Here is a 72,089-nt window from a genome sequence, read left to right as displayed (position 1 = left end):
TGAGATCTTTATCTTGTCATCTCTGTAATAACCCTTATTCCAAATAAGGCCACATTCTGAGGGTCTAGGTGAACATATCTTTGGGAGCCACAACTCAGCACATTATAATATCATTTTGTTGTTTTGTTACCTTTTTGGTTTTTGTGTTTATTAAGTTTATGTTTCCATTAAGTTTTCCTATGGCATAAATCATTCGTTGGAAATTTTTACTTTAATTATTGCATTTTATGTTATTTTAGATTGCATTGTTCATATAAGTTCTCATGCTATTTTTCTTCCTCTCCCCCACCTTTCTCTTTTGGCTGTCGATGGGACTATTTTTCTTTCAACTTTTTCTTTTCTTTTTTGATGGTGGGGAAACAGACATAATTTGCATGGTTACTATGTGATTCTTTTTTCCATCTTCATCTTATAATTCTTTGTCTGGACTTTCTGTTAGTTTTGACATGACATGGATGGTTTTTCTTTCTCTTCCTAAAAATCAGAATAGGAGCCTGTTGTTCCAAGTATTTAATATTTTGTCATTATTTAAGTAATCTGAGAACAACATGGAGGAGGATAAAATAACAAAGTTGTATATACCAATAAAGTTGTATAAATTACTTGACAGAATATTTGGCCTCTCTCCTCTCTTGTGAAGTGTTACAAAGGTCAGGTACCAGGGTTTTCATCCACTGGGAGGAAGGTGAATTCTGATTATCCTTTGCTTATGCTTTAGGCCATTTTTTCCAGTTCAGATCAAGGAGTCTTCTCTTCCATCATAGCACTAGCATCTTTATGGATTTTCGACTTCAAAATTGTTCTAGAAACTCATGCCTATTTTTCCTATACACCCAGGAAGTGCTCCAGCAGAACTCTGTCGTCCACAGGTACAATGGGCATCACCTAGGGATAGAGTTTGATTTGCCTCTCTGCTGCCTCCAAGATCAGCATCTTGAAGCAGCAGGCATTTTCATGTGGTTCTTGCTGATTACATGGCACTTCACATAGGATTTCCATCAAGACTTGGTCCTGCAGGAAGACCCAGGCACAGGTGGCCTTTTAGGATTCCTAAGAACTCAGATCAGACCCAGGCCACTGCCTGCAGGAAGCCTTCCCTAACCAGACTTCCAACTTGGGTTAACCTGGAGGACTGACCCCCTTGGTGTGAGGCTTCTGTACCTTGTTTGACTCCCCTAAGAGGCCAGATGGAGGAAATGCAGAAAATCCACTAAGTTTGCTTTCTCAGGCTTAGTGGCACTTGTTAAGAATTCATAGCAGTTACCATAATGGCTTGTGGGTCAAAACAATGTGCCTAAATTCCATACCAAAGTCCTAAACCTGTCTCTATCTCTATCCTTTTCTGTCTGTCTTGATATATATGTATGTACATGTGATCTACGTGTGGTTGTACTCCTTTCTTTGATTGCTGAGGATGATTTAACATTTAAAAAAATGTTTATGTTTATTTCATCAGGTATTATGAGAATACTTTGATTTGACATCACTATATGATCTATTGCCCTAGCTCCTTCTCTTAGTTCATGTTTGCTGGTCATGATTCAGAGGGAGAAGAAATAACTGGAATCAAATGGATGATTTCCTTAACAGTTCATTATAAACCTCAAAGTAATCAAAATGCCTTTCTAGAGTTGAGTTCACCTCCTTTGATGTACATATATTTTCCCAGAAAACATTCATTGGTACTATTTTCTGAGACCAAGTCATGGTGTAAAAGAAACTGGTGAGTTCAAAGTTCCTAATATCAGTGCATGTTTACAATGAACTTTCTCTAGATATTAATTTAACATTTTTTTCTGCCAAATGTAAGGTCAAAAAATAATATTTCTGGCAGGCTTAAAACATAATATATTCTTAATGCTGAATATGAGTGAAGCTATAGAGTTATCAAAGTTATGTCGCTGCCTTAGATCACAGGCACTTATGGTATAACAAAAACTATTTCAAGGAAACTTAAGGAAATGTGACTAACTATACAGATTACACACCAAATTGGCCAAGTAAAAATATGGTAAGTTAATAAATATGCTTTAAAATATATATAAAGTAAATAACTTCACTTTACAAGGATAAAGGATGTCGCCAACTCTTCAATAACATATAGCCTAAAGCATAATATCATAAAGTATGCAGAAGATAAGGGAAGAAAAATTATGACAAGTTTGACTTTCAACTGAAACTCAATGGTTTTGAAATTGCAAGGGTGCAGAAGTCATCAACACATGTTTAAGGAAGAGAATTTGAACGTTATGTGGGTCAGCATTTGGTTACGCAAAGTGGGAATGGAAGGCACCCAGCCTTTAGCCTACCTAAGAACGTCAAACTTTGCATTTACTTAGATCACCATTCCCACATTATCAAAGTATATTGATTCTTTCCTAGTCCTTGAAGAATATCTTAAAATACAAATATATGAAAATAATGTGCATACAGCTTCTTGCTGAAGTTCTGCATTTTTCTTGGGCACTGATATCTAACTCAGAATTGCAGCTCATTTAATTACAGGCACCTCAAATGTCCTCAGATTCTCTAGTCTTGAAAGGGCAAAGATAATGAACTCACTCAAACTAAAAAGTGAGGGTCTGTAAATGGTAAACCTTCTAAAGCAGCACAGAGTCAAAGAAAATCTTAACCCCAGGAATAAACTAGAAGTTTGGAGTCAATTAGGACAGTAAGAAGATCTCAATCTATTAAAACACACACAATTTCAAGGGTGCCTGGGGAGGTCGGTTGGTTATTCATCTGTCTTCGGCTCAGGTCATAATCTCGCCAGGTTTTGGGATTGAGCCCTGCATTGGTCTGTGGGGCTCTCTGCTCAGTGGGGAGGCTGCTTCTCCCTCTCCCTCTGTCTCTGCCCCTCTGCTTGTGTGCTCTCTCGCTCACTCTCTCTCAAATGAATAAATAAAAACCTCCTTTTTAAAAATACACAATTTTAAAGATATTATTCTTTCCCCCTCCCCTTAAAAAAAAAAAAAAGATTGGACTAGACACTGTTTCTCTATGGGGCCTTTGTTCTTGAGACCTTAGAACTAAGTCTGGGGAACAGAGCAGGGTAGTGGGTAAGAACCTGGGTTACAGTGTTTGATACACTGGGTCAAATGCAGGGCACACGACTAAATAACCAGATGTCCTTGGTTAATCGGCTCCCCTGGAACTGTTTCCTTGGAGGTAAACTGATACTGTAATATTATCTGCCTCTTGGACTTGTTGTAAGGATAACATTTGGCAGATAAAGTTAGGTGTTTTGTGTGGAGCCAGACACATACTAAGTGCTCTATAAGAATCAGCTGTTATTTTCATTAAGCTATTTAAATCATTCACTCCTGCATCTTTGAGACATAGGTGCTTGGTAGCTTTTGCTTATGGTGAGGTTTCCACCATGTTATCTTAATGAGAACATACTGGCTCTCAGTGGGTAGTTCTAAAGACTTAAGAATAGTTTTAAAAACTATGAAAGCCAACTGTGTCAAACACCCAAACACAATTGGCTTCTGCAATAAACACCGTGACAATTTAGACATTACTGAGGGGATGCAAAAAGGAGTTAATCTGGAAATAAGTTATTTTTTTTTCTTTTCGGAAATAAGTTTTAATAATAGAATTCTTCAGAGTTACTGCATCACTTTTTCTTTTGTATTCTAAATAATCCTTTATTCTACTTTTGCTATTTACACGTATTAATTAAGCAAAGATGGCAACTCAGGATTTAATGATAAGTTAATAAGCAAGGTTATTGGGCAGGAAAAATATGCAGAGAAATCAATTACGGAAGATTCTGGATTTCCATAAGTTGGGAAATAGCAAACATGAATCTATGAAGGCAATCTGATTCAGTATTTGTCAGGAAAATAAATTCTGGGTGGAAAATTGGGGCCAGGAACTTTAGTTACAAGGAGATGCTAAGAAAAGAAAAGCCACGGCAGAGTTAGATTAAAAGAAGAAATAATGATTCTAGAGGACTGCACTTCCTCCTTGGAAGGGATTTACTGAGCACTATTTCCCTCAGGGTATCTACTGTAGAGTGCTTCCTGAACAGAGCCATCCTTAACAGAACTCTGAATGCATGAGTGCACCTGCTACTCTTGCCGCTCCCCACAGTCTGTTCAGCCTGCCACAGTTCTCTGACTAGCCCAGGCTCTCCAGTTCCAAGGGACCCATTTGCAATGAGTTAAGGAGCAGGGCTATGCTACTTAGGAAGTGTTGGCTTTGTAACCAAAGGACAAAAGTGAACACATAAAGGAAAAACATGAATACAAAAAAAAAAAAAAATCATTTCAATAGTGAGTATCAGTTTCCAGGTTGCAAAACAAGGTAACTGTTGGTTTGCAATCATCTGGGGGAGCCTCTTGGGTAATATATGAAACTGGCCTCCATGAAACAGCCCCCACTTATGTAGAGGAAGAAGTTGGCCACTGCAGGTTGGTAAGTGGCAGTTTTCATAAGCAAAGGGAGCTTATATTATATACAAGCATGTCTTGGGTGGCAGCAAGATAACTGGATCCCCACATCCACCTTCTTAAACATTTTTAAAGAGGCCCTAATGGGGTCAGTCATGTATACCATGCAGCTATTTTTAACACCACATTATTATCTCAAGGCCATGTCCTCGGAGAAGCCTTTGTGAGAGGGATAGTCAAGTGAAACTCACATTCCCAGGATAGGAGAGTGGCTGAGGAGCTTCTGATTGGCTGCTCCAGCTGACAGGACAATCTGAGGTTGTGTCTTTTCAATGACCTCTCCACTAACAACACAGAAAGAACGAAGAAGGAAAGTGTTATTTTGGTATTCCTTCTATCCCCTTGTTTACTTTCTTCTGATTATAATTACCAATATATATCAGAGATATTACAACTGTTGGATTTTCTGTAACAACATGATTTGGGAGAAGGTGACTTTTCTCACAATGATGAAATTCTCATCAGAAACAACAGGCCCAGATAGAGGGAAGAGAGAGGCCACCTCTAGTAACAGCCAGTGAGTTAAACAGCACAGCTCCTAGCTTGAGTGCTCTGTGCTGTTTTGCATAAGGATAGATGAAAGAATAAGTAAGAACCACTGTATCCCTATTATAAGAAAAAGCCTCGCCTCTTGAAAAAAAAAAAGGAAAATAGGGATCCCTGGGTGGCGCAGCGGTTTAGCGCCTGCCTTTGGCCCAGGGCGTGATCCTGGAGACCCGGGATCGAATCCCACGTCAGGGCTCCCGGTGCATGGAGCCTGCTTCTCCCTCTGCCTGTGTCTCTGCCTCTTTCTGTCTGTCTCTCTCTCTGTGACTATCATAAATAAATAAAAATTAAAAAAAAATAAAAATAAAGATTTTATTAAAAAAAAAAGGAAAATATTCAGACAATGAATGTGCTCTGAGATTTTTAGGTTTTTAACCTAAAAGGACACTTTTGTTCATGGAATTCCTGAAGGCAGCTTTGTTTTGCTGCAATGGGTCTGAAACTCTCCTGTTCTAGTACCTTTTTTAATCTTTGAAAACATTGTTTATGTCATATGATTTTTTACCACAGCAGGGCAGTCTCTACTCTGATCTTTTCCACTTCTTTGTATATTTTCAAAGTTTAGATTACAAGGAAAGAAATTGGATCAACTTTATAGTAATTTAAGTGGATTATTATATTTTATTTAACTCTTCCTGTTGCACTTAATAGCAATGACTGTAAGATCTCTGTAGTGTAGGTTACTTGGAGGATGGTACTTTCTTTCCTTCCTCTCCTCTCTTTCTTTCAATCTTCATCATTGTTCAACACATATTTATTGAGATTTTTTGTAGTCCCACATGCCATCCTAGGTGTTGATAATGCAAAGTTGAATATATTAATGATTTCTGGCTATGAAAAAATTCCATATGCTCTTTAAGAAGACAACATCAAAAAAAAAAAAATAAGACAACATCATGCAACATTAGTAGTAAGCATCTGGTATTAGGGAGATAGGGTAAAAATAAGGAGCACATAGCCCAGCTAGGAGGTTAGGAAGAACTTTTTGGAGGAACTATGTCATATTTAATTCTTAAAACTTGAGTAACAGGTAGTCAGGTAGCTAAGATTTGTATGGGGATATTTGAATTACTATCGACAATACAGTGATATGACTAGTTACCTGAAAAACTACAAACAATGTAATACTCTTAGACTGCAAAATTTTATCAAAGGAAAGACAATGTGTGAGTATAGAGTTAGGAAGGCCAAGCTAAGAGCTAGGCATACTTACTATGTTAAGGCTTTTGAATTTTATGTTATATGATATGGAGTGTCAGGGTAATGTTTTAAAAGTGCCTTAATAAAAAAATAATAAATACCTAAATAAATAAAAGTGCCTTAATATCACTGGGTGGCTCAGTCGATTGAGCGATTGACTCTTGATTTTGGCTCAGGTCATGATCTCAGGATAGTGAGATCAAGCTCTGTGTTGGGCTTTGTGCTGAGCATGGAATCTGCTGGCAATTCTCTCTCTTTCCCTCTCCCTCTGTCCCTCCCCTGCTCATATTGTCTCTCTCTAATAAATAAATAAAATCTCTTAAAAAATTCTTTTAAAGTGCCTTAATATACAAAAGTATATCTTTGTGTTAGCCTCACACACTAATGCTTTTTCATTAAGAAAATACACAGTCTCTGAATTTAAGAAGGCTCTCTATTGATATTTTCCAAACTGATAAAGTGAGCAAGTAGTGTCCAAGTGATATTACTAAATTGGTATTGACAGCCCCTAATGGGATAGGCAGCTTCTAAGATAGATCCCAAAGACTCCTACCTACTGATATTCATGCCTTTGTGTAATTCCCTCCACTTGAGTATGCACTGAACTTAGTATTTTGCTTCTAATCAATACAATATGGCAAAAGTGATGAGGTAACACTTCCAAGAATAAATAGATTATAAAAGACTGTGACTTTTACATTGCTGGCATTCTTTCTCTTCCCATCTTATTTATTAGTTCTGTTGAAATCAAAATTCATGTCGTGAGCTTTCCTATGGAGAGACCTACAGGGCAAGGAGCAGAGGGAAGCCTGTGGCTAACAGCTAGCAAAGAAGTAAGAGTCTCAGTCCAACAGCCCCGGGAGTAAGCTGGGAAGTAGTTCTATTCCCATTGACTCTTTAGATGATGGCATCTCTGCCTAACACCCTGATGGAAGACTTGTTAGAGACCCAGCAAACCCAGCTTAGTCATATCAGACTCTAGCCCCAGACATATGGTGAGATAATAAATGTGTATTGTTTGAAGCTGCTCCATTTTGGGGGTAATTTGTTATACAGCAATAGATAACAAATCAGCGACAAACATCTTCCTGTCTCAGCTAACAATGTTCAAAGCTCTAACACAATAGCTTTATTCTCTTGGGTTGTATGTCATTTATCCATGCTAAGATTCAGAAATGAAGACATTAGTAGTGAACAAAATGGGGAGGAATTAAGAGCACCCTAGTCCTTAACATTTTCCTGGACCACCAATGGTTGCTTATCTGTGAAGAACCTAAATATCTTCACCATTGAAGAAAGGAAAAATGTGGCTCTCAGCTACCTGTCATCTGACTGGGCATTGTCTCACAAAGGCCAGTCTCTTTTGAGAGCATATTACCAAGAATTACCAAGCTTTCCATGTGAATTAATGGTTAAATATCACAGGCTTGTTTTGTATATGCCTTGCTATAAATGAGGTTGTGTTTGACATACATAGAGAAAGGGGCCAGAAAAAAAGATAGAGATGACATTTTCAGCCAAATATTTAGCAGGGCCATTTTAGACTGTCTTCTTTGAAACTTTTCTACTTAAATGTACCTACCTATCCCTCTGGGCATTTATTCACTTGTCTATTTTTGCATTTATATATTTTGTGAATATCTAATAGCTAATAGGGGTGCCTGAATTCAATCATTTGAGTGTCGGGCTCTTGTTTTTGGCTCAAGTCATGATCTAAGGGTTGTGAGATCAAGCCCCAAGTCGCGCTCTGTGCTCAGCATGCAGTTGGCTTGAGATTCTTTCCCCCTTCCTCTCCCTCCTCTTCCACTCTTCCCTCTGCTCTAAATAAATAAATAAATAAATAAGTAAGTAAGTAAATAAATAAATAAATATATTTTTAAAATACCTAATGAATGAAAATACTGTCCCAGATACTATGCCAAGTGCTTTTCACATGTTAACTTGACTTAGTCCTTACTACCCTTTTGAGATCTAGGTGATTTTCAGAAATTCTGAATTGGTCTTGGGCAAAGCCAGAATATCTACATTTCTAACAATCTCCCTAGGTGATTTTGATGCCCATTTAATTTTGAGGATTTTTATATTATGCTGTAAGTTTAAAGTATCGATATGGAACATACCTTTTTAGAGGCAAATATGATTAGTTTGGATGTTTATTTAACACTGTTATGTTTATTAACACTGTTTATTAACACTGTTCAGTGAACATTTGTAAAAAGCACCAAGATAGGAGTGTACCGATTTAGTAACAGAGTGTTCAACTAAACAGGCAAAGAATTAGTTGTGGTTGATGATGACTAATGGAATTAGTGTTAGTGACAAAGAAAATCAGAGACAGCATATTACATCCAACTCCCAACTCTTCAGGGGAAGAAAAGAACAAACTAAATATTCCAGCTTATGAAAAATAATTTGCTACTTTTCAAATATCACATATTTGATATTTGATAGAACTTCAAGGAAGTTCTATTTTTCCTCCATTAAATGTATTTATTTTCTTTAGCATGGGTCAATGATTCTGTTTAACTTCACAAATATTTATCAAGAAGTTAGTTAGTTAGGGCAGCCTGGCTACTCAGGAAAAACTATGGAGAAACATCCCTGGCTTTCAGCAGCTTATAGTCTAACAGGAATGCAGGAAGACAAACAAGTAAATATTACAATATGGAAGAATATCAGAAAGAAGTTAAAAGTTCAGAGGTGTGTAGCTCTATCAGAGGAAAAACAAAATCAGAAATAATGCTTACCTTCCCAATTTGTTCTTTTTTCCCTAAGATCTTATTTATTTATTTATTTATTTATTTATTTATTTATTTATTTATTTAAGACAGAGACACAGGCAGAGAGAGAAGCAGGCTTCATGCAGGGAGCCCGACCTGGGACTCGATCCCGGGACTCCAGGATCATGCCCTGCACCAAAGGCAGCGCTAACCACTGAGCCACCAGGACTGCCCCCAATTTGTTCTTAGAACACAAACTTTACAATCATTCAAACAAATTTCTTCATCATAATCTTTACCATTCCAAACCCTGTTTCTTTTGGGTTGATGCCGAATGCTAAAAAATCGCACATAACCTTCTGTAACTGATTTCTTGTGTAGACAAGAGTTAAGAAAAGTCAAGAAAAAAAAATGCATATGTTGTTCTGTGCACCAAAACAGGACTGGAGGGTTATCAGGGACATTTAAATTTCTCTCTCAGATGACTGAGAGAGTGCAACCAGCTGCACTCAAATTGCATTGAAAATAGATACTTTGCAAATTCTCATCTAAATGAAAGTTTAAATTACCAAAAGCAGTCTGACCGGTTATCTTTGACTAAAGTGGTTTACGATTTGCATATAAACTTCATTTCTTTTTCTAATTATGCTGAATAAAATGCATTCATTTTCTCTGTGATTACAGGCCAGCCCTGCCAAACACCTGTGACTGCCACAAATCCTAATTTGATATTTATTTACTTCAAAGCAATCTTATTATCTAAATGATTTAAAGCATCAAAGGCCTTAATTATTGATAGTCAGTTTGATAGGGTTAGCTTCCGTGTCCTTGGGTGGGGGTTTCTGATTGGCTCTTTCCTTTTTAAGCATTACTTGGCTGCAAGAGGCCATATGATTCTGCTATTAAGGGTACTGGAAATCACATTCTTATTTAATTGGAACTAGATTTAGACAGTTTCAAAGAGCCAAGATTGACAGCTGCAATCTGTAGGCTTCCAGGTAAAATTTTTTAAATCCCGTTTACACTTAGTCTTCAAAATAAGCATTGTATATTATATGTATTCCCCAACTCTATGGAGAAAAGGAACAACTTTCTATTTCTCTGAAATTTTAGGATCAATCCAGGATCAGTGGGAAAAACAGGATAATGTAAATGACATCCCATAAGCAAAAAGCAGGTATTGACAAGGAAGTCATTGATGGCTGGCTATTGTTTCAAAGCAACATCATTTCTATGCCTGGAATTTACAGAAATGGAAGAGATGAGAAGAGTTAAATATAAACCTTTGCAAAATTTTACAACTTTCCAATACGTCCTGTGTATCAATGTCACATAGCTAGTTCACCAATTTCTAAGCAACATTTTATTAGAAATTGATTGAGCTAATTGAAGCTTTGAGTGGAGTTTCAAAACACTTACCAGAGTTTCTTAAAGTGTGGACCCTTTCAGAGATTCCACGATGTCAAAACTATTTCCATATTAATAGTAAAATTCTCTTGCCTTGGGGTGCCTAAGTGGCTCAGCAGGTTAAGCATCTGACTCTTGATATCAGCCTAGGTCTGGATCCAGAATCCTGAGGTCAAGACCATGTTGGACTCCCAATAAAAAATAAATAAATAAATAAATAAATAAATAATTTAAAAGTTATGTAAAGATAAATAAGAATGTTTTAAACTTTACAATTATGAAAAATAAAAACTCTAAAAATTAACTAATTAAAAAAAGTCATTTGTCTTTTTCACTATCATTCTCTTAAAAGTGTATGAAGGAAAAAAAAAAAAGTGTATGAAGGAGTATTTCAGAGGCTACACATTACATGTGATATTGCAACAGAGTGATTACAGAAACCAGTATGAGAATCCAGTTGTTTTCCGTTAAGCCAATTGTTAGAAATTCACAAAAATGTAAAAATAATACCACTCTTCCAACAAATTAGTTTTCTTTTTTAAAGATTTTTTTAATTTAGTCATGAGACACAGAGAGAGAGAGAGCCAAAGACATAGGCAGAGGGAGAAGCAGGCTCCCTCCAGGGAGCCTGATGTGGGACTCCATCCAAGGACCCTGGGATCATGACCTGATCCAAAGGGCAGACGCTCAACCACCGAGCCATCCAGGCATTCCACAAATTAGTTTTCTTATAGATATTATAGATATTTTAATAAAAATATGGTATTATATTACCATGCAATAGGTTTATTACTTCTTTTAAAAATAGGTTAAATACATATTTTTAAATATCATATCATTTTAATATGGCAAATATTAATAAACATAATTCATAAAAATGATAGCTTTTTTAAAAAAGATTTTATTTATCTATTCATGAGAGACACAGAGAGAGAGAGGCAGAGACATAGGCGGAGGGAGCCTGATGCGGGACTCAATTCCTGGACTCCGGGATCACGCCCCAAACTGAAAGCAGATGCTCAACCACGGAGCCACCCAGGCATCCCTAAATGACAGCTTTTGAGTGATTGACACTTCAGTAGTTTTTAAGAGTGTAAAGAAGTCCTAAGACTAAAGTTTCTGAGAAACCCTGATTTATGTAAATGAATAAATTATACATCTTTTTAAGATTTTTCATCACCCTCATGTTCTTTGACCAAATTCTTAATTAAAGCTCTCTGTTTACTCTGCTTTGTACAGCTCCAGTAAGAAACAATGAGGATATAGCTTTCAGAAGCATGCAATCTGGTGTTAGAATGCTACTTGCAAAAGATAGTTCTAATGAAACTGATATGCTGTTCAGTTGCTGTGGTAACAGAGATGATTAATATGACAAAGCTCAGCTTGGAGGAGTCAGATGGGACTTGATGGACAATGTCTGGCTTATAGGATTTAACCAACATTAAACCTCTGCTCCTTCCTTTCTTCCTATCATCCTCTCCTCCCCACTTCCCAACCCACTTGGTACGGATCCCCTTAAAAGACTATTGATAGCTCATGTATGACTCCACCCATTAGCCTTGGATAAGTACTTCCAGCATTTCTTCCTGAAAAGCAAACTTTTAATGAAGCAAAGGCATAGGCAGGGGGACACTGGAGCAGGGCAGGACAGTGAAGGCTTACATATCCTGCTCTAGATAAAAGCAGCATCGTCTTAGTGACCACTAAATCAATCTAAATGGCCATGTGCTTAAATCATATTGGCAAAGAAAGGGAGAGGAAAAAAGATTATAATGCTCTTAGGATTTGCAATAGTTGTCAGGCAAATGGTCTGTGGGTTCTTCCTATAGCCCCTGCCAGATCAATGCAATGCTTTATTTATGCTTGCTTTAAGCTATCACTTGTCAGGGGTGATCGCTTGTTGTGTGCTTCAGAACAGAGGTAACATGAACACAATGTGACACTCAATTAACCACATGTGTCAATCAGGAGAAAGCCAATGGATCCACTTTGTCAGCAACCACACTCTGTGTGTGTGTGTGTGTATGAGAGACAGAGCCCTTTCATTACTAGCACTTCCTGGAGGCTTCTTGTTTCTAGGCATCGCCCAGATCAATTCTGTAGACCTGAACTAATGTTTCAGTACGGAAATCTAAAAGGTGAACCACAGGATTTCATTTATCTTCTCTGCTTGTTACATTGCTCAGGCCACAATACAGTGCTGAGAGAGGTTCGCAAAATAACTCCTCCTTTTCTCTTCTGCCTTAAACTCGGATTTCTCACCCTTTTAACTGAGTGTAATGATGACATTGATTAGTGGAAGGTAGTGCTTTTTCTTGGGCTCAGTCGAACTCCCAGCCCCCAGCTCCTACTTCTTTTCCTCTGGCCAAGATTGGGACATTACTGCATTGGGTAGACTCAGCCTGGTAAAATGAGATATTTTTAAACTTTTTTTTTTTTTTTTTTTTACATTTTCTTAAATCCCTATCTCCAAGGAGCTGGAAGGAAACCCCAGATGCTATCTTGATCTCTGTTCGCTCAAAAACAATTTTTTGTTAAACAAATGAATGAATCTTAGCACATTTTACAAAAACACAAGTAATAAAATAAGGACTTTAAATCTCCAGGAACAAAACTTTCATTACATTTAGAAAAAAAAAAATGTGTTGGCTATTATAATGCATTATTTAGCCCACTTTATACCATTTTCCCACTTGTAGGGATATATAGGTGATACAGATATAGATATATAGATATGGATATATATATATATCCATATATATATATGGATATATGTTCACTTTTCTAAGTTGAAGACTTTCTCTTTGATTTCTGATTTACTTCCTGAAATAAGACTGAAGAGGTTGGTCTGCCTTCACATTTATACAAGTAAATTATAATTCAAGATTATAAGAATTAACATGCATTAATAAAAGGCAGTACATTGTATAATGATAAGGAGAAAGCACTTCTCTCACTAAAGGTTAATAAAGCAGAAGACATCACAGGATCTAGCAGCTGGAAAGTGTTTCCATGTAGAAGGTACCCTGTAGTAGTAAAACCAAGAATGAAGGATCTAAGACTACTTTTGTTTGAACCCCTACTCTGCCATGTATGATGCGTGTGGCCTCAAACAACTTATTTAGATTCTCTGTGCCTCAATTTTACCTTTATAGAATGGAGATAATGCCATTACTGACTTTGGGGGTCACTGTGATTAGCATATGAGTGATTGCATTTAAAACACTTATAACAGTGGAAGAACCATTCTAAGTGATATATGTTTTCATTCTTCTTACTACTCTATCCTTTCTGAAATAACCTGTCATCCAAGGACTACTAGCCTCCAGTATCTTATTAACTCTAATTTTATTGCTCATCATTTTTCAACATATGGTCTTTTGATTTGGAGTTGAAGTGCTTGTCTTTGTAAACTCCACCCATTGTCTCAGTTTCATCTTTTTGTAGTATCCAGTGCAAATAGATAGCTTCTTCTACCTGGTAAGCTTTCAGCCACTTAACTCTAATAATCAGGTCACCACTTAGGCTTCACTTGTCTGAATTAATCATAGGCATATTTGACTTTGAGCTCATAATGATCTGGAACTAAGTTTCCCAAGATCATAGACATGGAATGTGGACACTTGTTTTTTATTTAAGCTTGTCTATTCCTTGGTTTCTTCATTCATAAAATGGGATAATATTACCAACCTCATAGTTTTTATCTTGATAATTCAATGTGCTAACCCATAAAAAATGCATATTATACCCCCTTGAGGAAGTGGGGCATAACTCCCCATCCTTTAAGTATAAATTGCACATAGTAACTTCTTTCCAAAGACTACAATATGAAAAGAGGAAAAATAAGTAAATTTACAGTGGAGAAAATCTAACAAACCCCACCGTGGCAATGTAATCAAGGTTAACATCAACAGTGATAGCTAATATAGATGGTGTTATCCTTAATATGATGTGGTGAGTATGGTACTTTACTTCTGTGGTCTTCCTCCCCAAAACCCATAGTCCCAGTCTATTTGTGGGAAAAAACATCAGACAATCCCAATGGAGGGTAATTCTACAAAATACCTGACCAGTATTCCTCAAAACCATCAAAGTCCTCAAAATTAAGGCAAGTACAAAAAACTGACACATAGACGCTTAAAAAGACACGATGAATAGATGTAATATAGTACTCTGAATGGTATCTTAAGACAAAAAAATAGATTATTAGGTAAAAACTAAAGAAATGTAAATGAAATATGGACTTTAGTTAATAGTAATATATTGGTATTGGTTCATTAATTGTGAAAAAATTATATTAACATATGATCTAAACAATAGAGGAAACTAGATGCAAGGTATAAGAAAATTCTTTGTGCTTTCTTTGCAACTTTTCTATAAATCTAACACTATTCTAAAATTAAAAATGGAAAACTGGTATATAACAGTGCCTGAACATAGTAAAAACTCAATATGCACTATTATTATTACATTTTTATTAGACCCATTCTCATGTGACATGGATTCCACTTTAGATATAACAAATCTTGAGGAGTGTGTGCATGTGGGCAGGGGGAAGGGACTTGTTTGTGAAAGGGAGGCTTATCCACAGTCATTGACCAGGATTTCAGGTCTTTGCATTGATATGGATCCAAAAGATAATTCTTGATTCGGTATTGTACTCCCCTAGCAAATGTTATTATTTAATAATTTTTTTTTTCTGGGAGGTCACTTGACTATCCTCTAAGTATTCTGAATCAAAATCTGATGCTCTAAATGAGCGGTGGGATAATAAAATTTTATATTAATGTATTAGTATGAATTTTGGCTCAATGTTGTGTCAAAATTAAAGGTGTACAGTTGACCTTAGAGGTAGAGTTTGAAATGACTGGCATTTGCTCGGCTATAGGCAGCTTGCCGTCATTGAATACCTGGCTGCGATTAATAAGTGCTGGGTTTATATGCAGCTAGCTTCATAAGTAGAGTTCTTCAGGGCTCTCCTGGTAAAGCAGCCTGCGGTAAAAAGATATCCATGCCACCTGATGCTATTGCCCTTACATCTTCTGAAGCTCTCGCATAAAATTATTGTACTTCCTAGGACCTGACAATATAGATCTAGGTCTTCACAGCCTAGATTTTGTCACTTTTTGATGGACAAAAATTCTCACATTTTTTTCTTTGTCATGTGAATACTGATCCCTAGTCTGGAATAAAGGGAAGTATATCCCTGTGCTTTCTCTTTTGGAATTATTTTGTTTTCACTCAATAAAGGCAAACATTATGGAGGCAAATTGTTTCCTGAAAATCTGTAAATTTAGTGACTTCTGCATAGTTATTCTCAGTACTTGTGTTTTTTTTTCTTTTCTTTTTTCTTTTTTAATTTTTTTAAATAAATTTATTTTTTATTGGTGTTCAATTTACCAACATACAGAATAACACCCAATGCTCATCCCGTCAAGTGCCCCCCTCAGTGCCCGTCACCCATTCACCCCCACCCCCGGCCCTCCTCCCCTTCCACCACCCCTAGTTCGTTTCCCAGAGTTAGCAGTCTTTATGTTCTGTCTCCCTTTCTGATATTTCCTACCCATTTCTTCTCCCTTCCCTTCTATTCCCTTTCACTATTATTTATATTCCCCAAATGAATGAGAACATATAATGTTTGTCCTTCGATTGACTTACTTCACTCAGCATAATACCCTCCAGTTCCATCCACGTTGAAGCAATTGGTGGGTATTTGTCGTTTCTAATGGCTGAGTAATATTCCATTGTATACATAAACCACATCTTCTTTATCCATTCATCTTTCGATGGACACCGAGCCTCCTTCCACAGTTTGGCTATTGTGGACACTGCTGCTATAAACATCGGGGTGCAGGTGTCCCGGCGATTCATTGCATCTGTATCTTTGGGGTAAATCCCCAGCAGTGCAATTGCTGGCACATAGGGCAGGTCTATTTTTAACTCTTTGAGGAACCTCCACACAGTTTTCCAGAGTGGCTGCACCAGTTCACATTCTCACCAACAGTGTAGGAGGGTTCCCTTTTCTCCGCATCCTCTCCAACATTTGTGGTTTCCTGCCTTGTTAATTTGCCCCATTTTCACTGGTATGAGGTGGTATCTCATTGTGGTTTTGATTGTATTTCCCTGATGGCAAGTGATGCAGAGCATTTTCTCATGTGCATGTTGGCCATGTCTATGTCTTCCTCTGTGAGATTTCTCTTCATGTCTTTTGCCCATTTCATGATTGGATTGTTTGTTTCTTTGCTGTTGAGTTTAATAAGTTCTTTATAGATCTTGGAAACTAGCCCTTTATCTGATATGTCATTTGCAAATATCTTCTCCCATTCTGTAGGTTGTCTTTTAGTTTTGTTGACTGTATCCTTTGCTGTGCAAAAGCTTCTTATCTTGATGAAGTCCCAATAGTTCATTTTTGCTTTTGTTTCTTTTGCCTTCGTGGATGTATCTTGCAAGAAGTTACTGTGGCCGAGTTCAAAAAGAGTGTTGCCTGTGTTGTCCTCTAGGATTTTGATGGAATCTTGTCTCACATTTAGATCTTTCATCCATTTTGAGTTTATCTTTGTGTATGGTGAAAGAGAGTGGTCTAGTTTCATTCTTCTGCATGTGGATGTCCAATTTTCCCAGCACCATTTATTGAAGAGACTGTCTTTCTTTCAATGGATAGTCTTTCCTCCTTTATCGAATATTAGTTGACCATAAAATTCAGGGTCCACTTCTGGATTCTCTATTCTGTTCCATTGAGCTATGTCTCTGTTTTTGTGCCAGTACCACACTGTCTTGATGACCACAGCTTTGTAGTACAACCTGAAATCTGGCATTGTGATGCCCCCAGACATGGTTTTCTTTTTTAAAATTCCCCTGGCTTTTCGGGGTCTTTTCTTATTCCACATAAATCTTAAAATAATTTGTTCTAACTCTCTGAAGAAAGTCCATGGTATTTTGATAAGGATTGCATTAAACGTGTAAATTGTCCTGGGTAACATTGACATTTTCACAATATTAATTCTGCCAATCCACGAGCATGGAATATTTTTCCATCTCTTTGTGTTTTCCTCAATTTCTTTCAGAAGTGTTCTATAGTTTTGAGGGTATAGATCCTTTACCTCTTTGGTTAGGTTTATTCCTAGGTATCTTATGCTTTTGGGTGCAATTGTAAATGGGATTGACTCCTTAATTTCTCTTTCTTCAGTCTCATTGTTAGTGTATAGAAATGCCACTGACTTCTGGGCATTGATTTTGTATCCTGCCACCCTACCAAATTGCTGTATGAGTTCTAGCAATCTTGGGGTGGAGGCTTTTGGGTTTTCTATGTAGAGTATCATGTCATCGGTGAAGAGGGAGAGTTTGACTTCTTCTTTGCCAATTTGAATGCCTTTAATGTCTTTTTGTTGTCTGATTGCTGAGGCTAGGACTTCCAGTACTATGTTGAATAGCAGTGGTGAGAGTGGACATCCCTGTCTTGTTCCTGATCTTAGGGGAAAGGCTCCCAGTGCTTCCCCATTGAGAATGATATTTGTTGTGGGCTATTTGTAGATGGCTTTTAAGATGTTGAGGAATGTTCCCTCTATCCCTACCCTCTGAAGAGTTTTGATCAGGAATGGATGCTGTATTTTGTCAAATGCTTTCTCTGCATCTAATGAGAGGATCATATGGTTCTTGGTTTTTCTCTTGCTGATATGATGAATCACATTGATTGTTTTACGATTGTTGAACCAGCCTTGTGTCCCGGGGATAAATCCTACTTGGTCATGGTGAATAATTTTCTTAATGTATTGTTGGATCCTATTGGCTAGTATCTTGTTGAGAATTTTTGCATCCATGTTTATCAGGGATATTGGTCTGTAATTCTCCTTTTTGGTGGGGTCTTTATCTGATTTTGGAATTAAGGTGATGCTGGCCTCATAGAACAAATTTGGAAGTATTCCATCTCCTTCTATCTTTCCAAACAGCTTTAGTAGAATAGGTATGGTTTCTTCTTTAAAAGTTTGATAGAATTCCCCGGGGAACCCATCTGGTCCTGGACTTTTGTGTCTCGGGAGGTTTTTGATGACTGCTTCAATTTCCTCCCTGGTTATTGGTCTGTTGGTTTTCTATTTCTTCCTGTTCCAGTTTTGGTAGTTTGTGACTTTCCAGGAATGCGTCCATTTCTTCTAGATTGCCTAATTTTTTGGCATATAGCTGTTCATAATATGTTTTTAAAATCGTTTGTATTTCCTTGGTGTTGGTAGTGATCTCTCCTTTCTCATTCATGATTTTATTAATTTGAGTCTTCTCTCTCTTCGTTTTAATAAGGCTGGCTAATGGTTTATCTATCTTATTAATTCTTTCAAAGAACCAACTCCTGGTTCTGTTGATCTGTTCCACAGTTCTTCTGGTTTCGATTTTGTTGAGTTCTGCTCAAATCTTTATTAACTCTCTTCTTCTGCTGGGTGTAGGATCTATTTGCTGTTTTTTCTCTAGCTCCTTTATGTGTAAGGTTAGCTTTTGTATTTGAGTTCTTTCCAGTTTTTGAATGGATGTTCGTATTGCGGTGTATTTCCCCCTTAGGACTGCTTTTGCTGCATCCCAAAGATTTTGAATGGTTGTATCTTCATTCTCATTAGTTTCCATGAATCTTTTTAATTCTTCCTTAATTTCCTGGTTGACCCTTTCATCTTTTAGCAGGATGGTCCTTAACCTCCACGTGTTTGAGGTCCTTCCAAACTTCTTGTTGTGATTTAGTTCTAATTTCAAGGCATTATGGTCTGAGAATATGCAGGGGACAATCCCAATCTTTTGGTATCGGTTCAGACCCGATTTGTGACCCAGTATGTGGTCTATTCTGGAGAAAGTTCCATGTGCGCTTGAGAAGAATGTGTATTCAGTTGAGTTTGGATGTAAAGTTCTGTAGATATCTGTGAAATCCATCTGGTCCAGTGTATCATTTAAAGCTCTCGTTTCTTTGGAGATGTTGTGCTTAGAAGACCTATTGAGTATAGAAAGAGCTAGATTGAAGTCACCAAGTATAAGTATATTATTATCTAAGTATTTCTTCACTTTGGTTATTAATTGATTGATATATTTGGCAGCTCCCACATTCGGGGCATATATATTGAGGATTGTTAAGTCCTCTTGTTGGATAGATCCTTTAAGTATGATATAGTGTCCCTCTTCATCTCTCACTACAGTCTTCAGGGTAAATTTTAGTTTATCTGATATAAGGATGGCTACCCCTGCTTTCTTTTGAGGACCATTCGGATGGTAAATGGTTCTCCAACCTTTTATTTTCAGGCTGTAGGTGTCCTTCTGTCTAAAATGAGTCTCTTGTAGACAGCAAATAGATGGGTCCAGCTTTTTTATCCAGTCTGAAACCCTGCGCCTTTTGATGGGGTCATTAAGCCCGTTCATGTTCAGAGTTACTATTGAAAGATATGAGTTTAGTGTGACCATGATATCTATTCAGTCCTTGTTTTTGTGGATTGTTCCACTGGACTTCTTCTTAAAGGGGAATTTTAAGAGTCCCCCTTAAAATTTCTTGCAGAGCTGGTTTGGAGGTCACGTATTCTTTCAGTTCCTGCCTGTCTTGGAAGCTCTTTATCTCTCCTTCCATTCTGAATGAGACCCTTGCTGGATAAAGTATTCTTGGTTGCATGTTCTTCTCATTTAGGACCCTGAATATATCCTACCAGCCCTTTCTGGCCTGCCAGGTCTCTGTGGAGAGGTCTGCTGTTACCCTAATACTCCTCCCCATAAAAGTCAGGGATTTCTTGTCTCTTGCTGCTTTAAGGATCTTTTCTTTATCTTTGGAATTTACAAGCTTAACTATTAAATGTCAGGTGTTGAATGGTTTTTATTGATATTGGGGGGGGGGGAATCTCTCTATTTCCTGGATCTGAATGCCTGTTTCCCTTCCCAGATTAGGAAAGTTTTCAGCTAGGATTTGTTCAAATACATATTCTGGCCCTCTGTCCCTTTCGGCGCCCTCAGGAACCCCAATTAAATGTAGGTTTTTCTTCCTCAGGCTGTCGTTTATTTTTTTATTTTTATTTTTTTAATTTTTATTTATTTATGATAGTCACAGAGAGAGAGAGAGAGGCAGAGGCATAGGCAGAGGGAGAAGCAGGCTCCATGCACCGGGAGCCCGATGTGGGATTCGATCCCAGGTCTCCAGGATGGCCCCCTGGGCCAAAGGCAGGCGCCAAACCGCTGCGCCACCCAGGGATCCCGCTGTCATTTATTTCCCTTAATCTATCTTCATGGTCTTTTAATTGTTTGTCTCTTTTTTCCTCAGTTTCCCTCTTTGCCATCAACTTGTCTTCTATGTCACTCACTCGTTCTTCCACCTCGTTAACCCTCATTGTCAGGACTTCTAGTTTGGATTGCATCTCATTCAATTGATTTTTTTTTTATTCAATTGATTTTTAATTTCTGCCTGATTGGATCTAAATTCTGCAGTCATGAAGTCTCTTGAGTCCTTTATGCTTTTTTCTGAGGCACCAGTAGCTGTATGATAGTGCTTCTGAATTGGCTTTCTGACATTGAATTGTAATCCAGATTTTGTAACTCTGTGGGAGAGAGAACTTTTTCTGATTCTTTCTTTTGAGGTGAGGTTTTCCTTCTAGTCATTTTGCTCAGTGCAGAGTGGCTAAAAACAAGTTGTATTGGGAAAAGGAGAAAAAGAGAGGAGAGAAAGAAGGAAAGAAAAGAGAAAAAGAAAAAAGAAAAAAGGAAGAAAAAAAGGAAAAAAAAGAAGAAAAAGAGAAAGAAAAAGAAAGAAAAGGAAAAAAAAAGGGGGTAGGGAAGCAATCAGAAATCAAAAAAAAAAAAAAAAACACTGGGGAGTGGGGAGTATCTTCTGTTTCTGTATACTTTAAGCCCTTGACTTTCCCTGGAACTTGTCCGTCTAGCTGGTCTTCTGGGGGAGGGGCCTGTTGTGCCGATTTTCAGGTGTTAGCACTTGGGGGAGCTGCTCTGCTCCCTGCCTGGTGCAGGGCTCAGCGGGGGTTGTTTACCCCGTGAGGCCCCAGGAGGAACAACCCCAGTGGCAGCGGCCAGCTCCCCAGCCCTGGAGTCAGCTCCCGCAGTAACTACAGGGCTCTCTGTCTGCAGGGCCTGGAGGCTCTGGGGCGAGGCGCTGACTTGCTCAGCTCGGGGCAGGAGCGTCCTCGCTGTCCTGGGCCCTCCCGGCCTCTGCCTGTCCTGGGGGGAGGGCGGATCCTAGGCTATGTCCCGGCACCCAGTGCTCCAGGGCCTGCGCTGTTGGATTCCGCTCCCGCCCCGCAGCCCCCTCCGCATGGAGCCTCTTCCTCCGCCCGAGCCCCCCCACGAGCTGCTCCCGCCCCTGCGAGCTGCTCCGGGTCCCGCCGTGCGCGCTGCAGCCCTTAGGGAGCTCGGCGCACTCTCCCGGGGCGCAGGTGTCTGTTAGTGTCCCAGGGAGCCCGAGGGCATCCCCGCCCTCCTGGGGTCCTACTCCAACTCCCTGCGAGCCTCTTTCCGCCTGGGAAGGTTGGTGCAGCTCCTGCTCCTCCGGGACGGGGCTCTCCTGTCCTGGGGACACTCGCCCCGGCCTCAGCCCGGCTCCTCGTGGGGCCCCTCACCCTTGGAGGCCTTTTGTTTATTTCTTTTTTTCCCGTCTTCCTACCTTGATAGAACCCTGAACTCTTCTCACTGTAGCATTCCAGCTGTTCTCTCTTTAAATCTCAGGCCGAATTCGTAGATTTTCAGGATAATTTGAAGGTTATCTAGGTAAGTTGGTGGGGACAGGTGACTTGGGGACCCTACTCTTCTGCCATCTCGCCCTTCCTCCCTCTACTTGTGTTTTTTCTTTGATACTTTAGTTTCTCTCTTGAAATGTGGCAATATTACTACATCACACACAAAAAAGAACTATGATGTCTTTTCCATTTTACAAATGGATTCATGTTGTTTTGACAGGTTTCTCACAGATGCTGATGGTGTATTTACCATCTGAGGATGTGAGGATGTATAATTCTCATCAACCCCATTTTACAGTGGTACTTGTGGTTTCTCATTAGGTTGTGTGCCCGTCTTAAGAGGTGTTCTAGTATTCCAAATAAGGTACATGAACGAGAACATAGCCATCTAGGGGCAGTGACCCAGATTACAGGGTGAGCAATTACCTTAATTTACCATAATTCCTCACTTGCATTAATGTATAACCAATTATATATTGTATCTTTTTTCCCCCAGTAGAGTGTCTCCAGCTTGTGTCTCACATATTCCATAATAACCACTGGCAGGTCCAGCCACACCTGTGTTTGTGAAATCAAGCTATATATCATGGATGATAAAATATCTGACAGAAATTCTCCAAGGTTTTTTAGTCTCTGGAAATTGGTACAGAAGAGCTACTTAGTATTCCACTTTTTAAGTGGAATACATTTTGAACATGCTGGAAGCACAAAATTACTAGTTCTCGAAAAGCTCATAGCAGACTGTGGGGTCAAATCTGTGACTAGAAGGACCAGGAGGTGGTGCCAGGCTGTAGGAAGTACGAAGGGTAGGAAGCATTTTAGGGAGAGGCTACTCGCTGCTTTGTGGAGAAGGCAGTATATGTTTGAGGAATGAAATTTTGAACTGATGATAAGAACAGTAGAGAGTCTCTGTCCTTATGTTACAAGAGTGAACTTCAGGAGAGGGCTGGAAAAGGCTAGGTGGATGATGTTTTATGGCAAGTAATGGCATTGCAGGTGAGCATCAACTGTACATGAAAAACTGCCCATTGGAAACTCAAGGTTATCTTTAAAAAGAATCATGACTGTTCTCACCAAATGTAACACTTTTATTGGCTCCAGGAGGAAACTTTTGCTCAAAAACATTTCCTCTGAAATTCCAACATTAGAGATTTATGCACGTGTCTTAAGAAGCTCGATTTTTAAAATGTCAGTTCTACTTGAGGTTAAGGAGAGCTATAATTCATCCATGGTTTGGTGTGGAGTCCCGTGATAGAGATGCTTTTTTTCTCTTTATGGCTTAATCATACCAATTATGATTGGAAAATGGGAAATTCCATGGGAGGGTAAATGGAAAGGTCACCCTTCCTCTTTGAATTATCAGAAAAGGGATCTGTGCAAAGAACAGGCCATTTCAAGAGGTTACCGAAGGATACCTAGTGAAGAGAGGTAGCTGATTAGAATAATACATGTGAACTCGGTCCTTTCACTAGATCTCTGGCCAAGTATCAATAATTCAGTTTTCTTTTGTCTTCAAATCTTATCAAGATTTCAAAGTTTTTTTTAGATAGATGACTTCCTTTTAATTGGCAAGTCAATATTATATTTAATATAGTCTCTTTATTCCTATAAGAGTGACCTACCTACCCATAAGAAAGACACCATTTGCTGCTAATTAGTATATCAGTAGCATCTTACTGGCAGCATATTATATACTCTAGATAAGAAAGCAAGAAAAAAAAAAACGTTTATTTCCAGTTTTCTTGTTCATTCACAAGGAGTTACCAGTAACTTTTTATTTGATAACCGGGAATTTCTGAGGATAGAGGGACAAGAGAGTGAAAATGTGACAAATTAATAATCCTAGTGGAAAGACGAATGGTTTGAAATTTAGACAAACCTGAGTTTGAATCTCAGCTCCTGAAAGTAATATTTAGTAAACTCTATGAACCTCATTTCTCACATTAATTAAACTTGAATAATACCGATTTTATAAGGCTGTTGTGAGGAATAAATATAGAAAAATAGAGTCAATCACAGTAGCCTGTATATATTAGGTGATCCACTAATTATAACTAATATAATTACAATAATGTAATAGTGATGTGATTTAAAATGCTATTCAACACTGCCCAATTCTAAGAGTGAAAAGACAGAAGAACAACAGATTTCTGAAAGAGAGGATGTAAACATACTAGTGAATCCTTATAGAGAGTTTCCTGTGGTCAAAAAGTGATTTTACTGTATATTAATTAAGACCTCCCATGTATCAATTTATTGAATTATCAGAATAACCCCATTAAATAGAGGGACTATAATCACTCACCTATAACTAAGGGAACTAAGACATTAATAAGTTAATTTTATCAATGTTAAAGAAAGAAAGAAAAGAAAATATCCACTAAGTAGCAAAACTAGTATTTGAGCCAAAACAATCTGGTTCAATACAGAGCTCTTAAGACGTTGTTCAATAATGCCTCTGTCATATATTAAATTCCCTGCTCATACTCCAAAATTATCTTTATTCTGCATTATATTAACATTAAAACTAATGCAATCATACTATAATTTGTCACTTTGTACATACCCTTGTGGAAAGTATCAAAAGTTAATTTAATTAATTAGTGAGGATACTTGAAATTATGGCACATTTTTATTTAGATTATGCATGACTCAAAACACAGAGATGGCTGATGACTGTTAACCCAATATATATTGCAAACATGTTGAGGAGATCTTTAATGCACACCATCCATTTCTTTTATGTGTGCAATCTTCCTTGTGACAATTAATTATTATTAATTCAGCATATATAACAAGAACAATGAATTGTCTTTGTCCACAGGCAGATGAGAAACTTCACTTCTAAATGAGTGCTTTCCCCTTTCCTCAAAATACCCACTTTTTAAAGCCAGATGGTTATTTCCTCAAGGGTAATTTTCTTCGTTGCTTCTTATTTTATTTTTTAAGAAGCCTACAAGTCTGAGATATAGTTATTACTTTTAGTATTCTCAATGGTAGCAACATTTCCTTTTTATATTTAGAGATAGATACATAGATAGATACATAGATAGATAGATACATAGATAGATGATAGTGTTGGAGGAGGTCATTGAGAAGACATGACTGCTGGTTGGCCTGCAAGCTAGAGCCAGACGATTAGAGGCTTCTCACCCCACTCTCTGCCCTTGGAATTTATGTTCTGCCCACCATTCCCCTAGCCAGGCTGTTGCCAAGGATGCAGCCTTAAGAGAGCAATGTGTTATGAGAGACCGTCTGGATTGAATACATGACTGAGTACCATTAAGCGATCTATGTTAAAAAAAAAAAAAAAAAAAGGTGTCTATGTAAACTTTTAAGATTCTGGCAGGCAGTATGGAGATATATTCATCCTTGTGCCCTCCCAAGACAAGCCTGATATATAAGTTCATTAAACTTGCCACCTACCAATCTGGAGTGGCCTGCCTCTTCAGTCTCTCCTAGCCTTCCATGTATGGGGGCCAGTTTGCAAGCCAACAGACAGATAGATAGATATGTGTATGTATACCATTATTTATTATATTTAATTATGATTATCTAGAGTTATATATACTTATATATCCATATATCTATGTCCATAGACCTTTATCTATCTACCTATCCCTCCGTCCATCTTTTTTTCATCCTACATGGCTCAGGTCTTTCTTGTCGGAAGAAAGGTTTGGATGAGATACTGACATAACTTCTGTAGTACTTGTGAATAGTAGATGGATAATCCATGTTTTTAATCATTGTAAAGCACCATATGATGTATTGATGTGCCGTTCCCCTCATATTAGATTCCTAGTGTTTTATATGGATGCTCCTTATCCTCTTCCTCCTCCCCTTCTTCCTCCTCTTTCTCTTAGTATTTATTCTTTTTTATTGCTTTGGATAGGATTTGCCATATAATGCTCGATAAAGCATTTTAACACATTCCCACCTTATTTCAAATCTTAGGGGTAAAGTGTTCAGTCTTCCACCATAAACTATGATATCAACTGCAAGTTGTTTGTAGGCGCCCTTTATCAGATTAAAGCAGTTTGCTGTATTTCAACTATGCTGAAAAATTTTTATTGCAAAAAGATATTGAATTTTGTCAAGTACTTTTTGTATATCTATTGAGGGTTCTCTCCTTATTTAATCATGTGTACACAAATTACACTAATGATTAGTGAATTTCTGAGAAAATTCCACTTGATTCTAATGCATTATATTTTTCTATTGTTGGATTCAATTTACTGATATTGTATTAAGCCACTTTCTATCTGTATTCATGTGCACTTTCTATCTGTATTCATGTACCCTCCTGGTACACAAAGAGCTTATTACATTCAGTCAGTTTCCAGGGGACTCCTCTGAAGATTGCTAGAGTCCCTTTTCTGTGCAGATCTCTTCTCTCTGATATCCTGTAAGGCTCATTCCATTTTCTTATGCATCCCTGAATTCGAATCTCAGTTTCCTCTGTCAGACAAGACCCTGATTTCTTTTTGGGCTCCAATGTCTCTGCTTAGAAAGTGAATTCCAGACAGAATCTCAGGTGAATATGGAGCTCATCTTATGTATTTCTCTTCTTTTAAGGATCATGGCCCTCCACTTTATAAATGGTTTCTAAATACATTTGTCCAGCTCTATAGCAGCTTGCAGTGGGGGGCTTAACTGGGGTAACCATTGCTGACTCTTGGCAAGCTAGTGATCTCTTACAAACATTTAAGAGCTGATAGAAAAATCCCTCTATTCCACAAAGAAAGTTCAGTTAAAGAACATCTTTTAAAATCCCTTGATTGTGTCTTTATTCATTTCCATTGACTTAAACTACTAGAAGATATTTCTCTAGTTTGTGTTTGTAATTTTATGCACACCCACATGCCATATCTCTACAAAACCCTAGTTTTTGTTTGTTTTTGTTTATATTATTCTTAATACATGATAAAGATAAAAATTAGTGGATTTTTGAGTGGAGAAGATAACTTCATACTTTTATTGGTTACTCAAGAATTTCTCTGTACTACTATGATGTATAAAATAAACTGGGAAAGACTCATATTCATTTTTACTGTAAATTCATATTAATCTTACTCTCCAAACATTTATTTTAGACCAGTATATATTGCTTAAATGCCAAAACATGTATGTAAAAATTAGAGTTAACTAAAACTCGCTTTCTATTTTACACAGTGCATACATGGTAAGTTGAAATGCTGGCAGTAGCAAAACAGAGAACTGGATGAGCTAAAAGAAAAGAACAAGCTTAGGTCATATCTGATGATTAAGTTATTTCACATGTAGTCAATTTAAAATTTTTGTTTTCTTATTCTGATCTTGCTTTAGAGGCAAACACCAGAATTGGGTCAGAAGTGATTTTTTTGTTGTAAATTATTCTGGTGTTGAAATCCTAGCTCTACAGACATGTATATCCCAAAGGTGCTATATTATTACTGTGAAGTTAACTTAAAATATAGTAGCTCTCTATCAAAATACCAACTGAGAAAAATATGAGGCATCCCTATTAAAAACACAATACTTATATAGTTGAACCCTGTGGATTACCTAACTTTTGCTGTTTAGGAAGATATTTTATTCAGAATGCCAGTGTAATTTATAAGCATATGCTTGCAAAAACAGATGCTAATGTAAAATATTTAGGACATTAAAATTAAATATTTCATGCCTTGACATAGGACTAAGCACTTTCGTGTCAATATTTACGTTATTTGTAGTTAAATGTATGTTTTCCCATATGTTCAAAAAGAAAAAATAGCAGGCATCAATTTTTCTCTTCACAGGTTTATAACACAGCAGGTTGCTGCTTAAATAAAACATGATGAAAGAGGTCTTCTATAAAGTTTTTTTAGTTTAATTTCAATGAAAACACCACACGTGTGAGTTATAATTTGGAAAATACAAAAAGTATAAAGAAAAGTATCAATGCTACTCATAGAGACCAATCTATCACTCATACTTTCTCTTTGTTTGAAAATTGAAGATAAGACCAGACCAGTAAAACTAGGCCTATTATCACTGACTTTTTGATTGCTATCTAAAAGCAGCTATTAATAAAGTTTTAATTTTTTTTCCGATTTCCAGTGTATTTTGTGTATTTGTAGATGGATGTGTATATGTAGGTAAATTTACATGGTTGTTATCTTATTATTTGTTGGGTTTCTGAGGGGTTAGAGAGGACCTAATAAATAGCATTCTTTTTTAAAACCCAAAGGTACACAAATTAGGAAAAATAACGAAGTGTTAAATGCTGACCAAATTTCACTGTTATTTCTGATAAAGCCAAAGATGGCAGGTACAGCTTAGTACAAGAGCAAAATGCATAGAGTATATAAAGCCCCTATATATAGGCAGGTGTACACAGGATTAGGCAGGCGTGACCACAGGTGAAGCTCGCCCAGGTTGCACTTAAGATATTAAGAAACAACATCGAGGAGAGCTCATTCTGACAGGTAGCTTGTTCCTAAGAGAAATAGGGAGTTACCATGGCAAACTTTGTTTTTCCAAATCTACTCTTCCCCATGGAGCAATCAGATAAGTGACTGTACCTGTCCTGAGCCAGCATAAGTAGGGAAAGAAAGGCCAGGAATGTTACACTATTGAGCTTTATTCATACGAATGGAATTATTAGGAGTAGAGAATACACATTCTCCCCCAACACTCTACATGTTTATGTATATATTGATTATCTTTTGTATTTTTCTTTGATTAGAGACCTTAAAAAGAAGGTTCAGAATAACCTTGTCTGTAAGAGATAACTAGGTTGGCAATGATGTTCAATTCATTCTGTTTAAGTGGAGATATGGTGGAGTGAAGGTTTCCTAGTTGTTTGGACATGGGCAAGCTACCCAAACTGTTGAGTGTCTCCTTCAATTATGAAATAAGGATATTAACACCAAATTCATTGAGTTGAAAGAAAGATAAAATAAAATGAGGCACATTGAAACATAGTAAATACTTAATAAGATTTTTAGTTCGTTAGGATTATAAACAAATTGTTTTTCAAGTTTAGTTCAAGCTATTATGGACTCCTTGAGGCTTTAATACGCATTTCAACATACTTAGCAAAATATTCATATAATAAGCAGTAAGCATAATATTCATTAAAGTAAGCAGGTTGTTTTCTAACTATATAAATATTATGGTGTGAAAGAATTATATGATCAATCGAGTAAATACAAATATTTATACTATTTATTTCAATTTTTAAAAACAAAATAGATAGGCTATTTTATTAATCTGATTAAATTTAACAGGTAGTTTTGATTTTTTTAATGGGATATCTTTTGTGACATGGAACCAAAAATTCTTTTAGAGCAGTTGACCAGTATCCATTTTTGATGTGTAGCTTCAGGATCAGCTCTGGAGAATGTATTCATCCTTAACTTGCGAAATGGGTCTTGATCTCATATTTCTCAATGACCAAAAATGTAATTTCCCTTGGTGTTTTAGAGCCCTGGATAGAGGTGTTAATGAAAGCATGCAAGTAGCAGACATGCAAGAACACTTATTTGAATACAGTTAATTATGGCAGCACTTCACTCTTGTTCCATAGAGTGAAATATTGCCAACTCCTAAGCTTACAAGTTGACATAAATATGACCCATTATAGGGATCCCTGGGTGGCGCAGCGGTTTAGCGCCTGCCTTTGGCCCAGGGCGCGATCCTGGAGACCCAGGATCAAATCCCACGTCGGGCTCCCGGTGCATGGAGCCTGCCTTCTCCCTCTGCCTGTGTCTCTGCCTCTCTCTCTGTGTGTGTGTGTGTGTGACTATCATAAAAAAAAAAAAAAAATATGACCCATTATAGAATGTTTGGGAATTTGGGATGGGGTGTATGTTTATTTCATATTTCTCTGAACACCCAGGGAAATGTTAATAGGCCAAGTTATTTCCTAAGTGTATTGTTAATTTATTGAATAAGCATTCTTTGATTTTCATTCATTTATTCATCGAATATTTTGTTCAAAAAATATATATTGATCACCTGTTAAGTATCAGACATTCTGTTCTGTTCTTTAGGTGGTAGAAACACAAAGATGATTATCTTTCTCCCCTTGACTACAAAGAACTCATAATCTTCTGGGGTTTTTTTCTCTCTCTCTCTTTTTTTTTTTAATAAGAAATTTCCCCTTTTTTGGAAAGAGAGGGCCTCATATATTTATTTGATTTTATTTTACGAATCATACCTTATATCATTTACTACTTCCTGACACATTTCCATTCAGATGATGCATTTACTCTAAGCAACACAAACCTGTATTTGCATCTTTGACAGCAAAGGAGAGACTGACTAATGGAATTGATGCTTGGTTTGAATAATGTAGGATGTTGTGACAATGACAGTAGCAACGAATCTTAAATAATAGGCCCTACCTGGTGCAATTTAAAAATATGCACACTATTGTCTTAGCTGCAAATATGTTGGATTTCATTGCTGCTTCTGCAGTGCAGCTGAGTGTAATCCATCTCAATGACAGTTGACAAGAGAAACTAATTTCTCTTAAAAGCACCTCCCAATTACTCTCTTTCTTTCTTTCTTTTTTTTTTTTTTTTAACTAAGCACTAAGCAGTCTGAGGTATTTGAGCACAAACTCTTTCCTATGTCTTTTCTCTTTGTACAAGGAGGAAATTGAGTAATATGGCTAGTATTAGGTGTTCCTTCTCTGGCTTGCAAACAGTAACTTCCTATAGTAAGTGACCTGTGGACACTTGATCATATCAAACTTTTGGGTAGATGTGATATACATTGCTAATGAGAATGATTTAAAGGAAACAGATTTATATACCAACTTCCTTTTCACTTAAAACAAATGTATCTTGGAAGGAAAAAAGGAGGGAAGGGAGAGATGGAAAAGGGAAGTGAGGGAAAAAAGAAACAAAATATTTCTTCTCTATCCTGAAAGCAAAATCTCAGAACAAAGTGGAAAAATCATCCTTACTCATGTATATATTCACAAAAGCTGTCCAAAAAATTAAAAAGAAAACAGCCAAGTTTAGTAGCATGCAATATTAGAAAGGTCTGAAGTATACGTACTATATAAGTGGTAATCATATAGTGGTAGTACCCATAAAGATAAAATATGCTTCATCTCAAGTGTCATTGCTTGAAATTTAAATACTGAGAGAATGAGTGCTCCCAGAAAATTAGCAGTCTTAAATATTACTCAACAGACTGCATATATCATTTCAATATCATTTCATTTTGTATATTCATCCAAATTTATATCTATCTTTCCTTGAGAAAGTTATAATTAATTTTGTAACTTACATATAGAATTTGGGTGATCTTTTCCTTCAACTCACAGTGATTTAGCATTAGGGATGAGACTGATGGTATTTTAATGAAGAAAAGAGAATAATAAAAGACTTTAAAAGAAAATGACTTGTTTTGGTAATGAGACATGATATTATTTTGATGAAGATTAAGAGAGTTGGAGCCCATGTAAGGAAAAAAATTCCCAGAGCATATAAAAGGACAGACAACCATAACAAAAGATGAATAAAAGAAAGTGTGCTACTATAATAGCTTATACACATGAATATGAGATTTTTTCATAGCACAATTCTAAAAATATAAATAACATCACAATATATTTGAAACAGAATACAGATAAAAGTATTAAAACACGTGAGGCATATTCCAAAGGAGATGTTAAAAAAACAACAAAAACATTTAGAATAGCTGATGAACTATATTAGAGGACCTTTGATCCCCTCCCTCAAAACAAAGATATAGCTGATGAAGGGACTTTAAATTTGAGAGAGAATTTTAAATGATTTATTTGAAATGAGCCAAGCTGGAAATCTCTCTTCCTGTCCTGCTCTACCCACAAGGAGGGGGAGGCTGGTTGCTACCTCCAAATTCCAAAACAAGGTAGAAGACTTCTAGGAAATTATTCAAAAACTATATGTAGAAAGATGTGTGGGTGAATTAGGAGTCTCTTCCATTCAAAAAGGAGTGCAGCATTGGAGGTAATCCCTCTTTAACTAAATTAAGAGACTTCCAGGAGAGCATATGCAGCTTTATGTGCACTCCTGAAGTCTGAGGAACACAAAGACTGGAGGATCTAAGAGTCCTAGATAGCTACTTTGCAAGGACAGTGAAGGAGAGATTGTTGAGCTAATTATAACATGTTCTCCAACATTAGCACAAAAGTGGACCGACTGTAGGCCAACAATGAGAGAAAACTTCCATAAGTCATTTTAGGTCTTGTTCAAAAGCCATTCTAGAAGAACAGTAGGCTTTAGTCAGGAAAACACAGAGGTGACATTAAATCTTAGTGATGAAAATGGAGGGACCAGCAGAAGTAGAGGTACATTTAGTTCCTTAGAAGGACAGCAAGTGAGTAATTCCTCTAAAGAATAGGGACATACTCTGAAGAGCCTACAAAAGTGAGTCAGATTTAAGTATCTGCCAAACCCAGAGATAACCAGTCAATCCCCACTAGTCTCCACTGGAGAAGTTTCCTTGATCCCTTACTTCTTCTCTTGTCATTGATCTAGATACTGATGGAAAGGAACAGAAGAACTATAGAGGGAAAAGAGAAAGACAGGTAAGTAATCTGGGATGGAGGGATTAAAAAATGTAAACTGCTGCTTTCTGCCAAATTTCAAGATTCCTTCCAGATTTAAATTAGGAAAGAAAAAAAAGCCACATTGACTTTAAATCAAATTTGGATCTTAATTATCTTCTGAGAATGGATTTTTTTATTACTTGAGATTGTGTTTTAAGACTTAAAGTAACCATAGACTGGTTTGGTGGGGGCTTCTTGTTTTTATCTAAGGGCAAGGAAAAAATTTGCCCTCTGTAGGCATTTAAAATGGAAGAAAACAGTAAAAGGTTCCTCAAAAAATTTAAAATAGTAATACTATATGACTTAGCAACTTTGCTTCTCGGTATTTATCCAAAGAAAATGACAACCTTAACTCAAAAAGATATAAGCACCTCCATGTTCATTGAAGCATTATTTACAACAGCCAAAATAGGGAAATAACCTAAGTGATAGATGAATGGATAAAGAAATTGTGGTATATGTATATATACACACACAACAATATTATTCAGGCATAAAGGTATGAAATCTTGCCATTTGCCACAACATGAATAGACCTTCAGGGTATTATGCTATGTGAAATAAGCCAGAAAAAGACAAATATTGTATGGTGTGTTTTATATATGGAATTTAACTTATGGGTATAGAAAACAGATTTGTAGTTGCCAGAGATGGGGGGATGGAGGATGGAAAAAATGAGTGAACTAAAACGTTTTTTTTAAAGATATTTTATTTGAGAGAGAGGGAGAGTTTGTGTGTACTTGCAGAGGTGGACAGACGGGCAGAGGGAGAGAATTTTCAAGCAGAAACTTTGCTGAGTGTGGATCCAGATGTGGGGCTAGATCCCGCCACCCTGAGATCGTGACCTGAGCTGATATCAAGAGTAGGATGCTTAACCGACTTAGCCATCCAGACAGCCCTGTTTTTGTTCTTGATTTAGTTTAAATCAATTGAATTTTTTATAAAAAAAGTGTGGCATATACACATGGAATAAGGTTTGTCACAGATAAATAATTTTTTTAAGCATCAGACTCTTGGTTTCAGCTCAGGTATGAGATTGAGGCCCAAGTCAACTACATGTTGTGTAGAGTCTACTTGAGATTCTCTCTCCCTTTCCCGTCCCTCCCCCACCCTCTAAGATAAATAAATAAATTTTTAAAGAAACATTAAAAATCTTTCATAGTTTCATCAACTAGAAATAATTATTGTAATCATTTTAGCATATTTCCTTCCAGTCTATTTTCTCTGTTGAAATTTTATGTATTTTGTATTCTAAATTGTATGTATTATATAATAATATATTATGAATTTGCGTGCTTACTATAAAGAATTCACATACAGAAATGAATAAAGGAAAAACTAATACTTCCTATCTTCACAACTTATAATAGTTACAAAAATAACTATAGTGAAAAGTTAATATTATCTATTATACATACATTATATATAATATGATCTATTATATATGCTATATATAATAAAAAATGCTTATATATAATATATAATATAATATATAATATATTATATTATATATATCAAGATGAATATATTATACATTTTATATCGTATATATTATATATAATAATATATTATCAAGATGATATGTATTATCTAATATATATTATCTGTATACTCACTGATGATATTTTTACTGAATTGTTTATACTATACATTCTCTTCTGTAATTTGTTTTTTTTACATAATAATGTATCTAGACATCTTTCAAAGTCCAAATATGTTTGTCTACTCCATTCTAAAAATGGCATATAGTATTCTAATGCATAAACATACTGTACTTTATCTTAATCCCTACTAATAAAGATTTGTAGTTTCTAATTTTTTGAAAAGAAGAAATGGCAGATTAAAATGTATTACACTGTTAGGAGTTTACATATTATTACAATGAATGACAGTGATCATAAATTATTGAGATTTTTCCATTCTAAACCTGCACCTTGGTCATGGATCTTTCCTTCTCTTTATGTTGTAAAGTCACAGCTACATCTTCTACTTTGTATACAGTAGACTTGCCATTGTTGGTTTTGAAGAGCTTTTTAATTAGCAATGATTTAGTTTCTGAAATAGGAAAACTCTTCCATAGTTATCCCCAAAACCCAAATCTGTGGGTTCTCCTTGAAAGCACACTGATTTTATTCAAATATATGGTGGTACATTTTTGTTCTGACCTTAACAAATTCTATTGTGCTACCACATCCTATCTTCTTCATCAGTAGTGGAAATATTGTTCTCCTTCCAAACATAAATTATTTTGCCCCTAATAAACAATATATATGGATAAACAAAAATCAAGAATACTATCTCATAATAATGGTAACACCAAGTTGATCGAAGAAATACCAGGAAAAAGTTTACATATTCCAGGCAGTATGTATATTGACTGTTACCTAGTAGTTTGTGACATCACTAAATGATTTCTAATTATTTTAGGAAGAAGAAATTCTGATAAGCTCTCTAGAAACCTAATCAGATTAAGAGCAATGGCCTTTTCTAAATAAGTAATGTACTTAATAGCCTAACGTAACCAACAATAAAAGCTCAGAAAGAAATATACCCCCAATTTTAGATTCCTAGTTTGCAATTGGTTCTTCTCACTAATGGACAATTTTTTCTAAAGCATTAAAATGTTTATTTGCAAAATACACAATTGTTGCAAATCACTGTGAGTCCTCTGGGAATATATTTTAGTTCAAGTGCATTAAGTATCTAGAAGCTATTCTGTTCTAAATTTGTTATGGAACAAGACCTTCTGGGAAAAATGAAATAAACATGTGGATTGCTAAGTATTTCCATGCACTTTTCCGATAAAGGTACAAAACAAATGATATATTATTTGTGTGCCCTTTAAATGAAGAGGGACTTGGCCATGAAGGTGGCTCCCATGAAATGACATAAATTTCCGGAAGTACTTGATGTATATGCGAATGGTGACCAGGTAAGTGTGGCTAGACATTAAAAGAAGCCTTAAAATAAAATGCCTGCATGTTGGAGATTTCCTTATTTATTGATTTAATTCCTGAGGTTGTCGATTTAATTCCTCATCTTTCTTCTTACTTTGAATTTTGAATTAGAACAGATTTATCCCCTTCTTCTCATTCAAAACCAAAATAGGTGAAAAACATCAAGATGTCTTTAGTTTACCCACCATCCTTAGAGCACTGAGACTGAGGGACCTATTTGGCCATTGTTTAATATGTGGCACATACAACCCTACCCGGGGAAATGAGAACCAATCAGGGACCTATTTAACATATCCCCACTGCCAGAGAGCATATATAATGCACCTAATAAAACCAGAAAAGCAATTAATAATAGAGAAAGGGCCTGTACAAACATATGAAAAGGGAAAGAGAAAAGTGACTGAAACAGAAATTAACTAACGGGGAGTCTTTCCAAAATTTAATTTAATTTTATTCAATTCGGCTTCCTTGGTTGTGGCATTGTACAGTCCAAGAGTTCTTTCTGCAGAAATGTCTGGTCTCCTCATCGAGGCTAAGTTGTCCCATTTCTCTCTGTAAATCAATTCTGTCATTTGTTTTTGCCAGTCCCTGCATTTGCCAGGATTAGCTCTTTTTCGATTTTAGCTCTTACACTTTCATTTTTGAAGCATATCTGCCAGGGATTTTATTTATGAAGTGGTACACAAGAATGAGAGGCCAGGCAGAGAGACGGCACAGCATCAGGAGTGTTTGGCAGGAGAGAAGGAGGGGAATGCAATGGTGGATGGGCAAGTGGTGCGGCCCCAGGTTGAGTGAGTGAAATGAAAAGATTTCTGTCAAGGACTCTGGAGAGGCAGTATGGTACTTTAGTCACGAGAAATATTGGTGTTTCAATGTAAAACAATGAGTCAAATGAAATTGAAGTATGAGACAAAGAGCCAAACAGAGCAAGAATTCATTAAAGAACTGGTACCTGGGCCAAGCAAGGGGGTCTCCCTAGGGCCAGGCCATCTCGTTTATGAGAATATTAGCCAGAGTTTGAAACAGGGCAGGATCCAAGAGTGCTATGGTGAAATTCAGAAGACGTTACTAACCAAAACACAAGGTTCTTTCTTTTCTTTCTTTCGGGGCGGGGCGGGGGGAGGGGCGGGGGGCAGTGGAGGGAGGGATGGAGGGGAGGGAGGGGGGGTGGATGGGGAGGGGAGGGGAGGGAGGGAGGGGGAGGGGAGGAGTGGGAAGGGGAGGAGGAGGGGAGGTGAGGGGAAGGGGAGTGGAGGGATGGGGGAGATGGGGGAGTGAGGGAGATGTACATAGTCAACGAAAGTGCCTTACACCTCCCTCCATCCTCAGCCCTACCTCCCCTCCCTCCTCCCCCTCCTCCTCCTCCTCCTTCTTCCTTTCATCCCAGGTAATCCTCACTTGGGACTATTTTGCCTTCCAGATGACATTTGGCAAATATCTGAAGATATTGTTGGTTATCACATGGACCCAACTCAAAATGTAAATAGTGCTGGAACTAAGAACCCCAGCATTTTGCCTAATCTTGACTAATTCTGAAAATGCAGTTCATTGCTTCCATCCAATTATGTTCTCATTTTTTTTTCTTTCCTCTGCTATTCACCACATTTTCAAATCTAACAAAAAAGAGAAAATTATGAATGCATATGGAAAATAAAGTTAAGGAGATTAGAGACAATAAAAAATAAAAAAGACTGATTTCATTTTCCCTTCATTTTGCTTTACCCAAAGATCTAACTCAATTGAAAAGAGAGATGGTACAAAGGGTGTTAAATTAAAACACACACACATACACACACACACACACACACACACACACACATAAAAAGTAACTAGAAGTTTAGAAAATACCACATCAGAAAAATTTTCTTCAAAGAATAATCTGAAAAAAATTACCAAGTTTATAGATTTTACATTTTGGAGATTCAGGAAGATTCTGCCCTCAAAGATAAAACGATTCAAATCCTAGGCCTACCAGTTAATTATCACGTGCTTTTTCTATAAATCTAAATTATCTTAGGTATTGAAAGAGATTGCAAATAGTCCCTCTTGGGGTTGGGGAATGATTTGCAATATTACATGCAATGTTCTAACAAACCCTATACCTGACCCAGAGTAGGCCTTAGAACTGCAAAAACTTGCAGCACAAAATGACTCCATCTACATTTCTGAACCAAGAGACTTAACCAAACTTTAGCATGGCTTCTAGAAGTATAAGGCCAGGTTCCTAGAATGACCTCAGACTTCCCTTAAAATCTCTACCTAAGAAATTTCAACATTGCTGGGTGAATTTGCAGTTTGTTCCAACCAAAACCTGGTAATAGGTGGCTAGGGCCTGGAACGCCCTCTTAGGCAAATTTGTTTAGAAGACTTGCATTGATAAATCCCTTTCTGTCCTTTTGATACAGATCTCCTACCACCCAGCACTGTCTTCCCAAGGACCTAGAGGTAGTCTCTGAAATGCAAACATTCAGGAGATAGCTCTGGTTGGGGAGTAAGGACCTAACTTCAGTGGGCACATTGCTCTAACTTAACAACTACCTTCATCAAAAGACAGGAGACGTCTGTTCCTCCTTTGGATAAGTACCAATTAGCAAACCCAGATGACTGCCTGACTCACATAGACCCAATCCCCCTCAGTGTCCCTGTGCCTTTCCTTTAGCACACCCCAGCATTTAAAAAGTCTTGTGCCCTTCGTTTTGGTGAAGCTGAGCTCATATACTCTGGACTCTCTTCTCAACTGCAATAGTTATCACCAAATAAAATCTGCCTTTACCACCTTTTACTGCTGTCCAGGTTTGTTTCTCTTGGATAGCCCTTATAAGCAACAACAGCAACCATAGTAGGAACTGTTCAAGTGTGGTGGTTTCCTAAAAATACCACTGGCAGAATAATGAAAAGGATAATGAGATATCTGTGAATGGAAATTTTCTTATAGAATACTGTTCTGACTGTTCCTTTTAGAAAAGAATGAAAAACTCCATTAGTTAGGCTCAGGCTAGATATTGTGGACACTTGTTTTAGAATATATTGTCCATCAAAGATAACTCTGTCCTGGTTACCATGATTGGATCAGAAAAACATTTTATGAAAAGTAAGCAGAATGACAAAAGCCAATTCCTAAAGTGATACAAGCTGATATGATTCCATTTATGTAATTTTTTTGAAATGACAAAATCCTAGAAATAGAGCACAAATTAGTTGTTGCCTTTAATTAAGGAAGGGGTGGAAGGCTGGCAAGAAATGGGAGGGATTTTTGTTTTGTTGGAAATGTTCTGTATTGCTCTATTAATGTCAATATCCTTGTGGTGATATTGTATTACAGTTTTGCAGGATGTTACCAGGGGAGCAAAGTAGGTATTGGAATGACGATGGGATGACTGTATTATTTCTTACAATTGCACTTGAATCTACACTTATAACTCAATATAAAAGTCAAAAATTATGGTAAAATAAAGATTTTTAGACCAAAAAAAATTTAGTGTTTAAATATTAGTTGAACACTAGTTTTTCCAAATTAAAAAAATCAATTAAGTCTATGATGATTTATAGATAACATTCCTCCACAACTAGATCTTAGGAACAACTTAGTCAATGAATTAATAGCTCTCTGATTCAGCAGAAATCTTTAGGGATCAGTTAGATACAAACAGGAACAGGAAACAAGTGGGAAACAGGGTTGAAACCTCAGTCAGAAGTGGGTTTTCCCACTGATAATTTAAAACTTAGTTAACTCAGTAATTTTCCACATGACAACAAGGAAGGGAACCAAATACAGGGGACCCAAATAGCCAAGCCACAATCTAAAGAGGCCATAAATATCACACTCAATCTCAGTTGCGTCTATTCAAAAGAAGAAAATAGATGAATCTTAAGAGTGGCCTACTTGGAAGCGGTGGTGGAAGAAGAGATTATACATACTCTTTTCTTCCACCTCTGCCTTTTTATTCCAAAATATCTAAACTTATAGACTTGATCTTAGAAAGAATTTGTTATAAGGATTGGTCACTTTAAGCAGTACGGTTATATTAGGAGGAGTTTAAAAGTCTAGTTCAGAACCCACTTTGAAAATTATTTTTATTCAATATACTACGATAATCACTTATCATACCCAAAACTTTCTGAAATCTAGGCACTTAGGAGGGGCAGCCTGGATGGCAGAGGAAGGGCAGATCTATGAGTCATAGTTGTTCCACCTCACTAGTAGTTTGCTTTAAGACTTTGAATCTTTACTGACCTACTGAGAAGAGCAAACTGTTCTTGACTGGAACATTCTTATTTTTCAAAGTATAGGAATTTGAAGATTAGTGTTGAGGCCACTGGAATAGGAATGGAGACCTAAACATAAAATTGCAACTATGCACTTGCTAAAGACTTCTAAGAGCTAGATCATTTCTATTTTCATCTTCATATTCTTCTATGATTTTTATTATAGGACTGCTTTCCAGAAAGGGAGTGAAGCAAAGAAACAATTATAGACTGTATAAAATTAAGTCTCCTTTTATTTTTTTAAAGATTTTATTTATTTATTTATTTATTCATGATAGAGAGAGAGAGAGAACTCGGAAGCTAAGCAGGGTCGGGCCTGGTTAGTACTTGGAAGGGAGAGAGAAAGAGAGAGAGAGAGGCAGAGACACAGGCAGAGGGAGAAGCAGGCTCCATGTCAGGAGCCGGACGCGGGACTCAATCCCCGGACTCCAGGATCGCGCCCTGGGCCAAACGCAGGCGCCAAATCGCTGAGCCACCCAGGGATCCCCAAGTCCCCTTTTAAAATAGAATAAAATAGAATAGAATAAGTACAATCTCATGCCAAAGATTAGAGTTCATTAAGGGATTACATAGATTAAGGGATGACATATGGTCATCTATATTTCCTCAGCTCTGCTAGATTTTAAAATAATTCAGTAAACCGGATTTTTTTTCAGTAAACCAGTTTGTATTATTCTCTGAATACATTAATGCATACCTAGTGGTTAATAATTAAAAAATTATTTTTAAATATGCTACCTCATTGGATCCTCAATTCTTTGACAATAGCCAGAATTATATGTGTGATCAAACCACTGTTAATACTCTCCATTACAGATTAAGGATGTTCAACTTTGTCTAATGGTGTGGAGAGGCTTAGTAAGAAAAGAATCAAGAATTAAAGAGATTGTATAGGATAGAAACCCCTGGTACTTTGAGCGATTGGGGGAGGGGAGACGATTAAAGACCTGTTCAGAGTGAACTAAGACAGGAATGACAGATGAAACAATTGAAGCAGCTGATATAGACAAGCCGTTTATGAAGCTCTTCTCTAAAGGAGAGCAGAATAATAGTGGAAAGCAAGTAAAAGACATGGAAACTAAGTAAGGGAATATTATTGCATTTTGAATGCTGATGGGAATGATAAAGTAGAGGGAAATTTGCAGAGGTGGAAGGATTAACTGGAAAACCCCTGGGAGAAGTAGACTTTAGCTAAATTATGAGTTCTCATTGCATATGTGGACATGGCGTCTGTGCTGAGGAGTTCAAGATCCTATAGAGTATGAGCAAAAGTAGAGAAAGAGAAGATTCTAGGGCTTTTCAGAGCTAGTAGGAGCTGAGCAATCAGATTTATTAAAGGAAATTTCTCTCACCAAGCTTAGTCTCCTCTTAGAACGTTGCTTTTCCATATAACAAAATCCTTCAGTCCAGTTAAAATGTTTTGGGAAGTTGATATAGTGGTGCACGGGATCCATTTAGTAAGAGGAGGGAGGAGGAGATTCTACTGGCCTGGCATTTTGACAGTGGTATAACCTAGGTTTGCCCTTCCCTGCTCAGTGTTGACTAACTGGGCGCTTTGAGGGGAGAGTGGAAGGTGTGCATGAGGAGTTCAGGAAAAACAGCCCCAAATCTTCACCAGGGTTAGGGAGCAGAACACGGACATTTGGTTAAACACTATGCAATCTGAATTTCTTGTCCAGAATTCAGCTTATCATGTTAGTAACATCCCCAAAGGCATTTAAAGTTAAAATGTTATAGATACTATTGGGCTCTACACCATCATTATGCATGAGAGTTTTCAACGGACCTAATACCTGTAGCACAATATTAGAAACGGACCTGTGGAAAATGATGTTCCGTAAAATGAGGAATATGCTTGCCCTATTCATTTCCCAGTATTCAAATATTATCCATTCAGTTTACAACTTTAACCCTTATGTCAACTGGTACCTACTCAACTTTTGGCAATTTCTATATAATCAGTTAGGAATTACTTCCATAATGTATAAAAACCCAAATCTCTTCCCAAATATTCTTTATTTCCTTTCCAAGACTTATGATTTTATGGTCAAGGATCAGCAACAACCTATGCTACATTTGCTGTCTCTCTCATCCCTGTAGTGAAGGTATCACCCGTTTCATCACGTTATACAAAATTATACACACTTCAAAACTCCCCTGGTTTTAGGGACAGTACTGTGTCTTTGAGGAAGAGCAGGGCAGGATAAGCCATATGTGAAATCACCCTCCTTGTGCTCACTGGAGTTTTCTCTACATTTTCTTCCTCCCTACTTCCTCTATTATTCTCTTAGTATCCTCCATCCTTCCCTGAATGCCCCACATCCTGCATGTTCTTCTCATTTGTGCATTGTAATTGTCCTCACTCAGAAATCTAAGTGTAAGTTGACTCACCCCAAACAGGCTTATTATGCTATTTTCTCAATAAAGAAGACATTTTCAAGGCACTTGGGTGGCTCAGTGGTTGAGCATCTGGCTTGGGCTCAGGTCGTGATCCCACGGTCCTGGGATCGAGTCCAGCATCAGGCTCCCCCAAGAAGCCTACTTCTCCCTCTGCCTATGTCTCTGCATCTCTCTGTCTCTCATGAATAAATAAACAAAATCTTTAAAAAATGAATAAAGAAGACATTTTCATATTCACCTCCAAGACCATAGAACTTTCCGTCTTGTTACTCAACTATTACGAAGAGACTATCCTCAGTGTCTTCAGTTGCTATAATTCCTTTATAGATGTGTAGCTATTTTCAGGTCAAATGTAACCCAAATATTCAGGAAAAGGAATGGATCATATGACTCTGTCTTTTTCTTCCTCTGAAGCAATATGCTTCATACCATCTTTCCACAGGTAGAGAACACAATGACTATTCAAATCTCAGACTGGAAATTCCAAGTGAGGAGTCTGACTGGCCTGCCCAGATCAGAGGTGCATGCTGGGTCTCATTCTGAGCAGTCTAGGGGATGGGTTACATTGGCTGGCTGGTCCTAGCTCATTTATCACATCTGTGTAGCCATGGGACATTGGGTACCATGACTGACCTCTTGACTAGAACACAAGACATGGGGAAAAAATCAAGTGGTGAAAAGAAATATCATTGGTAGAAAAGAATGATAAAGAATGATAATAGGTTTCTCGTGCTATCCAAAAGTAGAATGTACCTATGAAAACTTTCGTAAACAGACACGATGTAAAGCAAAGAAGACATTACCATTAATTTACATGGAAAACATTTTGAGCATTCCCAGATCCCAAAAATAGCCTCTTTTAGATTTTTCTGATACCTTAGGACACATCTTGCTAACTCATGCACAAAATAAATCAAGATAAAGCACAGATGCTCACAGACACACTTCAAAGCTCTGGCAGCTTGCTGCTGAGATGCTGATGTAGTTCCCAGAAGGAGCCTGATGGTGCCACTCTTGCTGCTGGGGGTGCGCGCTGCCTCTATCACAGCTCACTGTAAAACAAAGCTTAAAACTACTTTTGGTTTTTGTGTTTTCTCGTAAGATCAAAAATCCTCTCTGGATTCTCTTTTGATTAGCGAAAACAGGTTATGATGCAGGTCTTTTGTAAAAGCAAAGTGGCATAACACCAATTTCTAAAAAATGGAGGGTGCCAATAGATAAAAGGTATAGTTACCACAGTTAATACAGTGAAGGAAATTTACCCTCATTTACAAAATTTACAAAAGAGGCTAGAACTTGCTAAAGTACTAAAAACATTTTATATGTGTAAATGTAAAGAAAGATATACATATATATGCACTTTATCTTCTATTTATTTTATATGTATACATGTATGTGTATATATTACTTATATACTATATATCCATATAACCTACTATTCATATGTATTATGTACATGTGTTTATACTTTCTAATGCATAAATATATGTTTCTCTACTTAAACATTTGAAAATTCTAAAAACCCTAAGGCACTTCCAAAGAGAAGTATAAAAAAACCTTGAGCAGATACTTGCCATTTCTAACTATTCTGCAGTCCTCTGAAACAAGTTACTCACACAGCTCTATGTCTTTGAGCACTTCTAGAAAATCCCATTAAAGAACATTGTTCCCTCTTATAACCCTTTGGCTGCGAATAATTGTAATAGGGAGAATGACCTGTGTGTGCATTTCTTACTTATGATGGCATATGTGAAAGTCAGAGGAGCAAGGACCACGTCCTCTGTGTTCAAACCTTTACTTTCATTATTCTTAGTATTATCTTTAGCAAAGAATAGCTCTTGCAGGAGTCATATTCCTGCCTTTAGCCAGGGGCAAGTAGAGATTTTGAGATTAGCAGCTGAGATAATACATGATAGTTAGTTCTTTACCTGGGTTGGTTTATGTAAGACTGAATAATGATGGCAGTTGCTGTATTAAGTGCTTTGGGGCAAAGCCGAGGTCATTACTTAGGGCATGAATACTACTGGACAAATCCCAGCATGCTCTTTGTCTGATTAATCCAGGTGTGTGTGTGTGTGTGTTGCTTTGTCTGCTTTATATGAACCGTAAGATTCGTTTGGAAGGGAAGCAAAAGGTAGAAGAAATTATAGAAGGGAAGGATGCAGTTTGAAAGTGGAAAGTTGAATTAAGCATCGAATTGCCTTTCATTTTATTCAATTATTTGTTCATTTAATCATTGTTTTATTAAATTTACTTTATTAATTGTACCACTTAGTGAAGTTTTGCTCAGTAGCAGCTAATGTACACAGTGATGGAAAAATATTGCTAAATAGATAACATTGGCTGTTCCCTTCTTGTCCTCCTGTTTGGCTCCTGGGTACCAGTTAGGTCTTTTATGTCACAGCTGGTGAAGGTGCTTTGCCATCCTCTCTGGGCCACTCTGTAGTTCCAGCTACCAAAAGTGATACGCCAATGCTGGGAGTCCCAAAACCTGACACTGTAGTGCTTCTATTAGGTGTATCATCTGGTAAATATATTTATGAATATAATGAGAAAGATTGGCAGTTAGGACATGTGGCCCTTAGAGACATGGGGTAATGTATTTCATAGATATATTCTTGAAATGCCTTTTCCTATTGGGGTTGAGTTTTGGGGTCTAGTCTCTGCTTCCCAGCGGTAGGAAGGGATACATTGATTAAAAAGAAATAAAACTAAGTGCTATGATCTTAGTTTTTAAGGAAAACAAAAAATCCATTTTCCTTTAAAATAAAAAAGGGGGCATCTGTCTTTGATTTTTCATTGCTAACTTAATGCTAATACCCACATCACACTCAAAGTGACCCTGGCAGATGTTTGATAATGAGTCTGCTTAGAAATTCATCCCAGAAAGTGAAGTCTGCAGGGGAAATCCAAGACTCTAGCATGTAGGAACTAGCTTCAAATAAGCCCAAAGCCTGATTGCACACTTGCACTTGTGCCGAGGTTTCCATGGGCCAGTTACTAAAAATATGAGTAATTGAGAGCCAGATACTTCCCCGGTGCCAGTCTTACCACAGGGACCAATATAAACTGTGCCCTTTATTGAGTGCGTGATACAATTAAAGACGATATTGAATCTAAGGAAACCATGGCTAAATAACTTTCTCTTCATAAATTAGTTTGAAAATCTTTTACATAAAATGAATGGCAATTTTTAAAATTTAACAGCAAAGCATCGGAGAGACAGGGAATTGGACAGGCTGGTTGTTTGTAGTCACACATGGATGTAAACAAGTATATAAAATAATAGTAGTAATAATAATAATACAATGAGCCTGTGGCAAGCATTTCTGTAGAGTTTTTGAATGTCAAGGACATTTTGCATATGTTTTTCAAATCGTCATGTGTTTATTGAACCTATGACTCTTTTTGGGTTCTCTTTGCAACAAACACCCTACTGTACCAAAGTCAGAAAACAAGGAGCAAATAATTAGGGTTCAGGCAAGGCTGAGTCCATCATGAACCGGCAGAGATTGCTCTGAAATGGCCCACTCACTCTCCCATGGTTTGCATGAGCACTAGAGCCACACACAGGTAGTAGTGAGAATGAGAGTTCTCAAGTCAGATCAGCTGGGCTTTGTTCCCAATTTAATCACCACCACCTTTAGTCTATTATTTACCTTCTCCAAGTCTCCATTTCCTCAAATGTGAGATGGGAAATATAATCACATTTCCCTCCAAAGCTTTTTGCAAGGATTTACTAATTGAGGAAAATAAAGCATTTGGCCCAATGCCTGGCATACTGCAAGCTCTCTACAAGTGTTAGTGGTTGCTATTATCATAGACACATATATTGCATTCTTGTAAATGAAAGAAATCTTTCCACATCCACATATTGTCTCTGGGATTTGCTCAGATGGGAAGGATGCTTTCTTAGAAATGAGAACCACAGTATATCTTAAAAAAAAAAAAAAAAAAAAAAGTAGGAGACTGTTTGAAACCCAGGATAGATGAGCTTATTGTTTTTTTGTTTTTTTTTTTATTTATTCATGATAGACATAGAGAGAGAGAGAGGCAGAGACACAGGGAGAGGGAGAAGCAGGCTCCATGCAGGGAGCCCGACGCGGGACTCGATCCCGGGACTCGAGGATTGCGCTCTGAGGTCAAAGGCAGGCACCAAACCGCTGAGCCACCCAGGGATCCCCGAGCTTATTGTTTTGCGTAGTACTTTAGCAAGTCTTAAAATATACACTGTTGTTCTGGAGCGTGGTAGAAGAAGTAAGCTAAAATACACTAATAATGAAAAACAAGGATTATATTTTTTTTTAGAAATGGAGGTGGAGGGCAGCACCGGTGGCTCAGCGGTTTAGTGCCTGCCTTTGGCCCTGGGGCGTGATCCTGGCATCCTGGGATCGAGTCCCACGTCGGGCCCCCTGCATGGAGCCTGCTTCTCCCTCTACCTGTGTCTCTGCCTCTCTCTCCGTCTCTCATGAATGAATAAATAAAATTTAAAAAAAAGAAAGAAATAGAGGTGGAGACAGTGATGTTGATGCAGGAAGAAATGGGAGGAGAAGAAAGATAAAAGAAGGATCCAATTAGACAACTGGAAAGAATTTCCAATAACTTATTGGCAAGTAGAAGGCTAAACAGAACAAACGACAGTATGAGTTTGTCATATTAGACAAGACTGAGGGGGGCACCTGGGAGGCTCAGTTAGGCCTCTGATTCTTGATTTCAGCTCAGGTCATGATCTCGGGGTCCTAAGATTGAGCCCTCCTTTGGCTACATGCTCAGTGGGGACTCTCCTCTCCTTCTGTCTCCCCCCAACCCCTGGCTCTCTCTCTCAATAAATAAATCAATCTTAAAAAAAAAAAAAAAAAGGAAAAAACAGTTACTTCGGGATGGGGATTTTTGAGACTGTTACCTTTTTTGGATTGCTTATAAGTCTCAGTAAAAATCTGTTTCATGAACCAACCGTGTGTTAGCATGCGTTGTGCAAAAGCAGGGAGCAGAGGCAGCCAGTGGGGGAAGGCAGTGGTATGGGGAGGAAGGAAAGCAGAAGCCACTGGAGGCTTCCCAACAATTAAGGACAGAAACCCATGGGGCCAGCTGCTGCAAACATGCACGCCCATCGGAGCAGGGTCTGAATGTCCAGGGTGTACAGTATACAGAAATCACAGGAAATAATGACCCCAGAAGACCAGAGGAGGCGGAGACATCTGAGTTACATGTTCGTAAGGTACACACACCCATTAAAGCATGCATCTCACATATCACATTTTTCATACAATTCTCACACAATTTTCATACAAATTTTTATGTCTGTTGTTTTCTATTTAGTTTGCTCAATTCATTAGTCCTTTATGATACCAATTTAAGAAAGCAGAAACATTAGGAGGCAGAAAAATGTATTTGTTTCCCAAAGGTGTTTGTTCCCTCTGGATTTAAAGGAACACAATGGCCAGAGTTTCATGTTGCATTCTATTTTTTTTTTTCTAGACTTTATCTTACTCTCCTTTGCTATGGTATCAACCCTTCTCTACAGATGTGTGTTGTGACATTTAAGAGCTAGTGGCACTGTGGATGAATAGGCAGGAGAGAATGAAGCAGCTCAGCATCTCCCCTTCCTCTCCTTTCTCTCCCCAGGAGCCTACTCACTGAGCAATGAGTTGTGCCTGTGCTCAAGCAGACCTCCAACTGGATCTCTAACTCGGCTTTCACAGCAGCTGCCCACGTGCCTGGTTTCTAGAGACTTCTGATTCTTCATAGGCTAATAGTTAAAGGCCCCACAGAGTTTCCTGCAAAATGCTAATCTCATTTATATTAAATAAAGCAACTCAATCTGAGGCTTTTTAGAGGTCGAAGCTACAGCTTTCATCAGATGGACTTAATCTATAGGATACTGTCACTGAAGTGCTTGAATTATTTTGCTCTAGAAACCATGAAATGGTGCACACTCTTGGTGTTATTATCTTTATTAAATTATACCATATTTCACTGTTGCTAGCACTAAAGTAGTCCATAATCTGCATCAGATAATTTGCCGGTAGGGATTATTTTCACTACAACCCTGTGAGGTATAAACTCATATTTGCCCCATTTTAGGGATGATGAAACTAAGGCTAGCAGGTATGATATTTTCTAAACACTGTGTCACGGGAAGGTGGCATAATCCAATTCAGAACCTGTGCTCTCGGGGTGCCTGGGTGGCTCAGTGGTTGAGCGTCTGCCTTTGCCTCGGGTTGTGATGCTGGAGTGCCTGGATGGAGTCCCACATCGAGCTCCCTGCAGGAAGCCTGCTTCTCCCTCTGCCTGTGTCTCTACCTCTCTTTCTCTCTGTGTCTCTCATGAATAAATAAATAAATCTTAAAAAAAAAAAAAAAAGAACCCGTGCTCTTTACCACTATTCTGAGCTTGCAGAGCCTAGCTGAACAGTAATGTCACCTGTCAATTCCATTCCACTCTGTGCTTGTAGAAGTTGCCTCCAGAGAGAAAGTGTCACCTTCATTCCTGGGGCCCAGATGCAGTACCTTGCACCTCCATTCTTGCCTAAGATCAGAGAAGAGGGAGGAGGTGGAAGCCAAAAAGCCCCACATGCAATTTCATCCATCTGATATGCCAGACCAGCCTGTATTGCGTGTCACTCCACATCAGGCAGAAAGCGAGGTCGAATTAAATCCGTCTGTCAAGACACCCAGATTTGCAGCAAGTAGAGATGCTCTTTACTCTTTATGTGAAAGCTCTGATTGAAAAGACAAAAAGAATTTAATCACTCACTCCACATTGCTGCTCTGGTAGTTCCAAAGTTTTTGACTTGCCTTCTCCCTTTGCCTGCCCCCCTTTCTTTGGAAAACCAATGTGCACTGTTTTGTTTGGGATAAGCCTCCCCCCCCCTCCCCCAGCTAAGCTTCAATAATTGGATTACTCACACACTGTGTGAGTAGCTCTTATAAGTCAGCCGTTTATGGAGCTGAGCAAACAGACAGGTGCTGGACCAGAAAGGGCACACTTTTCCAGGGTTGGCTCAGAGTCCTCACGATGCTTTAAAGTTTGATGGTCTGAAGCTGAAATGCCAGTGCAACCTGCAGGTGATCAAAAAGGACAGTCCAGGGGTGCCAGTCACTCGGGTAGAGGGACCCAGAACCAGAGGGCAAACAAGCAGTTGGAGGACTTGTGGGTTTTTGCCTGAATCTCTCTGAATATCCAGTGAGATTAAGGTCAGGAGATTATAGAAATACATTACCAGAGGCAAAGCAGCCTCCTCTTAGCACAATGGACTCAAATGAATGCCCTGGTTTGGGCGACCTTGGTAAAATCTAAGGGTGTAAATAACTATTTGTCACAAGTCATTAACCGGCTATGTTGTTGAACTAAAAGAAATGGAAGTAGGGGCCATTCATTCCAACCGAGACTTTTCTGTCTGGGACGAAGTGGGAACCCCTGAAAAGCTGTTGACCTAGATGAATCCAAAAATGTAGTGAGTCTCTCCATTACCGCACATGGAAACGCACACAATTCTTAAAGGGTCCCTGCTCCCTATCTAGATGTCACTGCAGTTATTGAAGTAGAAGATAAGACATGCTGGGTTTGTGCATCTCAGGTGGATTCAGGACATCTCTTAAAGAAGTTTTCACCCTGTATTGCATTGCAATTATATATTGCTTTCCCCCTCCATGAGACGATGATATGAATTCCTCTTACACGTGGCTGCTTCTTTTATCCATCTTATCTCCCTAGTGTCTGATGTTGTTTTGTAGACAAAGTACTGAGTAAATACTGTGTATTAAATGACACGAAAATGACGATCATATTGGGGGCATCTTTTTCAAAAGGGCCTTACACGGGTAGTCTCCAATCCTTAACAGCAACCCTTCAAAATAGCTGTTTTCTGCATTTTACAAAACAAGGAAATTTAAGCTAACACATTTTTAAGCGGGGTATGGAAGGCTACATAGCTCATGAGAGGCATAAGAGAGAAGTCAGTCTGAGGTCATAACAAGAGTTATTCCAGGAGAAAGTTAGAATGATGAAGAAAGAAAGGAAAAAGTGTCCAAAAACGTTCATTCGCTAGAAACCCCTGTTGTGGCCGTCTGCAAAAACATTTAACCTTGACTGCCTTGGTTGTATTTCTGTAAAATGTGAGAATTACCCATCGCCTACAGGTGACAGCTAAATTAGATAATCTCCTGAGGCCATTTCAGCTATAGAAAAACAAATTTTGACCATTGCTATTTTTGGATTAACATGAAGTATTAACTTAAAACAATATTGCAATGCCTTTCATTTTCCAAGTAAGAGAATTATATTGTGGCATAAACATGCTGTAAACCGCTCAGTTTGTTCTCTTGTCTAACTATTTTAAACACATTTAGCTGAGACTTGGAATTCTTTAAGGGAGCACCAGGTGACTCAAGAGATCTGAAGCAGGTGGACAAAAGCTCTGGAAAGCCTGCTTTCTTGAATGCATTCTTCTTGTTGGCAATTAAATATCAGTGAAGGCAGAGGCTTGAGAATGACCAAGTTGAAATGACATATAAGCCGGTGTTCAGATTCCCATTTTCTTGGTACAGAATCATGGTGTTTTGAGCAAGGACCAAATAAAAACAGAGGAGAGCTAGTGAAAGGAGCTTATTTTTCTTTCTTTTAGGAGACAGGCAGATTTTAGGCAAGATTTTAGGCAATCACTAAAGGCAGGGGTCAGGGAAGAGGTGAGGCACAGAGCTCAGTGGAAATTGCCTTCAGGATCAGATCTGTTGAAGAGAAGCGATGAGAAGAATGTAGCTCAGAACTCATTAGAACACTGAGGTCTGGTCTTTCCCGTTGAATGACTGGGCTCTCCCTAATGGCTCCATTCCTCACTCCTCTTTTTACTCTCCTTTGAAACCCCTGCAATCTCTCTTCCACTCCTACCATTCTAATGAGAATTCTGTCTTCAAAATTACTCTAATAATTGTAGTTGAAAACTGCAACATGTCCTGTAGGGCAAAGCATTTATACTGCTCTGTGTTCCCCAGTAAACATATAAATATTTGTTAAATAAATGAGTTTAAAAATGGAGGAAGTAGACACAGAACAATGCAACAAATGCCAAAGTGCTACAGAATGAGTTTACTTCCCAGCATCTACATTTTTGAAACAGAAGCCACATGGAGGGATTCTAGGGCTCCAGGAAGCTAGAGACTATGCTATCACTGCCCAAAAAGCTTAAAATCAAGTTATGGTTACAAGGCCATTGACCTCTTCTTTCCTTGCTTATTCAGAATCCGATGAAGATAGGTCTTCTGCACACTTGGCTATAAGTGCAGGATGCAGACTGGGGGAGAAGAATGAAGTTGGATGCAGAACTAAACCTATGAGTGGGAAGGAGATGTGGTGTCACAGTTTTGCATGGTGCCAGGCTGTGTTCCACAAAGAGCCATACCAGTTCAGAAGGTCAGGAACCCTCCTGTGTCTTGTGAGTCCGCACTATCTGCAGCACCGAGCATGTAAGTGGATATCACATAAATATTGGGTGATTGATTAAAAGAATTAGTATATGCATGAATGCAACTGGAAGTATTTATTCTAGGACAAATGACACACACACACACACCCTTCCACACACACACAAAACCTAGAGTGAGAACATCTTTAAATTATGGTTTGAATCTGAATAGAGGCTAATCAGTGCAAAAATAAATGAAAAGTGATATAACAAATTTAGGCCGTGATTGCATGGTCTACATTTCCAAGGAAGGCCCTGATATTCATCAGACAAATGTGGCCTCAGGCTTGAAAGTAAATGCCAAAGTAAGCCAAGGTGTGCCATAGATTTTACTGGCCTCCTCTGTCCTTTTCCCAGAGGAGTAAAATATATAGACTTATGTTTTCTCAGTTTTAACTTTAGGGCTGACATCCATCACTGCTCTTAGATGGCTTACGGAGAGGAACTCTGTAAAGGCACACCATCTCTTTTCTCTTTCCTCCTCCTTGCCTGTGCTTTGCACTTTTGTAAGTCATTTTGGTCAAGGTGTGATAGATCCTAGTTTGGCTCAATCATCAATGAGACGGCGCTAAATAAGTCATCCACAGGACTGTCCCCAAGCCCTGCCATCTCCCTCCCTCTCCTCACATATGGGAATGACTATGGAGGGATTTATGTGGAGATGCCTTTGGGCTTCACAATCAGCACTAAAGTGTACATTCGCAATGTAGGATTTGTCCAACATTATCAAAATTCACCCACCCTGACAAAATATGGCTTCTACTTCTGACTGAAGTTTATTTTAATTCTAAGAGTATAAATAGAAAATGAACAGAAAAAGAGCCAAGATTTTCTTTCTTTCTTTCTTTTTAGAAGAGGCTTACAGCTCTGATACTAATCAGTGTTTGATAAACAGAGATGGCAGTGGAAAAAGGATCAAATGACGGATGTAAAATCCATCATTAACACACAACCATGTGAGATTATTCACTTTCTCATCCTGTCCTAAAAGTGTCCAAGTAAACCCTGGGCTTGTGAGTAAGAGTGATTGTTGATGAGTAATAGGAAACAATTAGGAAAGGCTTTTCTCCAAAAAAGAAGAAAAAAAAAAAAGGAAAAGCTTTTTTCCCCCTTTTCTTACTTCTCCATTTGTGAGTTGGAAACACTGTCCATGACAACCCATAAGCATTCCATCAGATTCCTTACTAATATAACCTGATTTTATTCATTATAGCAATCTACTCAGCCCCACCATCCCTCACAGCAAGGCAGACCATTAGATGTCCAATGAGATGAACTGGAACTTCTTGGAAAAACTTTCTCTTTTCTAATAAAAACATTCAGATGTAGGTGGAACCTATCTTCCCTCTTATACTTACTTTAAACATGAACATGATGACTGAAGTTGTGATAATGACATGGCAAGAGAGTGTCATCAACATGGTAAGCATGGCAGAAAGCTCCAGATGACATCACTGTATGTCCGAAATCAACACCAGTCAATGTCTACCTCTTATCACTTCAGGAAAAATAAACAAATAAACAAAAGAAACAGAAAACTTGTTTGCCTAAGCCATAATTTATCTGTTACCTACAAAATAATACAAACTAAGTGAAAGATAAGGTATGATTCCTGACAATGGCACTGAACTTGGAATAGTCAATAATACAGTTCTTTAAAATGGCACATGGCTATGAATTTCATGCCACAAGTTCAGGTGTGCAAATAATACAATTTCTGTCTTATTCCACTAGCAGACTAAAAATTAACTTAGCCTTTCCCAGTTTTCCTCCCAATCAGGTTTTTTGCAGTTTCAGAGTCCCATGCTATGCCAAGGTATAGGATCAAGGAGTAAGGGAAGCTCCCTGAGTTCTCATTCACACAAATGGATTGGAAATGTCATTGGGCCCTTCAACATGGCCTCAAATCCAGGGAGTTCGGCTGCTTCTTTACCCACTGAAGGTCCAAGAATTTCTGTGAGATGGCCTATGATTCTATTTCCCTAGATTTATACCACCTTTGTTCCTTTTCAGAGTCTTGACATGTGCCTGGTGGTGTTTCTAAGAAGCAAGGTGTTTAATGCCAGTTTTTTTTTTCATTTGAAACCCACAGAGCTCTACCAGCCTCCTGCTCTCCCTCTCCATTTCTTTCCCTCCTTCTCTCTCACTGTCCCCGGGGAAGACGTTTCCAGTTGGTAGAAATCCTTCTCCTTTCCTGTATCATCAAGGGCCTCTCTCTATGTCTAAGAATCTCATTCTTTCTTCCTTGTACCTCATCGATGGAAACATGACTCTCAGTTTTCTTAACCAGTTAGGCTTTAGAAATAAAGCCAAAGGATTATGTGCTCCTCTGGTTTCTATTCTTGCCTCATCCCTCCCCTAGGGTGATGAAGCTTGGATTGAACACACTGTCTGAATAGACAACAGAACATGAAGATATGGAGAGGAATTAAAGCAATAACAGCAACAAAAGGATTGTTATTTAATAGGTGAAGATATGGTGGGAGGTGGAGGGTGGGTTATACTTCCTAATGGTGCCGAGCATCTAAGCATTTTTTTGTGTGTGTGTGTGAGTGTCTAAGCATTTCTAAGCTGGTCCAAACAAACTCTAAAATAGCCAATCCCCAGGTGGTTTGTATACCTAAGGTTGTCTATCATGCAGCATTTGGGGCTATTGATGGGACAGTAGCAAATATGAAGAATAGGATAAAAGCCTTATTTAAGGAATTAGGATGTATTCTTCTAATTAGTTAGCATTTTGGTAAGTCAAAATATGCCCATCCCTATCTTAGACTCTTAAGAGTAGGGGTAGGTGGTAACAGTGAGAAGATGAAAAAATAGTGAATAACCCAGCCCCTGTTTTGATTTTTCAACTTCCATACAAAATGAAACAGCTTGAAGATAATACAAAACAACTTTTGATCATGTAAGGCAATCGATTTTTACTGATTTGTATGTGTGCCTGTGTCTACACACAGAATTTAAATATTTCGTAGTTTGCAGCTCATGCTATATAGATCCAAATTCCTCCCCTTCTTTCCATCTTGAGTACCAACACTCTAAACTAGACCATGATTCTCTCTTCTTTTAGTTACTGCAACAACCTTCCTCCCTCAATATGATAATTTCTAGATTTAAATTCTAAAACACTTTCATCATATTGAAACCAGAATGTTCTATTGAAAACATGGATCTAAAAAGTATCACCTGCCTACATAATTCTCCTCAAAAACATTCTCATAGCTCTTACCATGAAGTCTGAATGTCTTCAGGGGTCTGCAAGGCCATTCTCACCATCTGCCATCCCCAACCTGCTGCATTCCACAGTTTTCACATGGCACCCTATTGTTCCTTCTAGGTGTATTCCTCTAGGCCTCCATAAGCCTCCCACTTGCTGTTTCCTCTTTGGCATTTTAATCTTAATCATTTTCCCATCTCAGCTAGAACTGACCTCACCTGAAGAATGGAATATTTTGTGGCCTCCCCAGCATCCATCCCTCTTACCTTCTTCCCCAGACTCAAATCTGGTGAAGCATTGCTTTTGTTCAAATGTCCACCTTGATCCTACAGGACCCACATGCCTCCCTGGAAGACCCCTCCAAGCTCCTGACGTGGCCTGATCTTAAAACAGCCATACTATCTGTCTTTCCAGTGAATGATGTGGGAAGCTAGGCTTAAGTGGATTATTCACAGTATTCTCTTAGCCAAGGATATTGTTTTAGAGGCAGGCATATTACTTAATTGGGGCTAATGAAAACAATGTGAAATTTGTGAAAGATATCCGAGAATTTTTTTTTCTTCCTTTTAAAGAAATAAGCATTGAAATAGATACTTCTTTCTTCCTCTCCATGTTCATTGTAGGCACAAAGCTACAAGTTGCCACAGTCATTTACCCACGCATGAGGATAATGCTGTCACCCAGAAGGGGAACAAATAACTGAGTGTGGAAGAAAGAAATGGAAAAGCATCCATCGAGTTAAGCTAACCCTGAACTCTACCTGTACTTTGGACTTGCAATTATAGGCTCTGTATTAGTTTCCCAGGGCTGCCGTAACAAATTACCACACACTGTGTGGCTTAATACAACAGAAAGAGTGAATTTCCCAGTTCAAGAGGCCAGAAGTCCCAAATCAAGGTGTCAGCCAGGTTGATTCCTTCTGAGGGCTTTATGGGACAATCTGTTCCTTGCCTCTCTTGCTTCCAGTGACTGCCTGCATCCTTGATGTTCACTGGCTTGTTGCTGTAACCCTCCAGTCTCTGCTGCCATTTTCATGCAGACTTCTTTACCTCATGTGTATCTCCGGGGGGGTCTTGTCTCCAAATCTTTCCCTCTTTATAAGGACATCAATTATTGGATTTAGGGCCCATCCTCATCTGGCCATGATCTCATCTTAATTTGTTTAACTTGGTTACATCTGCAAAAATCCTGTTTCCAAAGAAGGTTCATAGATACAGGACTTAGGACTTCAACATTTATTTTTCAGGGACACAATTAAACCCACATAAACCAACATATTTCTTATTTTTTTTAAAAGAGTCATTTTTTTTTTTTAGAGAAGGAGAAAGAGATAGAGAGAGAGAGAGTGTGTGTGTGCACGCGTGTATGTGTGAATAGGGGTGAGGGACAGAGGGAGAGGGAGAGAGAGAATCCCAAGCAGGCCCCATGCCCAGTATTGAGCCCATCGTGGAGCTCATCTCACAACACTGAAACCATGGCCTGAGCCAAAATCAAGAGGCAGCCACTCCACTGATTGAGCCACCCAGGCACCTTATTTCTTATTTTTAAAAACATTTTCCATCATGGTTTCTATTATTTGCAGCTGAAGGTATCCTAGTCAGTACTCTTCTCCTGACCTTGCCTTCCAAATTTTGGGCACCCTTTCTTATTCTTGCAAAATCTGGCTTACTTCATCCCTGAACTTCATTCATCGTGCTCTGGTTGCTTTTGAATTGTTTTTCATTAGTCCTTGCAAACAGCTAACTCCCTTTGCCTGTCTCAACACTTAGCAGGGAACCTGACACATATTTTGTACTCTCTAAATATTTGTTAAATGAATAAATTAAATAGAATTTGAGGAATATATGAAAGTAGGAGATACTTTTAAATCGTCCAAAATATTACTACCAATGTAGAAATACTGCAGACATATTTTTGTAAATCTTCCTAGCATTTTATGTAAAGGTTTTTCATTCCATAATTACCATACCGATATATAAAATTGTGTGCCCTGTTTTTTTCACTGTATATAACAAACATTTTTCTATGTTATTACAATCTTCACAATTTTTTTAAATAGTCATGCAAATTCTACTGAATGATTATACAAGAATGTACATGAACATTCCCTGAGGATGGGGCATTTGGTATATTTTTGTCCTTTTTAAGATTTTCTTAAATTTATCATAATTTATACATAAATATTTTTCTAATAGCTAAGACTATTTCCTTAGCATTAATATAAAACTTGGTTAAATTAAAGCTTAACGCTCCTGAAGGGATGTAGGAATTCAGAGAAAGGAGAGGTCTATTTTATGAACTGGAAAAATTAGGAAGTTCTCAAGAAGCTGAAGGAAAGCAAGCAGACCATGGACACTCAAGAAGAGTGAAGCAGAGAGAGTGAGAGCCTGGCTTCCCTCCTTATAGCCTCATTTCTCCCTGTGGGATATGACTTTCATATGTCAGGCATGGTGTCAGAACTCTGGCTTCCTAGGTCTTATCTGGCTCCCAAGAAATCAAAAAGGGACAAACTCAGGTGTAAGACATAATGACAGAATGTACTACAATTTTCTCTTCCCAGCATCCCTTCGTTGAGTGAATTTACAATAACATACATACTTAGCTTACTCTGGGGACATAATCACAAGTAACCTACAAATAAGCCATTGAAATGCCATCCTAAATAAGGGGGCTTTGGTGAGACAATTCATAGACAGAAACTGACATTCTCATAATAAAGTTATCAAGTGGATTAAATACAAAACAGTGGAGTTTGGGCTTTTTCTCTAAGGAAGAGCAGAAAATAAAACAAAAGCCTCACTTGATAGCATTATTTATTCCTAAACATTTCAAATGTTTGTATTTTCAACTACACTGTCTGCTTTCCATCTGTAAACCAGTCATGGCTGTTAAGGAGTGCTACAGAGGAGTGAATTCAGTACTAGAGTGGAAAGTGGTTCTAGTCTGAGCTCTGCTATTTCCCTGCTTTGTGATTTAGAACAAAACATATTGCAGCTTCTTTCCCCCAGGATTTGCAGAGCCCTATCCCCCATTCACAGATTGAAATGATTGGACATAATAATTCTTTAGATGCATTGCCCTCTAAGAATCTTTGGTTCCAAGCATGCATGATGTAAAGCTAGACAACAAACTTAAATTTGTTGACTATTGATTATATCCTGGCAGTGAGTTAATAAACCATAGCTCCAAAGAGTTAATTTTGAAGAGTAAACTTTCATTCAATTCACCCAAAGAGCCTGGGCTGTTGGCAGGCAGATAAATGAAAGCTGAAATTGTTTACAAGAAAAAAATCCAGACTCCTTGAAAGTTTTCCACGGTTTATCCTAAAGAAAAAAGAGTCTTTCTGTAATCCATAGATTTCTTCCATAATGGAGATAATTTGGACCCAACTGTATATGATCACATTGCATCCGTCAGAAGTAAAATGTTAAGGAAGCTTTTGCAAATACTTCTTACGAATATCATAGAAATTAAAAGGCGATTGGCACCATGGCAATGGAGAGCAAAAAGGAAAGCAATGATATTGTATTAATCAATAAATTGTCCCCCCATTCACACATAGTCTGAGCTCTACTGACTTTACTGTACTGAACTGAAGCATTTTACTGTGAGATTTTTGTTCTACCTCTAAGACTTTAAGGGAAAATGGACTCCAAGATTATTACTGTTCTAAAAAAAGAGGACACCAGGAGTGAAGTTGCTATATTTCCAAAGAGTCTGCATTGGCAGATGGCTTGCTATGTGTATATTGCCATATATTTTTAGTTCTTTCTTCTTGAGTCTTTCAGTGATGAATTTTAGAGAACTGAATGTTACAAATGAGCCTAACATTTCTGAAAGAGTGATGTTTCTAACACTTTACAGATATTGAGGGCCCTGAGGACCTCAATAGCATCCAACTAAAAAATGTTGGTAATTATTTTAGATAGCCGGTTATGATTTAGGATCCTGGAAAATGCTAATATTGGTTCTATAGGCCATCAGGTAGACTCTAGAATTTTATTAAGAAGTTAATTGTTAGTGGGGGAAAAAGTTAGATGTCAGCAGTTAACTGTCCTTTATCTGCTGTTGTTCAGCAGATGCTATGCTCTATTCTGTGACTAACCCCAATTCTGCGCCCTCCCCTTGCACTGCAAAAGTTTATATATTAGTGAGCTAAATAGAGCCAAGGCCAGCCCTTGGAGGAAATAGGGAGACCTGGGTTCTAATTGCAAAATAAGTACTTGCAAGTAGTTAGCAAATTCTTCAACATTTCTGGACCTCAGTCTCCTGATAAGCAAAGTGGGGACACTGACAATCTCATGTGGTTTCTATGAGGATTGTAAAGCAATGTATATGTAGCATCTAGCACCATGTCAAGAAGCATATCCAAGAAGCAAGGCCGTGTCTGAGTCCCTGCCCAAGGCTTTTTCCTCTATTCTTCATTATAATGTCTGAAGTTTAGCGAACTCAGTCACAAGCAAGGTCACATGACCAATGATGATCATAAACAGGACAAATTCAGTGAGAGATCTTTAAGTTCATTGATCTTATGACTTAATCTTACATATAAAACTGAGGCAGAAATGCAGTTTGTTGAAATGAAATGCAGATTTCTATATTGGGATCTGTAACTGGATCCACTTAGTATGTAGGGAATAGCCAACCAAGGAAATGGAGTATAATTGTTTGACTGTGGAGCAGTTGCTAACCACTCTCCTCCAGTGACAGTCTGGATTTTTCTCTCAGTTACATTGGAGTTTGGGTCATAACAACTTGCTGTAGAATAGTCCATCTTCAAGAATAAAAAGCAAATACAAAACTAAAAAGCAGAGCAAAACAAACATTCAAAGTAAAGCATAACCTCACTTGATCCTACATCCCCTCCGGCTACTAACTACTTTCTCATTTCCTCTTTATAACAAAATCCCCCAACAGAACTATAAATACTTGCTACTTTGCCTCTTCATCTTTCACTTTCAATTAATATTTTATCCCAAATAATTCAACAAAACAAGGCAGAGCCCATCAAGATGGGGAGGACATTACCAGGATTGAGATAAAAATCCTCAGACTTCGATATTGAAACAAGATGTACTGGTGAAATGGCCAGGTTCCAACCAAATGATTTGTTTGCTATTAGGAACAGTGGACACATACCCTGGAACACCAACCTTATATTTACTTTAAATACTCTCTGTTATAAGATTTCTAAATATAAGAAACTCTACCTAATAATATTTGAAAGAAAAATTGTTGTAAAATACACATGTAATTTACTGCATGCATATCTTCTGTACATGATTCAAGCTAATAATCCCCAAATCAGTGGATGCTCTTCCAATGATTTTTCTCCTCCCAATTATGCAATCCTAGCCCAATAAACAATAGGAGGAAAATGACAATTAAGTCATGCTTACATTCACTGTACTATGAATTCTGTATTAAATAATAAGAATTGATCAATTTGGTGAGATTAGTATAAATCAGCTCTTCTAGCAACTTGCATTTTAACGTAGGAGAATCAGGGTGCTGGAGCTAAATGCTCACTTGGTAGAGACTTGGCATTCAAGATCAAATTCAATCCAAAAGTGTCTCATTTTCCCACAACTGCTTCTAATTCCATTGCCTATTAGCAGCTGAAACCAGTTTAGCTCCCTAGAAATAGAAGAAGGGGGTAGGTAGGAAGCACGAGATAAACAGCTCTGCCTACTGCATAATATCACACCTTTAAATTATGAAAATTCTAAGGATAATGAAAGTGTTAGAAGGCTTTAAAAATGCAGGTCACATGGAATGACAAGAGAGTATTAGTTGAAAAAATTGTCACATTACTTGTTATTTATATATAAGATCAGATATAAAATCATGTGTTGAAAGGGTATGGGATTCTGTTTGCATTTTGAATAGCTCATACCATAAACACTGCACTAAACCTAGAAGGAAACTGTCCAACTGCCATTTACTTTCAGCCGGAGATATCTGAGGTGGAGACAAGCACTTAGCTTTGAGAACATGCTTCAAAACCATACCACCAGGTGCTTGCATGTCTCTTCCCTGAGCATGCCCACTGTCCTCAGCTAATAAGGTATAGGAGGAAGATACTATTAAGTATGAGGCTCAGAACTCCATACTGTGGGTTCTCAGACCAGACACAATTTCTTGCCAGATCACTTTGGTCTTAAAGGTAGGAGCCAAAGATTTTAAATCCTTCCCTTGAACTTTCCCACATGACGTACAAGACTCTCCTAATTGAGGTTTTAAATCCATAGAATCTCTGTGCTGACTTCCAGGCTTCCCCTATGTAGAGCTAGTATACTATGGGAATTAGAAGTACCATGTAATTGCCCTGCACAACAGAGCTAGAAGGCCACTTGTTCTTTTCACCTGAGATCTGGAGACCATGAGGAGCTTCTAGATGAGGCTAGTTGGGACTGTCAATAATTATTCAGTTACGACTGCGAAATTTTGCATAGATGAGGACTGTCTTTTGCCTGTCTTCTTGAAACTTTTCCCTATTTATTTCCCGTACATAGTAACACCTATTTTAGTGCTGCCCAAGATTATTTCCAGTGTTAAACACAACTTTTGAAATATTAGAGTTCCTTCTAGAGCCTATAAGATTAGAACACATTGCTAAAACATTACATATGATATAACATTTCAACTTCGTGACATAGAAGAGGTCTAAAGAGAGAAAGCACCACAATTAGGTTTCTTCCCTCTGCTATGAACTGAATTATTTCCTCCCAAAATTTATGCTGAAGCCCTAACACTCAACGTGATCCTTTGAGAGGATGAAGCCTTTAAGGAGATACTTGAAGTTAGATAAGATCATAGGGATGGAGCCCTGATCCACTATGATCAGTGTCCTTGTAAGAAGAGACACTAGGCTGTTTGCTTCCTTGCTCTGCCTTGTGAGGACATGGCCAGAAAGGGGCCATCTGCAAGCCAGGAGAAGAGGCCTCAGAAGACTCTGAATTGGGCTGCACCATGATCTTTGACTCTGGAGCTTCTAGATCTGTGAGAAGATAAATGCCTATTGTATAACCCTCCCAGTTTGTGGTATTTTGTTATGTCAGCCCCAGGCAGACCATGTATTCTCTCTCAACATTCATTGTTAGATGCCAAACATTATTTTTGATGGTTAAGACCTTCACTGGTATTTGCATAAATTTATGTAATTGCCCATTAATTGGGCTTCCTCTAAAGTCTCTGCTTCCAATCTGTAACTAACATCTGCTCTAATTTGTATCTCTTGTCACCTGCAGACCCTTCGTCTCCCAGGCACTTCAACTTAAAGATATGGAGACAAACATGTAGAATCTGATTATCATCAGATTTCAATCCTTTTTCAAACAAATATGTGAGTCAAGGTCTTCTATTTATCAAAGATTTACATGGTGCTGCATAGCCTGAAGAAATAGTTGGGTTTTTTAAAGGATTTATTTATTTATTTGTGTGTGTTTGTACGTGCATGTAAAAGAGAGAGACAGAGTACACAAGCTGGGGGAGGGACATAGGAAGAGGGAGAGAATCCCAAGCAAACTCTATGCTGAGTATGGAGTCCTGATGCAAGGTTCAATCCCTAACCCTGAGATCATGACTTGAGAATCAAAACCAAGAGTCAGATGCTTAAGTGACTGAGCCACCCAGGTGCCTCAACCTGTAGAAATATTTGAATTCACTTAACTAGACATGCAAAGTTTGCCCCATCTTTCTTCAGCCTACATTTCCATATGGCCAGTGTATCTCTATCCCACAATCACACACTCTAAAACATAATAACATCTACTTTCCTACCTTTATTCCTTTGCTCAACTGTGCCATTCAGTGTTGATGTTCTTGGCTCCACAACGGATACAATATCTATATTGTTTCTCCTTTCAACTTAATTTTAAAATTTTGGAGAAAAGAGATCATCGGCCTTAAATAGATACAGATAGAGATAATCCACAAATAGTTATAAAAACAACTAGGGCAAGAAACCAATATATGAGGCACATATACACACACATCTGTATAAAAGAACAGTTAGTTAAATTAGAAAGAAGATGAAGAAGAAGAAAAGGAGAAAGAAGAGAAAGAGGAAAAAAAGAAGAAAATGAAGTAGAAGAAAGAGGAGGAAGGGGGAGAAGAGGAAAGGAGAAGGAGGTGGAGGAAGAGGGAGAGGAGGAAGGGCAGAAGGAGATAGAGTAGAAAAGGAGAAGTACATGGAGGAGGAGGGAAAAGGGGGAAGTATTTAGGACAGAAAAAAAAAAAAAAAGCCTTACCAGACCAAGGATTTTTACTAATTACTCATGAAGATTTGGAAATATCTCATGAAAACATCATGGGAAATGAAAATCAAACTATTACTACATCATAAGCATAAAGGCAGATACAGAGAAACTGTTATATAATTCACAATTCAAAATATTATTTTAAGTCATTCTGCAAAAAAACATTTCTTAGAAAGTTACAAATAAAACAAAACAGAAAGACTCTTCCAGCTTTTCCTAATGGTAGATTTAGGGGCCCAAGGAAACCATGTATGACAACCTGAATGAAGAGGTTGACCCTCTCACACTTTCAGTGCTCAGACCAAAGAGAAAATTTATTTTATCCAGGCACGGATTGTTCTTCTAAGAAGGGAGAGTGAAAGAAGATCCCTTCTTATTCCACTAGGTTAGTGGCACTTTTTCTTATCAACACAACACAGCCAAAGGCTGTGGATTTAGAGTCATCTTGGGAGCAGTTTACAGATGAGAATAAGGAGCAAATTTTAAGGCTGCCAAAGTTTTCTGAGTGTTAATATCCAATCAACGCCAGGACCAGGAGGAGGCAACCAGACGTCTCTGGCCGTCAGAAGGGTATAAAGAGATCTTGAACGTAGCTGAGCTGCCCTTCATCTCCTTCTGGAAAAGAGAATTCGATGACAATCTTTGTGCTTTTGCTATTGCAGTGGATGGGTGTGGGCTTTCATGGTTTTCCTGTCTTAGCAATGTGAAGTGCAGTGATACACAGAGTTTTTGTTTGTTTGGTCTTGTCTTTTGAGTGCTCTACTTAACCAAAACAAAAGCAAAATAGTTACTCTGCCCAATCATTTAATTTCATGTATCAAATAATCAATTTTTCTTCTTCTCCCATGAAGAATACTGTATATTAGTATTTCCCCTGGTGACCACAAAAGCCAGGCATCTACTTTCAGGGATGCAGACAGCAAACATTTCATAGTTTTCCAGTGTCATTTCAGATGATGATGATGGCATTTGATAAGATTTTCCAGTAATTTGACAAACTGCCTTTGATAATTAAATCTAACCAATATGCAATATGAATTTTTAATCAGACTTACGACCTTACTAATAGTTTCAGCCACTTCTAGCTAATGAAATCAGTCTTCTCCCTTTGACAATTTCCTGCATCTGCATCCATAACCTCAAGCTTGGACAGCATCCTCCATGCAGCAAACACACCTATTTGGAAGAAATTCACTTTAGTTGTGCATCTGATCTTAATTGGCCAGACATCCGTGGAGGACACACTTAGCACTGATCATTGAAGAGAAGGGGAGATTAGACCATTTACAAGCAAAGTAGAAGGAATAGATGATCGCTTCCCCTACTTGAGATAAGGAAACTATATGATATATTATCATGTAAAATGAATTAGAGCAGAACCTAATAATCTTTCCCAAATGATTGATCACACAGTTTGATTAAAACTAGCATGTCTGTGTTGGCCAATATTCTGAGCTGTTTCATCAACATTCTTTTTTGGAATGATATCCAGTGAAAGTACTGTATCTCCCTCCTTTGGAGTAAATCATACCTACCTCTTAATGACTCATAGCCATTGTGGGAGTGACAGACTTATTTCTACCCTGGCTGCCATTTTTTACCTATGGTTTAAGTAGGCTGTCATATAAGACATATTTTCAAAGTAGCCTAAAAGGCTTTTCCTGGGTTACAAAATAATAATTTCCTCACCGACTATCAAGGTGACCAAAATGTCACTGCCCATCCAGCGGACAATTCATTCTTCATTCATTCATCAAACAGTACTAAGTACCTAGTATATGCCAAGCCCAGCTAGGATTAGAAAAAACAAACAAACAGAAAATGAAAATAAAACATAAAAACAGAGACAAAAAATAGTGCTTTTGGTTTCAAAGCTCCAAATCTAGTATGAGAAGTGAGAAAATATGCGTAACCAAAATACAGTGAAAAAAGGGCTTTGATACACATAAGAGGGGGTGGGATTACAGCATCATTAAGGACTTTTTACTTGAAATTGCAGTCTTTTTTTCTTTATAAGAATCTTAAAAAAAAAGTTGTTACTAGCTTTTGGGAGAGATGATGCATTATTAGATGGACATTCACCACCTAATACTTCATACAAAAAAATCATATTCTAATAGTGATTGAAAAATCCACATTTTATCCTGATGATGTTTTCAACTAACTGTGGAACACTAAACATTCAGTGTATATAAATAATATGTGTTCTTCATATATATATATATGAATATATGACATCTGTCTATCTATCTAGAAAGCCCTATTGTGGCCTTATCATTCTTATAATTCATGTAAAATATGGATAAGAAGAAAAACAAAATAACGATAGAGTGAGAAAAACCAGATTTTTCTTCTCAACTTTATTTCAAATGGAAATACTTTGGCATAGTATTTAGTTACCCTGGTATCAAGTCTTTTCTTGCAGTGCTGTAAGAATTTATGAAGATATGTAAAGTATCCAGTGTCCAGTATAGGGTCTATCACCTCACTTGTCATCAACTTATGGCTCCTCCTCCTCTCTCCCACACTTGCACACACATGCCTTATCCATCTCCCCCTTATAGCTGAGTGAGGTCACTTCATAGATAAGATCCAAGATAGTGAGCACATGCTTTGTTGGAATGAACTGAGTTAGAATCAGGGGAATCTCTAGACATGAAGAGGGGGTTGGCCAAGGAAAGTCTAGTGACTCTGAGCAGTCAAGAATCACACCAAGTTAAGATGTAGTTCAGATATGAAGAGAGAAAGAAATGGAGTTTGCAAGATTTATCAAACTATATTTGTCATCTTATAATTTTGAAGTTTGTTTCACTTGATAACAAGTGCATATTTATTGTCTTTTCTGTGTCCATTGGTCTTCTAGGCATTAGAAATGGAGAATGTAAAACAATTCCCCCAAAAGTTTTAATTATGTAAATTGACCATTTCACTCATGACTAACAATGGGTTTTATATTCTTCATGAACAGTTCATCATGTGTACAATAAAAAAAAAATAGGTGTTCTTGTGTCTATGTAACAAAGTAAGGATTGAACAAAATTGCCATTGCAACATTAATTTTATGTACAGAAGAGTTCTACGTGTACGCATGAGATTATAGATGTGAATATATATAAACACACACAGTTATTTTTACCTTCTTATCAAGATAAATCTTACATAGTAAAGTGTACTGTTAAACTTACCGCTTGATAATTTTTTTACATCTGTATATCCTGTATAATCATCACTCAGACCAAGGTATAAAATATTTCCATTTATAATAGTGTTTTATCTCTTATTAGTTGTCTTTACTATTTTTCATTTTAGGGAGGGCAACTTGATTCTTAACCCTCTGTATTCTTCTGTAATAATAAAAATGCAAAAACCCTGAGATATTCAAAGAAAAACCTCTGTTGCTTAACAACCTAAAATAGGAAACTGCAGAAAACTCTATGTTCTATTCAAGCTCAGTTATTCAGAATACTAACAGTGGCATTTGTAAAAATAGTAGAATAAAATTCTAGAGTTTAGACCAAAATCTGCCAATTACTGCCTATGGCACTAGACAAGTATTCTTTTTGTGTGTCTCAGTTTCATAACCTGTAAAATAATGAAATAATAATCCTTAGCTTATATACCTTACAGGAAAATTGTAATGATCAAATGATAAAATGCATATGGTAATCCATTTTAAATTGCAAAGGACTATAACAAACTGTACTACCTGTTTTCTCAGACAAACTAGTTTGGAACATTTTGAATTTAATAAATCAGTCTGATTTATTCCCAAAGGAAATAGTTCCTATCTCTTGATTGGGAACCTATTGAAGTTTTTTCTAATAATCAACTGTTTATACTTCATTTGCCCTTATTCAGTTTCATCCTGTTAACAAATATCTTCCTTCTAAATTCTTTCCCCTTGGGTATTTATGCTTCTCTGGCTTTTCTGCCACAGCAGTGATTATCTGTGATATAGTAGAAGGAAATTTTAGTGGAGTAATAAGACCATGATTATTGAGACTCATTCAGAGGTGTCTTGCGAAAAGAACTAGTAAGCATTTTGCAATATACAGATGAAAGTCCTATGAAATGCAAAGTTGATTGTAAAAATCACTCATCCTTTCAAACTTAAAACTTTTAAATAGGACACATTTGAATTATGAAAAATATTATTTGATACAAATGCCATTTATGGTAATTTTATACAAATCTCTGTTTGAATCCATACACATTTATTTTCCAAAAAACATTCTTGTTTTCATTTTTTTCTATACACTACACATGCTGAGGTAGAGGACTAAACTTTACAAATTGTATAAGCATGCCTCAAAAAAAAAAAAAAACCTTCTGAGTATGGGGGGAAAATGCTTAGGTACTGAAAAAATGAGAATCAATATCCAAATCAAATTATCTTGTTCTTCACTCAAATAGAGTATTTTTCTTTCATTTTCTGAAAGAAAAATGAACAGAAGGTAGAAACGTGTGTTATTTTGGAAGTCCAGCTGCTTCAGATAGCAAAGGTTTATTATCATATTGTAAGGTGAACAAAAATAAGCTGGGTGCTCATCCTCAATACTTCAGTGAAAATTCTTTACTATACTCATTATTTTTCTGGGAAATCCAAACATCCTGAACCATTTGGTCAATGTAGCATTTGAAAGAAATCTAACTAATGAAAAAAGAGCTTCCCCTTTTTAATAATAACCCTTATAACCCTTATAAACATTAAACGCCAAAGAATGAGAAATTCTCTACACAGACGTGTAGGATAACCCAAGTCTGAGTGTTAACAGCCACTTACTACATATAAAAAATCGACAACATGAATGGACCTTGAACACATTATGCTAAGCAAGATAAGCCAGATAGAGAAAGACAAGTACTGCATGATATGATTTATATGTGTAAATCTAAAAACATCAAACATGCAAAAAACCTATCCAAATCCAAAAAAAACCCAAGACTAAAACAGTGGTTACTAGAAGATGGGTTGGGAGTATATGATTGATGGTGTTTGAGAGTACAGACTCCTGGAGCACTTGGGTGGCTCAGTCAGGTGAGTCTCTGACTCTGGATTTCAGCTCAGGTCATGATCTCAGGTCTTGAGATCAAGCCATGCCTTAGGCACCATGCTGGGTATAAAGCCTACTTCACATGAGCTCTCTCCTTTCCCATTCTTCTGCCCCTCCCCACTGGCTCTCTCTCTCTCTCTCTCTCTCTCAAAAAATAAATAAATTCATAAAAGAGGACAAACGTCATCAGTGCTAAAACAGCCATAGAGACAATGTACAATTTATTGAACACAATCATATGTGCTATAAGTATGTAATGTGATCAATAGCATTACAAAGGCAACTATATTACAATATACAAATGTATGAAAGTAACACAACATACACCTTCAGTTTACAAATTGTTATATGGCAGATTTAGTGATAAACAAATGATTAAGCCAAAAATGATCTGAGGCTTACTTGTCTCCTACCATGTCAACCAGGATGCTTTCTGCTGCAAGTGACCAAATGCTAACTAACTAAAGGAGGCTCTAGCAAGTGTGTGTGTATGTGTGTGTGTGTGTGTGTGTGTGTGTGTGTTGTTTGTTTGTTTTTGTTGCAAGCTGTACAAGCCTGAAACATTCTCCCTTGTCCCAGCAAGGGAGCAAAAGCAGAAATTATCACGAGGGAGGCTGATGTCAGGGACGGACAAGAGCCCAGAGCAGAGCTTTGCCAGTACTTTTATTCACTCAGGGTTTGTGACAGAATTAGAAGTACGTGTTGGAATCAGCTATCATTAACAGAAGTGCAGTTTCATTCAACAAGTAAGTGACAATAATTTCTCAGGGATTACAATCCGTGACATCAGAACTGGTGAGGCATATATTCTAGTTATAGATCAAATCATACTGATTTTGTTTTGACTCTTGCTAAACTTGGGTGTTTTCGCCCTGGGAGATAATTTTCCATCTCCAAGGCAGTTTTCCACCACCCTATGCCTTTGTAACCCACTTATGCAAACGCATGGCATTCTTAAAGCTATCTCCCACAGTTTTTACATAACAAGAAATCTAAAGGGAAGAGCCTCAGAGTTCTTTCTGTGCTCAGATCTATTTTCATCACTGAGTGCCCTGACTCCTCCTATCTTCGGGCTCTCCATCCTCCTTGTGCTGTCAGAGTCAACTGTTTGAATCAGAAGATGGCTGTAACAGTGTAGGCATCTCATTCTCACAGAAAAACTGGGAACAATGGGTTGCACTATCTTATTGGCCATCCCCCCCCTTTTTTTTAATCAGAAGGAGAATCATGCCCACACAATTCCATTAAATGAGATTATATGTTCATCCCTAGTCTCAAGGCAGCCTGGGAAAGAGTCTATTATTCTCAGCCATTATGGTCCAAAGTAGGCTCTGCTGGCAAGGTTAAAAGGAGAAAGAGATGGCTATAGGGTTGACAACCAGCAGTATCTGTCTACCACAATCATCTAGTTTACAAAGTACAATGGAGGCTCAATCAGGTCGCATGATAGCTACATCATTTAGTTTAATATGTTGAACAAAGTAAATATATTGAAAAGTATGACCTTATTCATTTGGGACTTTGGAACTACTTTGGGACCTTATAATGTAAGAATTTCATTTGTCTCATTTTTTATAAATATCTGGTTCATACCTAAAGGTATATAATAGATTACATATTGGAGAACAGTATAGATTATGCCTATTCTCGAAACTGAAAGAACCCTACGATTGCCAATTTTACAAATCACCAATGCATTTGACCAGATGACTAGTTCAACTTTTTCGATATTCAGTGAATTCATTGACCTATTAATCAAGCACATCATCCTCTGGTACATATAAAATACATGTCCAATATAACTAGGCAATGGTAATTATTAAGTTTTTTTTTATTTGTTAGGTTTAATAAATCTATAATCATAATTTCTGGAATCACGATTAAGGCCCTTATCCCTGACTTCTCACATTTGATATTTTTCCCCTACTATCATAGGATATTCAGGATTTAGGTCTGTTCCTGTTCATCACAGTATCCTGTCAAGTCATCTTGACAAAATACTCTGCCAAATTTTAGTAATTCTTTAACCCTGAATCTAAATGAACTTTTTGGAACCATGTGTGCCCTCTCCCACATCTAAGATTTGATATGAATCCTTGAAGACTTATAAATTTTAGATATGAGATTTCCTTCAATCATTTCTTGTGTGAGATATTTGATGTTGGCTTTAATCTCTTACTTTAGACTAAGGGAGGAGATCAGTCTTTTTAGTGCTTTGGTAATCCGATGTCTAAAGAGGGGAAAAAATGCTTTCTTGCTTATATCACATACAATTTAACTAACAAAATGAAAAGTAAGTAGCAGAAACTTTGTTCTGAAAAAGAATTGCTTCATCTGATTTGAAATCTGTTTCATAAGTTAGTAAGGCATGGGGTGTTAATTTAGTAGTGTTATATTTAAATATGTTACAATGTAAAATTAGATCAAATGAAATGTTCAATTCTCTTGTTAATATGGTATTGGTTTAAATTTCTGGTATTTTTTTCTCTTATTGACATCAGTAAAAATTTAGATAAGTGCTTTACTTATAGGAGGAATGGTATTTACTGGTATCAATTGCATTTGTCAACTAACACTGTTCATTTCTCTACAGCTGATTCTCAAAATTTAACCTGTTTTGCAATGCTTATGAAATTCAAGTCATATAAACCTTCAATTCATGAAAGATTTACTGAACGGGGACCCCTGGGTGGCTCAATGGTTGAGGTCTGCCTTGGGCTCAGGTCATGATCCTGGGGTCCCGGGATCGAGTCCCACATCCAGCTCCTTGCACGGAACCTGCTTCTCCCTCTGCCTATGTCTCTGCCTCTCTCTCTCAGTCTGTGTGTGTTTTTCATGAATAAATAAATAAAATATTTTTTAAAGAATATATAGATGGAATAATAGAGTAATAAGGGGAAAATATGGGCACAATAGGATTTTAAAAAGTATAAAAATAAAAGTTTCAAAAATGGTTTAAGCATTTCATTTGGAATTTTATTTTGAAGAGAAAATGCTAAAGTCTCATTTCTAAGGGTGAGATTTCTAAGGGTGGGAAAATATGACAAGTTTTAGAAACATATCTATTTGGTTTTACATCAAAATATCTGAACAGCTAATAAAGTTTTACTTATTACCTGGATATTTGCTTACCTGCAAATACAACTTTAACCATTAACTTTATAAACTTCATGGCTATAATGCAGTGATATTTTTATTATATTCTCCAATCTTTTTATTCTCCTCTCAGAATAATATTGAAATTCACATCTAAAACATAATGTTTAGGGATCCCTGGGTGGCTCAGCAGTTTAGCACCTGCCTTTGGCCCAGGGCGCGAGCCTAGAGTCCGGGATAGAGTCCCACGTCGGGCTCCCAGCATGGAGCCTGCTTCTCCCTCCACCTGTGCCTCTGCCTCTCTCTCTATGTCTATCATAAATAAAAAATAAAAAATAAAACATAATGTTCATTTATCCAACAATGGAAGGATAATACTCATTATTTCATGATATAAACATTGTACTGACCCATATTAAATGTATCTCCAACTTTAAGATAATAAAGTAAAAACACCTGACCAAAAAGTCACTATTTTTGTAATGTCAGCATTGTCTGATTATGAAACAACCAAAAAGCAAGAATGAAGGCATATTTGCTTGCTAGGAATAATGAGACATTATAAATCTATTATAACTTTCTTAAAAAGTTCCAAACCTAAATATTTTCTTTCTTTGCAATATACATGAGCTATATGATTTTCTACTATTTTGACATATGGAGAAATTAACTTAACAATAATGCTAGAGATATGATCATATATATGAAACCATGTACTCATATGGCAAGACTGGATGATGTTGTAGAAAGATAACAAAACAATATATTTTGGCTATGTC

General features: G+C 37.5%; 1 long non-coding RNA gene across 2 annotated transcripts; it reads right to left on the bottom strand.

The window, feature by feature from the left end:
• Positions 1 to 36,930: 36,930 nt before the first annotated feature.
• Positions 36,931 to 53,170, bottom strand: LOC119873014. Of its 2 annotated transcripts, XR_005362918.1 has the most exons (5): positions 53,041 to 53,170; positions 49,128 to 49,280; positions 48,643 to 48,940; positions 43,157 to 43,271; positions 36,931 to 37,166 (listed from the first exon to the last, which is right to left on the bottom strand). It is a non-coding gene; the product is annotated as an uncharacterized LOC119873014 (long non-coding RNA). The 2 variants fall into 2 exon arrangements; XR_005362919.1 differs by lacking the exon at positions 43,157 to 43,271.
• Between the last annotated feature and the right edge of the window lie 18,919 nt (positions 53,171 to 72,089).

Source organism: Canis lupus, chromosome 8 (assembly GCF_011100685.1).
Source record: "Canis lupus familiaris isolate Mischka breed German Shepherd chromosome 8, alternate assembly UU_Cfam_GSD_1.0, whole genome shotgun sequence".
Taxonomy (NCBI): domain Eukaryota; kingdom Metazoa; phylum Chordata; class Mammalia; order Carnivora; family Canidae; genus Canis; species Canis lupus.
The sequence above is the reverse complement of the archived record's forward strand: the minus strand, read 5'-3'. Positions and strand labels throughout refer to the sequence as shown.